Source organism: Lathyrus oleraceus, chromosome 6, assembly GCF_024323335.1.
Source record: "Lathyrus oleraceus cultivar Zhongwan6 chromosome 6, CAAS_Psat_ZW6_1.0, whole genome shotgun sequence".
In the NCBI taxonomy this organism is placed as follows: domain Eukaryota; kingdom Viridiplantae; phylum Streptophyta; class Magnoliopsida; order Fabales; family Fabaceae; genus Lathyrus; species Lathyrus oleraceus.
In genome coordinates this window covers 379,063,189-379,135,277 of record NC_066584.1, presented here as the reverse complement: position 1 = coordinate 379,135,277, position 72,089 = coordinate 379,063,189, and the positions used below count along the sequence as shown (strand labels likewise).

General features: G+C 38.1%; 2 protein-coding genes across 2 annotated transcripts; both read right to left on the bottom strand.

Annotated features, from left to right (window-relative positions):
• Nucleotides 1–41,444: 41,444 nt before the first annotated feature.
• On the bottom strand, nucleotides 41,445–43,229 carry LOC127095751 (uncharacterized). Its single transcript, XM_051034395.1, has 3 exons — nucleotides 42,062–43,229; nucleotides 41,658–41,875; nucleotides 41,445–41,540 (listed from the first exon to the last, which is right to left on the bottom strand). Exons 1-3 carry the CDS (start codon nucleotides 43,227–43,229, stop codon nucleotides 41,445–41,447), a joined length of 1,482 nt encoding a protein of 493 aa, XP_050890352.1.
• Nucleotides 43,230–50,800: 7,571 nt separating this feature from the next.
• On the bottom strand, nucleotides 50,801–51,794 carry LOC127092570 (leghemoglobin 29). Its single transcript, XM_051031467.1, has 4 exons — nucleotides 51,709–51,794; nucleotides 51,480–51,594; nucleotides 51,219–51,326; nucleotides 50,801–50,929 (listed from the first exon to the last, which is right to left on the bottom strand). The coding sequence occupies exons 1-4, from the start codon at nucleotides 51,792–51,794 to the stop codon at nucleotides 50,801–50,803; spliced, it is 438 nt and encodes a 145-aa protein (XP_050887424.1).
• Nucleotides 51,795–72,089: the final 20,295 nt, after the last annotated feature.

Below are 72,089 nucleotides of genomic sequence, written 5' to 3'. Positions count from 1 at the left end.
TGATATGACCCCTTGACTAAAACCTAACCCTTGTTTGAGCCACTTGTTTGTGTATAGCGTGTGCTATCTGTGCTTGTAGGATAGTTTGACTTGCTTCCTGTGCAAGTTAGGATAGTTTGACTTGCTTCCTGTGCAAGTTAGGTTAGTTTGACTTGCTTCCTGTGCAAGTTAGGTTTAGTTTGACTTGCTTCCTGTGCAAGTTAGGATTAGTTTGGCTTGCTTCCTGTGCAAGTTAAGTGTGTGTGGCTTGCTCCCTGTGTGAGCCATACTCAGGATAGGTTGGCCCTTGTGCCATTTAGCTAGAAACCATAACTTAGGGTTGATTTGCATGATAACATCTAGGCTCGAGTCGTAGTCTCCCTAGTTGTGTCTCCCTCTGTTATCTGGTTAGGCTAATCCTTTATCCCTGCGTAGGGGAACTACATCGCCCTGATCTTCACACCAGATGAAGTATGTAGGCAGGAGATTGAGCTGATCTCTCCGGGCGCCCTTTTTCTTTTTGTGTGTGTTGTCTGACAGTTGCTAGGCTCGAGTGCCTGACTCCTTAGCAATTTGTTGTCTGTCTGTTTGAGTGTGTGCTTGACAGTTATAGGCTCGAGTCCCCGACTCCCTATTAACCTGTTGTGTTGTTGTGTGCTTGGAAGCTGATGTAAGTCCATCGAGTGGCAGTTAGGTTCCAGTGTGGGTGTGTTTAGGTTCGGATGCTGACATAAGTCCAGTGATTGGCAGTCGGGCTCCACGTTTGCCTGTGTCTTGTTTGTTTGTGTGCGTGTCAGCCGAGCTACGAATGCTCTGATTCTTCTCTCGTCCGAGAAGATACGTATGCATAGGATGCGACATCCTAGTGAGCATGTGTTGTTTCCCCAGTCCGAACTACTTTGACTCTGATGTCTATGCCTGATAGACTAAGTAGGCCCAGGATGCGACATCCTGCCGAGTCCAGTTTCAGTCAGTCTCTTTCGTTTCTTTCAGCCAGTGTGTGTGAATATTTGAGCAGTGTTTAGCAACCATTTTCCTTCCTTTTGTGCGTGGATCCCGTAGAGTACTACGGATGCGTAGGGGTGCTAATACCTTCCCTTCGCATAACCGACTCCCGAACCCATCCTCTTTGGTCGCGAGACCATGTTCTTTCCTAGGTTTACTTCGAGCGTTTCCTTTCCCTCTTTTGGGATAAATAACGCACGGTGGCGGCTCTGTTGTTTCTTTCTTTTCCCGCCGGTTTTTCGCGCGATGCGACAGCTGGCGACTCTGCTGGGGATAATAGAGAAGTTGACCTATGCTGGTCCATCTTCCCTGAGCGAGTCTCTCCTAGCGCTCTTTAGGTTAGGGTTTTGGTTGCTTTATGCTGTGTTTATTTATTGCATTCATTATTTACTGTTTGCATTCATTGTCTATTGCTTGCATTTATGTTTGCATTAATGTTTGCATTTATTCATCTGTTCACCTGGCTGGTTGTTTGTTTCTCTCTGTGTGGGGGGAAGAGTCAGTTGAGGTAAAAGGTCCAATACCCAGACCATGAGTGCAATCTAGGATACCTAGGAATAGAGTGATTCATGGGAAGCGGGTGGTATGGCGCCACTTAGCGGAACATTGATATCACGAGCAGTTCAGACCCTGGTAGGATGCTGTCGTTACATACTTCGGGTGTGTATATGACAGTATTCTGCGAAAGGTTATCTATGCTGCGTTTCTCTCGACCTTACCCTGGCCTAGACTACACCCGTGAGTGGGGAGGGAATGAGCATTATTACAGGTACCGTTGGTGACTCGGTTCTGTTGGTGACTTGGTTCTGATGGTGACTTTGTGTTCAGACAGTGTTCAGTTGACCTTAAGTTGGATTTATGTTCTGATTTTGACTGAAGCTTCGACCTAGTGATCAGAGATTGCACAACCAGCCAGCCGTGTCTGCATCATGTGCATCATAGCATATTTATTTTTCAAAAGAAACGCATTGAAAAAAAAAAAAGAAAATGAAAAAAAAAAAAAAAAAAATCCAAAAAAAAAGGAAAAAAAAGAAAAAAAAAACTAATCTCTGCATGCATATCATTTCTCAGGTACATTCCAGAGCTTGTTCACTGATAGAGATGGCAACGGTCCCCGAGCCGAAGCGGAAGACCTGTTCCTACAGCTTTCATCGTGAGCCGCTGACTTCACTGATTGAGTTGGGTAGCTTTGTGACAGATGATCGTCTGAAGAGTTTTGTTGGGCGGTATGGAGATATCTTGACAGTATTGAAGACGGTAGTGGATCCAGTGCCTCTGCAGACGCTTCTTCAGTTCTACGATCCAGAGCTCAGATGCTTCACTTTCCAAGATTACCAGTTAGCACCTACTCTCGAGGAGTATTCTATCCTATTGAGTATCCCTATTCAGCATCAGACTCCCTTCTTGGACGTTCCAAAGGAGGTCGACTTCAGATTGATTGCCAGAGCTCTCCGTTTGAGTGTTGAGGAGGTCGGTAAGAATTGGAAGCCCTGTGGGGAAGTAGTAGGTCTGCCTTTGAAGTTTCTTCTGAGAGTTGCCAGAAGTGAAGCAGAGAAGGGGAATTGGGAAGTTTTTCACGCACAGCTAGCTGCCATGATCTATGGTATTATCCTATTTCCCAGTATGCCAAATTTCATTGACTTCACTGCTATCAGCATTTTCATCAGAGGGAATCCAATCCCTACTCTTCTAGCAGATACTTACTATGCCATTCACAGCAGGCATGGTAAGGGAGGAGCCATCAGGTGCTGTCTACCTCTCCTATTCAAATGGTTCATGTCTCTTCTGCCAGCTAGTGGACCATTTGTAGATACCCAGAGCACTCTTAAGTGGACTCAGAGGGTCATGTCGCTCACCTCTTATGACATCAGATGGCAATCTTACCGGATGAATGTGAAGAATGTTATTATGAGCTGTGGAGAATTCCGGAATGTGCCACTCGTAGGGACCAGAGGTTGCATCAATTACAACCCGGTTCTTTCTCTTCGCCAGTTGGGGTTTGTGATGAAGGGAAGACCACTTGAGGCTGAGGTAGCTGAAAGTGTGTATTTTGAGAAGCAGAGTGACCCTGTTAGATTGGAGCAGATAGGGAGAGCCTGGAGAGATGTGGGAGTGAAGGATGGATCCGTCTTGGGGAAGAAGTTTGCCGTTGCTATGCCCGATTACACTGATTGGGTCAAGAAGAGAGTGGAAACTTTGCTGCTACCCTACGATAGGATGGAACCGTTGCAAGAGCAACCACCTTTGATCCTTGCTGAGAGTGTGCCTGCGGAGCACTACAAGCAAGCCTTGATGGAGAATCGCCGTTTGAAAGAGAAGGAGCAAGATACCCGGATGGAGTTGTACAAAGCTCAGGCTGATAAGCTGCACTTGGCCCATCAACTCAGGGAAGTGCAAGGAGAAGATGCTAGCAGACTGAGAAGCAAGAAGAGGTCCTACGAGGAGATGGATAGTATGTTAGATGCAGAACACCGGGAGCGCTTGAGGCTGCAGAGGGCTGAGGCCAGTTATCAGAAGAAGATCAGAGACTTGGAGAAGCAACTCAGAGACAAAGATGCTCAGTTGAAGAAGGAAGTGGACTTGAGACAGGCATCAGAGGACCGCCTTGGAGGAGAAGTCTTGGAGCTGAGAAGACAGTTGAAAGAGAAGATCACTCCTTTACCAGAATGCTCAGAATGCTCACTGTTGATAGACCAGTGCCATTACCTGAAGACCCTCATTCCAGAAGACCGTCTGTCTTAGTTTGTATCTCTGATTGTATTTTGTTGAGAATCACCTCCAGGCTTGTTGGATGGGATTCATTTGCGTGTAAGCCATCTCTTGGATCTTTTTGTTGAGAATCACCTCCAGGCTTGTTGGATGGGATTCTTTTTCTTTGTACGTTGTTTATTCAGATGTTCTGTTGACATTGGTTGTGTGCCTTTTATCTCTTATGTATATATAAGGATGTCAGCATTTCCCTGTATCTGTTTGTCCTCTTGTTGCTGCAGGTTGCCATCTTTTCAGGATGGGTCAGGCTCTTTGAATGCCTGAGAAATGAGCATATCATGTGCATCATACGCATCATTAGCATCATACTCATATCATTTTGCATAACAGGTGTTCTTGATCGTGACTTCTCACTCTTGGTTCCTGTTCAGGCAGGATAGCTGATCAACGTCCGCACCGCTACTCAACAAGACTGAATCAACAGAGAAGTATGGATCAATTTCAAGCTGAGTTGGCTGAGATGAAGGCAAGCATGGCCCAGTTTATGAATATGATGCAAGGGGTTGCGCAAGGTCAAGAAGAACTTCGAGCTATGGTTCAGAGACAAGAGGCCGCAAATCCACCGATCAACCATGCTCCGCCAGAGGGAGGCCCAGTCGATGATAACAATATTGCTGCTGCTGTACCCGTCAACAACTATGCTGTAGGTGATGAGTTGGGGGGTATTCGAATCAACGGTCAACCTATTGTTCCAGATGCTGCTAATGCCAGAGTAGTCCGTGCTCCGGCCCGTAATCCTGCTACGATTGTTGACAGACAAGAGGACATGTTCTCTCTGCTCAGTGAAGACGAAGACATTCTAGGAAGGGTTAATGAGAGAGATCGTAAAGTTGAAGCTCTTGCTGAGAAGATCCGTGCTATGGAAAGTCAAAATTCCCTCGGTTTTGATGTTACTAATATGGGATTGGTTGAAGGTTTAAGAATCCCTCACAAGTTCAAAGCACCGTCCTTTGACAAATACAACGGTACTTCTTGCCCTCGCACCCATGTGCAGGCTTATTATCGAAAAATCTCTGCGTATACTGATGATGAAAAGATGTGGATGTATTTTTTCCAAGATAGTCTATCTGGGGCTTCTTTGGACTGGTACATGGAATTGAAGAGAGATTCGATCCGATGCTGGAGAGATCTGGGTGAGGCCTTTTTGAGGCAATACAAACACAACATGGACATGGCACCAAGCCGGACTCAGCTGCAGAGTCTTTGTCAGAAATCCAATGAAAGTTTCAAGGAGTATGCCCAGAGGTGGCGTGAATTGGCTGCTAGAGTTCAACCCCCTATGCTGGAGAGGGAGTTGACAGACATGTTTATCGGTACTCTTCAAGGTGTGTTTATGGACCGGATGGGGAGCTGCCCATTCGGTAGTTTTTCTGATGTTGTCATTTGTGGAGAGAGGACTGAGAGTTTGATCAAAGCTGGTAGGATCCATGATGCTGGTTCCTCGTCTTCATTAAAGAAACCCTTCTCTGGGGCACCTCGCCGTAGAGAAGGAGAGACCAATGCTGTACAGCACAGAGGGGGTGTGTACAGAACAAATGCTAACAGAGATCAATATCGTCCAGTGGCTGCAGTGACTATTCCGGCACCTCAACCTCGTCAACAACAACAACCAAGAGTTCAACAACCGCAACAACAACAACAACAGCAGCGTCCTTTCCAGCCTAGGCAGAAGTTACAGGCTGATAGAAGATTTGATCCTCTGCCTATGTCTTACGCAGAACTACTACCCGAACTACTCAGGTTGGGGATGATTGAGTTGCGTACAATGGCTCCGCCTACAGTATTGCCTCCTGGATACGACGCCAACGCCCGCTGTGACTTTCACTCTGGGGCACCAGGCCACCATACCGAGAAGTGTCGAGCTCTCCAGCACAAGGTTCAAGATTTGATCGATGCCAAGGCGATCAACTTCGCTCCAGTGCCTAATGTCGTAAACAACCCTATGCCTCAGCATGGTGGGCATAGAGTGAACAATATTGAAGGGAAAGAAGATGAAGATCTGGTTGTTAATGTTGATGATGTTCAGACTTCTCTGCTAGTTGTGAAGTGCCGTCTGCTGAAGGGGGGTGTCTACCCGGGCTGTGATGAAGATTGTTTGGGCTGTGCAGAATCTGAGAATGGTTGCGACCAGTTGAGGACCGGTATCCAGGGTATGATGGATGAAGGTTGTTTGCAATTCAGTAGGGCTGTAAAAGATCGTGGAACAGCGTCAACTATCACCATTTACTTTAAACCGTCTGAAGAACGTGGACAAAGGATCGTCAGTGTACCCGCAACGAATGGTACCCCAGTTACCATTCCCGTGCCTGTAACCATCAGTGTTCCAACTACTACCGTGGCGTCTGGAAGAAGGGTTGTTGAGAATAGTAAAGCCGTGCCGTGGAAGTATGATAATGCTCACCGCAATTACAGAAGGGCTGAAAGTCAGACAAGACCAGTGAATCCAACTCCAGTGACAATTGGTGTACCGAATAGAGTTCCTACAAGTGTTGGTCCGGCTGTGGATAATGTAGGGGGTCCAGGAGGCTTTACCAGAAGCGGTCGTCTGTTTGCACCGCAGCCTTTGAGAGACAATAATGCTGAAGCTCTCGCCAAAGCAAAAGGCAAGCAAGCTGTGGTTGAGGAAGAACCTGTTCAGAAGGAGGCACCCGAGAGGTCATTTGAGAAGGACGTGGAGGAGTTTATGAAGATAATCAAGAAAAGTGACTACAAGATTGTGGACCAGTTGAATCAAACTCCGTCCAAGATTTCTATACTTTCACTGTTGATGTGCTCTGAAGCACACCGTAACGCCTTGCTGAAGATGTTGTTGAATCTGGCTTACGTTCCTCAAGAGATTTCTGTCAATCAACTGGAGGGTGTGATGGCCAATGTGAGCACCAGGCATGGTGTGGGTTTCACCAACTCGGACTTACCGCCTGAAGGGAGAAACCATAACAAAGCCCTGCACATCACCATGGAGTGCAAGGGGGCAGTGTTGTCTCACGTATTGGTAGACACCGGGTCGTCGCTGAATGTGTTGCCTAAGCAGATTCTGAGAAAGATTGATGCGGAAGGGTTTGTGCTTAATCCCAGTGACCTGATCGTTCGTGCTTTCGACGGATCCAAACGTTCCGTGTGTGGAGAAGTTACCTTGCCTGTGAAGATAGGTCCTGAGGTATTCAATGTCATCTTCTATGTTATGGACATCCAGCCTGCCTATAGTTGTTTGTTGGGGCGTCCATGGATTCATGCAGCAGGGGCAGTCTCGTCGACTCTCCATCAAAAGCTCAAGTATGTCTGGAACGGTCAGATTGTGACTGTGTGCGGTGAAGAAGAGATTCTGGTGAGTCATCTATCCTCGTTCAAATATGTTGAGGTGGATGGCGAGATCCACGAAACCTTATGCCAGGCGTTTGAGACTGTGGCTCTTGAGAAAGTGGCGTACGCTGAGCAGAGGAAGCCAGGTGTTTCAATCACTTCTTACAAGCAGGCTAAGGAGGTCGTTGATTCCGGAAAAGCTGAAGGCTGGGGCAAGATGGTGGATTTGCCGGTTAAAGAAGACAAATTTGGTGTTGGTTATGAGCCTCTCCGAGCATAGCAGAATGGTCAAGCGGGTCCGAGTACCTTTACGAGCGCTGGGCTGATGAATCATGGCGATGTTTCTGCAACTGGTAGTGAAGACTGTGACAGTGATTGTGATTTGGACAACTGGGTTCGCCCGTGTGCACCAGGGGGGTCTATCAACAACTGGACGGCTGAAGAAGTGGTTCAAGTTACTCTCCTGACAGAGTAATTTTCTGTTGTTTTGTCATTTTGCATGAAAATCCTACGTTCTGCCCAAGGCGTAGTGATTCATTTTTGTAGGGCCTCATCATGTTTTAATGATTATCAGTAATGAAGGACATTTTTTGAACAAATTTTGTGATCCCTGTCTTTCTGTTTTCTGTTTTCATTTTTCTTTTCCAAAAATAATAAAAATGGCAATGTTTTTTTGTTTTTGTGACTTTTTGAACTCTTTTTCTAAAACAAAGCATTAAACATGCAGAAGCGATCTTATGGCATTCACTATGAACAGTTCTGTTATGGCTCAGTATGATTTCGATAATCCCATTTACCAAGCTGAAGAGGAGAGTGAGGAAGACTGTGAACTCCCTGCAGAATTGGCCAGACTACTGAAGCAGGAGGAAAGGGTCATCCAACCTCATCAGGAGGAGTTGGAAACTATTAATCTGGGTACTGAAGACGACAAAAAAGAAATCAAGATTGGGGCTGCTTTAGAGGACTCTGTCAAGAGGAGGCTGATTGAGATGCTGAGAGAATATGTGGAGGTGTTCGCCTGGTCGTATCAAGATATGCCTGGTTTGGATACAGACATTGTGATGCATCGATTACCTCTTAGAGAAGGATGTCCTTCGGTCAAGCAGAAGCTTCGTAGAACAAGTCCTGACATGGCAACTAAGATCAAGGAAGAGGTTCAGAAGCAGTGGGATGCAGGTTTTCTGGCTGTTACCAGTTATCCACCGTGGGTGGCCAACATCGTTCCTGTGCCGAAGAAGGATGGCAAAGTCAGAATGTGTGTCGATTACCGGGATTTGAACAGAGCGAGTCCGAAAGATGATTTCCCATTACCTCACATTGATGTGTTGGTTGATAATACGGCTCAGTCTTCGGTATTCTCTTTCATGGATGGGTTCTCCGGATATAACCAGATCAAGATGGCGCCAGAGGACATGGAAAAGACGACTTTCATTACACCTTGGGGCACGTTCTGCTATAAGGTGATGCCATTTGGGCTGAAGAATGCTGGTGCTACCTATCAGAGGGCAATGACGACTCTTTTTCATGACATGATGCACAAAGAAATTGAAGTGTACGTGGACGATATGATTGCGAAGTCGCAGACAGAAGAGGAGCACCTGGTTAATTTGCAGAAGCTGTTCGACCGGTTGAGAAAGTTCAGACTAAGGTTGAATCCGAACAAGTGCACGTTTGGAGTGAGATCCGGGAAGCTCTTAGGCTTCATTGTCAGTGAGAAAGGGATTGAGGTTGATCCAGCTAAAGTCAAAGCTATTCAAGAGATGCCTGAACCGAAAACGGAGAAGCAAGTCCGTGGGTTTTTAGGGAGGTTGAACTACATTGCAAGGTTCATATCTCATCTAACTGCTACATGTGAACCAATTTTCAAACTGCTCAGAAAGAATCAAGCGATCAAGTGGAACGATGACTGTCAGAAAGCTTTTGACAAAATCAAGGAGTACCTACAGAAACCTCCAATCCTTATACCTCCAGTTCCAGGGAGACCTCTGATAATGTACCTGTCAGTGACTGAGAACTCGATGGGGTGTGTATTGGGACAGCATGACGAGTCTGGTCGAAAAGAGCATGCCATATACTACCTTAGCAAAAAGTTTACCGACTGTGAAACAAGATATTCACTGCTCGAGAAAACTTGCTGTGCTTTGGCCTGGGCTGCTCGCCGACTAAGGCAGTATATGTTGAACCATACTACCTTGTTGATTTCTAAGATGGATCCAGTGAAGTACATCTTTGAGAAACCAGCTCTCACCGGACGTGTTGCCCGTTGGCAGATGATCTTAACAGAGTATGACATTCAGTACACGTCGCAGAAAGCCATCAAAGGTAGTATTCTGTCAGACTATCTCGCCGAACAACCGATTGAAGATTATCAGCCTATGATGTTTGAATTCCCTGATGAGGACATCATGTATCTGAAGATGAAAGACTGCGAAGAGCCTCTCGTCGAGGAAGGACCGGACCCGGATGACAAATGGACACTGATGTTTGATGGGGCTGTGAATATGAATGGTAACGGTGTTGGGGCAGTGTTGATCAATCCCAAAGGTGCTCATATACCTTTTTCTGCCAGATTGACGTTTGACGTCACCAACAACGAAGCTGAGTATGAGGCTTGTATCATGGGGATAGAAGAAGCCATTGATCTGAGGATCAAAACCCTTGATATATTTGGAGATTCCGCTCTAGTGATCAACCAAGTCAATGGAGATTGGAATACGAATCAGCCGCATTTGATTCCGTATAGAGATTACACCAGAAGAATACTGACGTTCTTCAAGAAAGTGAAGTTGTATCATGTCCCCCGGGATGAGAATCAGATGGCTGATGCCCTTGCTACTTTGTCATCTATGATCAAAGTTCATTGGTGGAATCATGTGCCACATATTGAAGTGAATCGACTCGAGAGGCCTGCGTATGTGTTTGCAGCTGAGTTAGTTGTTGCTATTGATGAGAAGCCGTGGTATTATGACATCAAGAATTTCCTTAAGACTCAAGAGTATCCTGAAGGTGCGTCGAAGAATGATAAGAAAACCCTGAGGAGGCTAGCTGGAAGCTTCTATTTGAATCAGGATGATGTGCTATACAAAAGGAACTTTGACATGGTCTTGCTCAGATGCGTGGATAGACACGAAGCAGACATGTTATTGCAAGAAGTGCACGAGGGTTCGTTCGGTACTCATGCCGGCGGACATGCAATGGCTAAGAAATTGTTGAGAGCGGGTTATTACTGGATGACTATGGAATCCGATTGTTTCAAGTATGCTCGGAAGTGCCATAAGTGTCAAATCTATGCTGATAAGGTGCACGTACCACCAAGCCCTCTGAATATCATGAATTCGCCTTGGCCGTTTGCCATGTGGGGCATTGATATGATTGGGAAGATTGAGCCTACTGCTTCGAACGGACATCGCTTCATCTTGGTTGCGATCGACTATTTTACCAAGTGGGTGGAAGCAGCTTCCTATGCTAACGTTACCAAACAAGTGGTTACCCGGTTCATCAAGAAAGAGATCATATGTCGTTATGGAGTTCCTGAGAGAATCATCACTGACAATGGTTCGAATCTCAACAACAAGATGATGAAAGAACTGTGTAAAGATTTCAAGATTGAACATCACAATTCTTCTCCTTACAGACCGAAGATGAATGGTGCTGTAGAAGCGGCGAACAAGAATATCAAGAAGATTGTGCAGAAGATGGTCGTTACGTACAAGGATTGGCATGAGATGCTGCCTTTCGCTTTGCATGGGTACCGTACCTCAGTACGTACATCGACCGGGGCAACCCCTTACTCCCTTGTGTATGGTATGGAAGCTGTCCTACCTGTTGAAGTGGAGATTCCTTCTCTGAGAGTTTTATTGGATGTCAAGCTGGACGAAGCCGAGTGGATTCGAACAAGGTTTAACGAGTTGAGCCTTATTGAGGAGAGACGACTAGCAGCTGTATGTCATGGACAGTTGTATCAGAGAAGGATGAAGCGAGCCTTTGATCAGAAAGTGCGTCCTCGAAGCTATCAGGTCGGTGATTTAGTCTTGAAGAGGATCCTCCCTCCCGGTACAGATAACAGGGGCAAGTGGACTCCTAATTACGAAGGTCCGTATGTTGTGAAGAAGGTCTTCTCCGGTGGAGCCTTGATGCTTACAACTATGGATGGTGAAGATTTTCCGTCTCCTGTCAACTCAGATGTAGTCAAAAAATACTTCGCATAAATTGACCCGCTGGACAAAAAGAATAAAAGAGTCCAGGCAAAAAAAAGGGCATCCCGGCGAACCAAAAAAAAAACATAAAAAAGGTTCGGGCAAAAATTAGGGATAAAATGAAAAGAATTGTACACCCGGTAAGTCGAAAACCCGCAAGGGCGGCTTAGGCAAAAATGGGTATCCCGGTGGATTGAAAACCCGAAAGGGCGATCCAGGCAAAAATTAGGGATTAAAGCGAAGACTACAGTCTGAGTTGTCTGTACTTCATCAGGCTTTGTCGTCTGCCATCTCGAAAGATGTGATCTGTCCAGTCATTCTTCTCAGAAAGCAAGGAGTTGGGAGGAAAACTGATGATCTGGGAGTTATAACAGAATTGGGAAATAGTGGATGCCGTGTTCACATTGCCATTAGGACAGATTTTCCTTTTTATGCGCAATTACCTCTTTCTAGGAATTGCTTCCTAATGTATTTGCCTCTTCAAGCACATTTTCAATCAATAAAAAATCGTTATTCAGATAAACAGCTCTTGTTTTTATTTTTACTGTTTTGTTTGCAAAATGTCCGAATTTTTGATAAGCATTGCATATAAAAAACAGAAGGCTACACAACAATGTGCAGAATGATAAAACATTTGAAAATCATTTTGAATGTTGAGGACACTTGAGCGTATCTGGTCCATGTATCCCCTGGGGGCATTTTTTTGTTGTGCTGTTTGTTTCAGATTGGCATCTGTGAGGACGTTTCCTCAACAGATATTTTCCCCAAGCAAGTTTGGAGGCTATCAGAGCTATGTTCCCCCACGAAGACGTCTGTGGATAGTGCTTTCTATTCCCCAACAGATTTAAGAATTGCCTATCCCCAGCAGGCCTGTATTTGCCAATTTCCTCCCCGAGTGAGGCAGGTTCATTGAATTTTATTTCCAGTATCTATTTTATCTGCGGACTGAAGGACATCCCCAGCGGAGTTTACCTTTCCCCAGCAGCAGTGCTTTTCTTCAACATGAGTGTGAAATCGCTTTACCGTTCCTCAGGCAGAGTTCCCCGCGGAGTGCTTCCCCAAGAGGAGTCTCCCCACAGAGTTGGAGTATCTAATCATTTCGGCTCCCTAGCCAGGGTTCACTTGCATTTTGCATGTAGTAATCATTGCATCCTCAAACTGCGTAGCATTCCCATTCAAATATGGAGCATTACGCCATAGAAAAATTCAAACATATGCATTCATGTGTTAACTTCACCAGACCGTATCCCCGGCAGAGGCGGATCATTTCTTTCAACATCAGCACAGCAAGACTGCTACAGTTGTTCTTGACAGCATTCAGAATTGTTTATTCCCCACAGAGGCTTATTTCCTCACCCGATGGTGACAGAGGTTTATTTCCTCACCCGATGGTGACAGAGGTTTATTTCCTCACCCGATGGTGACAGAGGTTTATTTTCTCACCCGATGGTGACAGAAAGTTTGTTTCTCTTCAGTGAGACCCCCAGCAAGTGGTCAACCTTGCCTTGACATATCTAAGATGTCGTTCTTGTGATACCAGTAAGTGTCGTGTCAGCACCCGCGTGTGTTTCTTCTTTTGGTGTCGGTAAACACCATTGTTTCGGTGTCTGTAAACATCGAGTTTTTCTCCAGTCATCGGTAAATGTCTGGTCATTTTTGATGTCGGTAAACATCATCTTTCGATGTCTGTAAACGTCGAGTATTCCCAGTCATCGGTAAATGTCTGGTCATTTTTGATGTCGGTAAACATCATCTTTCGATGTCTGTAAACGTCGAGTATTCCCAGTCATCGGTAAATGTCTGGTCATTTTTGATGTCGGTAAACATCATCTTTCGATGTCTGTAAACGTCGAGTATTCCCAGTCATCGGTAAATGTCTGGTCATTTTTGATGTCGGTAAACATCATCTTTTGATGTCTGTAAACATCGAGTCTCCACCCAGTCATCGGTAAATGTCTGATAATCCCCAACTAGAAATCCCCAGTAGAGTCATCTGTAAATGTCCTATCTGGTTTCCAGTTACAAATATTCGTATCTCCCCAATAAATTTCTCGTTCCCAGTCATCGGTAAATGTCTGGTCATTTCTTTGGATGTCGGTAAACATCACCTTTCGATGTCGGTAAACATCGTGTCCCACCCCAGTCATCGGTAAATGTCTGGTCATTCTTTTTGATGTCAGTAAACATCATCTTTCGATGTCGGTAAACATCGAGTCTCATTCCCAGTCATCGGTAAATGTCTGGTCATTTCTTTTGATGTCGGTAAACATCATCTTTCGATGTCGGTAAACGTCGAGTCTCATCCCAGTCATCGGTAAATGTCTGGTCAATAAAATCAAGATCCCCAGAAGTCATCGGTAAACGTCTTGTCTGGTATCACCACAAAGAGTTTGTTCCTCCCCGAGTGGAGACGCCATCGGTAAATGGCCCAGTTTTCTTCGATATCGGTAAATATCGAATTCCCAGTTACAGTAGCCATCGGTAAATGGCCAGTTTGAAGTTGACATCGGTAAATGTCAAGTTTCTTTGAAGCCACCATCGGTAAATGGTCTTGCTTTCCTTCAACATCAAATTTTGTTCCCAGCCACCATCGGTAAATGGTTTTGCTGAAGTTGATATCGGTAAATATCAAAGTTTCCAATTTTAACCATCGGTAAATGGTTTTGTTTTCCAGAAGTTTGTTTTCCCCAGCCGCCATCGGTAAATGGTCGTGCTGGAGTTGATATCAGTAAATATCAAGATTCCAGTTCCTCAACCATCGGTAAATGGTTTTGCTTTTCTGAAGTTGTCATGCAGTTTGTCATCGGTAAATGACGTGGTTCTTTTGTATTATATCCAGTCTGTGCAAATTCTACGGTTCTTTGGTATTCAATCCCTGTTTACCCTGAAAGTCTGACAGCCGTTGCTATCATCCGTTCGGGTTCCCAGCTGATTGAATAGGGGCAGCTGTAGCACCTCAAATTTGCACCTATCATTATGCATGCATTTTCATATTAGGTCATAACATATCATGGTCCATTGCATAACATTTGCATTGTTTCAGTTGCCTCAAGTGCAAGACAGTCAAGGAATTAGGTCAAACCAATCTCCTGATCAGTCAATCAAGCAAGCAAAGGAATTTCTCATTGAATCAAGGCCTTGGGGATTGTCCAACAAGTTCTCATGGTTTGGAGGTCTATTTGAAGTATTTTGGTCAAGGGTTAAGGGCTCAGAGGTCAGCAGTTCATGCCCAGACAGTCAAAAACCCTAAAAAAAGTCAACTGTCAGTCAAAGCAGTGGATGGTGGTCATTCTTGTGGGATTTGGGCACCATGATCAATAACAAAGAGTTCAAACAACTTGGGACATCATTTGAAGTCAAATTCTCAAGGAATTAGGGTTTGGAACTCATCAGTCAATGCATAATCAGACAAAAACCCTAATAGTCAACTGTTGGTCAATTGTCCATTTAATCAGAGATTTGATGATTGGAATTGGTTTGTGGGAGTTCATTCATGTCCAAATAGTCATCATACATCATGCCAAACACCATCATGGAAGAATTTGAAGCCAGATCAGAAATTTCCCAAAACGGAAACTGGGCCTGTAACTGAAACTTACCAAAAATGGAAAGTTTTGATCCTCAAACTTACATTGTGATACAAGCCTCAAATGAATTTTTGCCCAACATGAAAGTTGAAGATCTTGTTCTCCCATTTCCAAAAAGTCCTAGAACTCTCAATTCCCATGTGTGGTTGGCAAGTTATGGTCGAACCGATTTCAGAAAATCTTGAACTTCAAAGGGCCATATCTCCCAAACCGTTTGGCCAATTTTGGTGGGGTTTTTTCCTACAAGTCACATTTGATCCCCTCTTTCCAAAAATATAAATTTCATGAGCCAAAACTTTACCAATCAAAATGGCATTTTTGGACCTTTTTCATTTAAATTCAAAGTTTGACCAAGAGTTGACTTTTTGACTCAAGCATTTTTTTAACATTTGGCCAATTGGAACAGCTCATAAATATCATTTTAAGTGTGTTTGCAAAGCCAAATTATGCAGAACATGTGAATCTTGTTTGGTTGCTTGAATTACAAGAAAAGTACCATTGCACCATGCTTGTCCTTGCTTTCCATAACCATGCTTTGTACCTCAAGAGGACACACATTATGCAGCATCCTTGATCATTTTTCTGTCATGTTGAGACCTCATTATGCTGCCAAACAACCAACAAGTACACATAGCCATGCTTGCTCACTTAAATTTTGGCCAAAAAGACATGTCCAATTCATGAACCATACCTCTTGCAACCATACTTGTACCACCACATTGCAGATTGTTGCCCATGTTTTTCTGTCAAAACCAGACAGTAACAGCATGGTTTTCCCTCTTTTTTTCCTGTCATGAGTAACATGTTGCAGCAAAAAGCCAAAGAGAAAATTCATTCATTTGGGCACTTGGCATTTCCCTCCACAAAAGTGGGAAGATCCTGTTAGAAATAGGAGCACCATACTGCAGCAGAAGAAAAAAAGCCTTGGCAATTGCTCCATACCACACTTGTATTATCACATAACTTGCACACATACTGCACCATATACTGCATCATATACAAAGGCTGTCACATACCATACTTGTACCTCCAGGCCATGATTTGAACTGGCCAACAGCAACACAGCAGCAAGGGTGCAGTTTCTTTCTGTCATCTTTTAGGCTACGCAATACCACAGAATGGGGGGGGGGCTGCAAAAAATATCATCTTGGTTTTGGCATTCTGATTTTTCTGTCAACAAAGATAGCAAGACTAAGCTGAGCTAACAAAAAAGTCAATTGCCTGCAGCATTCTAAAAACTGACCTGCCATCAAAATAAACCAGGAAGAGCAGCACCAATCCAACACACTGCAGAAAGAAATCATGCTCTTACCTCACTTTTGGCATTTTCAAATTCTGTCCAAAAGAACTTAAAGAGAAAAAACCCTGCTTTGTTTGATAGCATTCTTCCTTATCATTTTCCTGTCAAAGCCAAGCCATGAGATTGCCAACATAACAAGCAGACCAAATACTCTTCATCCACTCAAAAAAAAAAGCCTTGTAACCTTGCCTTGCCTTCACAATCCTGTGACCATTTTGAAAGCAACCAGCATACCACAACAACTTCACTCTTTGGCCAACCATACCCTGACCTGGCTTGGCATTTTTCTGTCCAGAAAACCTCAAGCAACCAAGCCTTGTATCTTGTTTTCCACCATCCCACTGCAGACAAACAAGCAGCATACCAATTGCAACCACACTGCATAAACACATTCATTCAAAAAACTGGCCCTGCTATTTTTCCATTTTTCTGTAAAAATCTTCAAAAAAATCCAACCTTACTTGCCACTTACATTTTGCTGTCATCAAACAAAAGGACCAAGCCACATTGCAACATGAGATAGCAGTTGGTTACATGGTATTTACTGCCAAAGGAGGCTTCTAGCCAGGATCCATCAAAAAACAGAAATCATTTTCACTGAAATCACATTGTTGCACCTCCCAGTTTCATGTCCAAAGTCTCTATGAACCTGGCCTGGCTGGTGGCAAAAAAAAAAAACCAAACACATTGTCTGTCATGAGCTGCAGCCAACACCCCAATAGGAGCAACCTAGCTGCAACCATCACACCATACATCCTACATATTCCAGTTTTGCTGTAAAATACCAAAGACTAAACCTAACTTGCCTTGCATTTTCTAAAAGCTGTCCAAGCACAGAAGTGACCAAACATCATCAAGCCAACATTGCATTGATTCACTCATTCCAAAAACACCCTTGCTTGGCATTTCATCTTTGATCTCCAACAGTCCAACCAACTGCAATTTTTTCACAAACCTGCCACTTTGCATCTCATCTTCTTCTGTTCAAAACAAGAGAGCACCAAAAAAACTTGCCTTGCATAAACAATGGGAAGGAGCAGATTGGTTCACAACATCCAAGGTTGAGACCATTTCATCAATCTACACAAGGTTGAGCCAAAGCCAACTTCAAACACTCATTACTTGAAGACCTAAAGGGCATCTGTTTCAGGCTAAAAGGACCCAAACAACAACTGTTTTTCCATTCTGCTTCAGAAATAGGTATGGATTCAACCCTCTCCTTTTGTCAAATTGCTACATGATTTAGATAGGTTTCTTGTTGCTAAGCCTGACAGTACTTGTGGTTTTGAAAATGGTTAGATATTTTTAAAGATATGTTGGTTTGAAGTTTGATGATTGATTCTTTTCTTGCTCGATTCATGAGTTATAACTTGTTTTAATGAAAACCATGGATGGATTTGGACTGTGTGTTGTGTGCTGATCATGATGGTATGCTCAATTGACATTTTTGAGGAGAAATTAAGAAATTCGAATTTGGGGATGATGATGAACACAAACCCTAGTTTCCCAAGTTATTTTTTCCAGAATTTTTCATATTTCACACGTGCATGGCCTCTTTCAATTCACCAACCAATGAAATTATTTCATTTTAATGCCCAAAACGACATCACTCTATTAAGTGGACTCACATATTACCAAAATGCCATTTTCCCAAATATTAATTCAATTAATTTCACATTTAAATTACCAATCTTCCAAAATTCATAACTTGCTCATTTTTGATCCAAATTCAATGGGATTTTTTGTGTTGTGTGCATCATAATCTCTACTTTTTTATCATTATTTTTCCAGAATTATTGGGTGAGTTTTTTTTAAATGGCCTTAGGGTTTGTGACATGTGACCAAATTTTGTACACTTTGCCAAATCAATTGTGAAATGATGAGAATGTATCCAATGGCTCTCAAATTTTTGTGTGCTTAAACTAGACACCTTCATGGTGATTTTGGTATAAAGTTTGTGAATTTATCATTTGTGGTTTGTGAGATATGATTTTTTGAATTAGGGTGTGACAATTTGTGTCACACCATTGATGACCAACTTCATGATTTTCATTGCCATGCTTCTTGACCTCCAAATGACTTGATTTTTTGCATGAGCTTACTCTTGTATGTCTAGTTGACTTGTGAATTTTCTTGGATTTATTTGAACTATTTTCCATTTGTTTGAGATTTTTCCTCTCTGCCTAGTCAAATGTTGACTTTATGTGACACTTGTTCCCATTTCATTTGTGAAATTCTCATACTTTATTGTATGACCATGAAATTTCATATGTGATAGCTAGACATCTCAAGCTTGGCATTGGTGTTAATCTCATTCATTTCTCATCTGTTTTCAATTTGATATGACTTTTTGAAGTTGACCCATGCTTGTTGACTTTCTTTGTGCATGTTTGAATGTGGTTTGACTTCATAATTTTCATTGACTGCCTTCCTCTCATCCAAATGGGATGAAATTTGACATGCTTACCATGCTATGTGTTAGGTTTGATCATGATTTAGTTGGTGATTTTTGGAAAATGTTTAGATTGCTTTTTATGCAAGTCTTGCTGTTGACTTCTATGAGCTCCTGTTTGCCATGTTTTGACCTAAATGGCTCATGAAATGATGATAGTGATTGATATGAGTGTGAACCCAATTGGTTTTGTTTCCTAATTGTTTGAACATGATTTTGGATACTTATCCCTTGCTGTTTGGACTTTCTCATTCATTTTTGACCCTAGGCTTGTCCTAGTGGTCCTGATACTCACCTTTGAGCTTGTGATTTCAGGTTGACCAACAAATGGCCATTGTGACCAATTCTTTTTGATTGAGCTTGCTTAAATATCATTGTCTAACCTTGTTTGTTTTGTAGGTGGCTTGGCTCACATGCCTTAAGCCTTGTGCCTTGCACATCCATGTGCCTCCAATTAACTGTTGGTGTCTGTTTCTATTTGTTTGGTTTGAAGTTGCATACTAACATCTGCTTGACTGTTTCAGGTGCTTTAGTTGCTTTTAGTCCCTTGTGAACTTTTGCTTTGCTTTGCTTGTATAAGCAATTTGCATTGAGGTATGCCTCCTTTACTTCATGTAGTCTGGAAGACCTGGCTTGTTACTTGGCCAGGCAACTGTCTGAAGTCCTCCTTAAGAGGCAATGTTTGTGATTGTTTACTTTTGTCCTTGCATAGAGTCAAAGTCCTCCTAAGTGAAGAGGCAATTGGTGGAAGGTAGGGATATGCAATCTATCCCCCACTATTCAGTGTGTCATCTGCTTTGCTCACACCATTGTGTTGATGCATTGCGGATACAAACCCAAGATCTTGTACAAACTGTACAGTTGAGTCAGTTTTAAATGTGTAGAAGGGTTCCCACTTTCTGAACCCACACATTCTTGTCTTGAGCTCTCCCAGGCCAGGGATAAGAGCTGTGAGGTCTCATCCTCACTTCATCCTTTCATCTGCTTCACCTTAGCCCCTCAATGGCAAGGTTAAGAGCAACATTCACCCAGTTCCAGAGGTTTGTTTGTTGAGGTTGATATGACCCCTTGACTAAAACCTAACCCTTGTTTGAGCCACTTGTTTGTGTATAGCGTGTGCTATCTGTGCTTGTAGGATAGTTTGACTTGCTTCCTGTGCAAGTTAGGATAGTTTGACTTGCTTCCTGTGCAAGTTAGGTTAGTTTGACTTGCTTCCTGTGCAAGTTAGGTTTAGTTTGACTTGCTTCCTGTGCAAGTTAGGATTAGTTTGGCTTGCTTCCTGTGCAAGTTAAGTGTGTGTGGCTTGCTCCCTGTGTGAGCCATACTCAGGATAGGTTGGCCCTTGTGCCATTTAGCTAGAAACCATAACTTAGGGTTGATTTGCATGATAACATCTAGGCTCGAGTCGTAGTCTCCCTAGTTGTGTCTCCCTCTGTTATCTGGTTAGGCTAATCCTTTATCCCTGCGTAGGGGAACTACATCGCCCTGATCTTCACACCAGATGAAGTATGTAGGCAGGAGATTGAGCTGATCTCTCCGGGCGCCCTTTTTCTTTTTGTGTGTGTTGTCTGACAGTTGCTAGGCTCGAGTGCCTGACTCCTTAGCAATTTGTTGTCTGTCTGTTTGAGTGTGTGCTTGACAGTTATAGGCTCGAGTCCCCGACTCCCTATTAACCTGTTGTGTTGTTGTGTGCTTGGAAGCTGATGTAAGTCCATCGAGTGGCAGTTAGGTTCCAGTGTGGGTGTGTTTAGGTTCGGATGCTGACATAAGTCCAGTGATTGGCAGTCGGGCTCCACGTTTGCCTGTGTCTTGTTTGTTTGTGTGCGTGTCAGCCGAGCTACGAATGCTCTGATTCTTCTCTCGTCCGAGAAGATACGTATGCATAGGATGCGACATCCTAGTGAGCATGTGTTGTTTCCCCAGTCCGAACTACTTTGACTCTGATGTCTATGCCTGATAGACTAAGTAGGCCCAGGATGCGACATCCTGCCGAGTCCAGTTTCAGTCAGTCTCTTTCGTTTCTTTCAGCCAGTGTGTGTGAATATTTGAGCAGTGTTTAGCAACCATTTTCCTTCCTTTTGTGCGTGGATCCCGTAGAGTACTACGGATGCGTAGGGGTGCTAATACCTTCCCTTCGCATAACCGACTCCCGAACCCATCCTCTTTGGTCGCGAGACCATGTTCTTTCCTAGGTTTACTTCGAGCGTTTCCTTTCCCTCTTTTGGGATAAATAACGCACGGTGGCGGCTCTGTTGTTTCTTTCTTTTCCCGCCGGTTTTTCGCGCGATGCGACACTTGGGACATTCGTTTTTGTAATGACCTGTTTCCTTACATTCATAGCAAGTTATATCTTTGTTAGATTTACCTTTTGAAGTTGGTTCTGATCGATCTCCTTTGGATCTTGGTCTTCTGAAGTTATTATTCCTTTTTCTCCAGAGTTGTTTTACTCTTCTGGTTAAAAGGGATAATTCGTCAGAGTCTTCCTTTTCAGGTCATCAATGTCTTCTTCTTCAGCCTAGAAGGCTTTGTTTCTATCAGACTTGCTTCTTTCTGATCTGGACTTTATTGCTACAGACTTGATCTTCTTCTGAGGCTCATCTTCCTCCAGTTCTATCTCGTGACTTCTGAGTGAACTGACGAGTTCTTCAAGGCTGATATTGTCCAGATCCTTTGATAGTTTTAAGGCTGTGACCATGGGTCTCCATTTCTTTGGCAAGCTTCTGATGATCTTTTTTACATGGTCCGCAGTTGTATATCCTTTATCTAGCACTTTGAGTCCTGCAATTAAAGTTTGGAATCTAGAAAACATTACCTCTACAGCTTCATCGTCCTCCATTTTGAAGGCTTCATACTTCTGGATTAGAGCCAGAGCCTTTGTTTCTTTGACCTGAGAGTTTCCTTCGTGAGTCATCCTCAGGGAGTCAAGTATCTCTTTAGTTGTTTCCCTGTTGGTGATTTTTTCATACTCATTGTAGGAAATGACATTGAGAAGTATCGTTCTGGCTTTGTGATGGTTCTTGAATTCACGCTTCTAATCTTCTGACATTTTGCTTTTGGGAATAGCAACTCCAGCACCTGTCACAGGTGGTATGTAGCCAATTGTGACAATGTCCCAGAGATCAGCGTCGTAGCCCAGAAAGAAACTTTCAATTATGTATTTCCAATAATCAAATTTCTCTCCATCAAAGACTGGAGGTTTAACGTTGTAACTATCTCTTTCACTTGTGTTGGCCATAGTTTTTCTCACTCTGGATCTCTCTACACTGTTAAGTGTTTGATTAGAAAATCAATAACAGAGTCGAAGCTCTGATACCAACTGAAGGTGAGAAAAACAAGAAAGGGGGGTTTGAATTGTTTTGGAAATAAAAGCTTTTTCAAAGAATAAGAACACACATAATTTTATACTGGTTCGCTTAGAAAACAAAGCTACTCCAGTCCACCCGGCCAAGGTGATTTCGCCTTAAAAAAGGACTTAGTCCACTAATCTTGAAAGATTACACAACCAATCGTCTAAGAGAATAATCTCTTAGCCCTCTCAAGTATACAGACTGCACAGAGTCACTTGAGGAACAAAAATAATTTAAGCAAAATAGAGTTGTAATGTAAAGCGCTTCTAAGAGTAAGCGAGTATTACAGAAAAGTATTAGAAACGAGTTTTTCACGTAAGAGCAGCAACTCGTGAAAAAGAATGAGAGAATATGAATGAAGTTTCTGTGCGTTGCAGATGTGTCTCTCTAGTGAGGTAAACTGTCCTTTATATAGTAGTTGAGAAGGACCGTTGGAGTGATGACAGAATCTTGGTCTTTGATGAGTATTCAATGTCATTACTTTTGTGTTTCTTTCTATAATCATTTTGTATGCCGTTTAAATTCTTTCTTAAAATACTTTCTTTCCATAGTGAGAATTATTTCTGTTATGCTTTCTGGACTTGTGAATCTTTATCAGAGTCTTTGATGTACCAGAGTTATTCTTCAGAGGATGATCACGTCTGACTTCGTCAGAGCTTCTCAGTGTACTAGTCTTCTTAAGTAATAGAGTCTAAGACCAGTCGTTTGTTGGAGCTTTTGGTTCTTTTTGTTGTCTTTCTTTGATCAGAATCAGAACTTCTTGGATGTACTCCTTTCGCAGCAGCGTCTGATCCTTTAATACTTTATATCTAACATACGTTTGTATCTGGTATATGATCAGAGTCCTTCATGACTGTTCAGAGTCCTGCGTGAATGTTCAGATTCCTGCATGAATGTTCAGAGTCCTGCATACTTAGAAAAAATCTCGTTAGAGTGCCATTTTTGGTTTCATCCTTTGTTATCATCAAAATCTTAGAAATCTATTGTAGAACCAGTTTTGTTCTTACAAGGAAGTCTCATTCGGGGGTGTTTGAGTAGGAAGTCTTGAGCAGTGGCTTGAGCATTTGTAATCAGTTTGGTTATTGTGGAAAGCTCTTGTTGAGGCAATGGAATTGGACTACTCTCAGTTGAGGAGAGGAACCAGGGTAATTTGTGTGTGTTGCTTTCATTTACTTATGAACTTTAATTTTCGTTGCTATTATATATATATATATATATATATTATTAACAAATTATGAACATAGTTCAGACTCTGAATCCTTGAGTTTAGAAGCGGAACGATCTTTTACATACACAATTCAACCCCATCCCCCCCACCCTCCTTTATTGTGTATTTTTCTCGCCTTCAATTGGAATTAGAGCATGGTCTTTACTGAACATTTAACCATGATACAGAAAAGATCTTGAGAAAAATACTCCCTTCATGATGCCTGAGAGTTATAGTGTTACTAGCTCTAGTGAAGATCCTCCTCGTGGTAATATCAACCATGATTAAATTACATCCATTCAAAACATATATATTGCTAGACCACCAACATTTAGTGGATACTCCATCGAATTTGAATAGTGGAAAAGCAAGATGTACACTCACATCATTGGTCTAGGTGATGAGATATGGGATATCTTAGAAGATGGCATTAACTTTCATGTTGATGGTGTTAGAATGGTTGCTGATATGAAGTATCTCATTCTTGATTAGAAAAAGATCTATAGAAAACATGATAGATTGAGAGGCATTATTATTGATGCCTTGCCTCATTCTGAGTATATAAAGATTATTGATAAGTGTGTTGCTCAGACTATCTTTAAATCTCTATGTGCTACATGTGAAGGTAATCAACAAGTGCAAGAGGCCAAAGCTAATATTTTGGTTCAATAATATGAGTTGTTCAGGATGAAGGAGGATGAGAACATTGAATTTATATTCTGCGTATTTCAAGTTCTTGTGTCGGGATTTCATGTCTTGAACAAGAGCTATACGACTATAGACCATATCAAGAAGAATCTTATGAGTCTTCTTGTCAAATTCAGACCCAAACTGACTTCTATTCAAGAAGTCAAAGACTTAAACTTTTTAAGTCTTAAAGGTATTATTAGCAATCTCCAAAGTCATGAAGTGGAGTTGAATGGGGATGAGCCGAAAAAGTAGGTTGAATTTGTGGCTTTAAAATCTGTGAGGGGATTTGAAAAATCCTCTTAAAATATCAAAGAAGCCACTCATGATGAAGCTTCTGATGAAGAATCTGATGATGATGAACTAGCATTTATCATCAAAATATTTAAATATCTTTCTAGAAAGAAGAACATATTCTCTAGTAAGAAAGACAAATTCAAAGGGTCAAGTTCTAGAAGTAAAGATCAGGATAGTTGTTACAACTGTAAGAGGCCTTGTCATTTTATAGCTGAATGTCCTAATCTTCAAAAAGATAAAAGCAAGAATCAGAGATTCCAGAAGAAAAACTTCATAAGCAAGTTCAAGAAAAGTCTCATGGCAACATAGGAAGAGCTTGACACTGAAGGAGAAGACGAAGAAACCAATCTTACTTTGATGGCCTCAATCTTCTCAAACTCAGAATCTGAAGCTAATTCTGACTCTTATCTAAAAGACGCAGAACATGTATTCTCTCATCTATCAATGACTGATTTAAGTACTTTGTGTTATGATCTTATGGAAAGATGCCAGCAGAAATCCAGACATATAAAAACATTGAAAAAACAATGTGATCTTTTAAAAGATGAACTAAATCTTTCTGAAGAAAAAATTGAGAATCTTGAAAAAGAATAACTTGCTTAAATGAAAAATATGTTTGGCAAATCTTTGGATAAAAATGAATATACTATTCGAGACTTCATTATATCTGATTATGATAGAACCGAACTTTATTCCATAATTTATGGAGTAAGTAAGAGCAAAGGGGAAAGACTTGGTTATCATCAGAAACCTTATAATTCAAGGTTTGATATCTTAGTGAAACCATCAGATCCTCCTTCTTCAAGCACTTCTCAAAAGGGGTTGAATGCTTACTTTTTGCCTACTGCTAAAAAGGTTAAAACTCTGAACTAATAAGAACCTATGATAAATAGCTCACGAATTATGAATGATTCAGAATCTAAAGTTATTATATCTAAAGTTCCTAAAGGTTTAAAAGTCAAGGTTAAGACTTGTCCTAGACAAACTACCTGGGAGAAGTCAAAACCTTACTATAAAAATAAGGCACAAATAAAAAAGAAGCACTATAAATCTAAACTCAGAGGACCCATAAAAGTATGTGTATCAAAGAATGAGATTATTGTTGCTACAGGAAAGAAAAAAGTAACAACTACTCCAGGACAGTGGTTGCTTGCAACTTACAACAAGAAGAAGGCTTACATCCCAAATCCTGACTCTGAAGGAGGAAAGAAATGTGGAATCTAGAAGAAACGAGTAAGACAAGTTTACTGTTACTAAGAAGACTAAAGTCTTCTACTATGGACTGGTGCTTCAAATTCTGGTTTATGTATCTGAAGTTTATCCAGTTGTTATAAGAAGTCTAAAGATATTTCTGATGATTCACAAAAAAAAGCATTGTTGGAAATATATTTTTCTTCTGGAATCATATGATGCTCAAAAATCACTTTGATTAGAAGCTCCTTAACAAATTATGTTGAACAAATAGCTTCCAAAGCATCACAACACCTAATACTAAATTTGATAAGTATTTTCAAATATGTCGCTTCACAGTAACTACCTATCTTGCTATGTGTCATTAATATGGAATGACTCCTAACACATGGAGTGAATTTATTGGGTAAATAATTCTCTCTTTTTGTAATTTGCTCATTCCTTGTGTCTCTCACTTCATTTATGTGTGTTTTGTGTTTATAACTTCTTTTACACTAAAAAACACTTTGATTATACCAGAGTCACATATCTCACTACTTCACTCCTACACTTTTTTGTTTTCTAACCTTCTCTTGAAACCCCCTTTTTCAAAAGAAACCCTAAAACCCTTTTCTTCAATGGCATCATCCTCAAAAGATCAAACGGCACACATGATCGTTAACTCTGGAAAAAGTATGACAATCAAGCCCAAGACCATGAAATCCTTTTAAAAGAATATCCTTTTATGAAATCTGAGACAAGATAAACTGTGAACAAAGAGTAAGTTTTGATAGTAAGAGAAACAAGATAACATTAATAAGACTAGGTTTTTGAACATAGTGTCGCATCTCAAAAACATGCGATTCCTCGCGATGGTCGCGGAAAAATTTATGTTCGAACAGAGTCGCCACCGAACTTTATTTATTCCAATGAAGGAATAGGAAAATATCGAGAGAACCTTTAAAGGATAGAATAATGGTCGTCGCAACCATATTCGGGTTCGGAAGTCGATTACGCAAGGGGAAGATATTAGCACCCCCCACGTCCGTTGTACTCAACGGGAGCCTTTTAGTTTAATTTGCGATTTGAATGTTAGTTGATGTTGTTTGTATTCTTCGAGTGAATAAAATATTAGAAATAGAGATGGATGGAAACCTCATAATGGGGGAAATGGGAGGTTTTTTTATTAGTGTGCTTGCCAAGATCTCCCAATCTCATGCCTATGTATCCTTATGGTGCAATAAGGAAATTAGAGCATTTGTGGTTCGGGGAACTACGAACGGTTGGTGTCTTTTATGAATGACTATTTAAATCGCGTTCTAAAGGCTAAACATTGGCTTGCATGCTCGCGGTGGAGACTTAAGCGCTAGTTTGTGTACGCACTAGAAAGGATTAAGCAATGTTCTTTCTGAAAAGCGTTAAGTTGATGGTCGCACGGGGGCGAGAAATTAGGTTTAATATGTTTGGTATTTTTAGAAGAACGACAAAAGATTGAGCAATATGGTGCACACCAATCGTTCAACTCTTTCAAGGAATAATAAGGCGAACGCCTCCTATTTCCCTTTTCATTCAAACTATTATCAAAAGTTGTTTGCGAAAATCGAATATGCGCGGTAGTGAGGCGTGCGCCTCTTACTTGCTTATTCAAGGAATAATGAGGCAAGTGCCACTCATTCCTTTATCTGAATTTATTTAAAGTATTTTAATCGGAAGAAGGAGAAATCGAGCAATATGGCAAGCGCCAATCATTCAATCATCCGAGAGATGGTGAGGCGAGCGCCTCCCATTCTTTTTCATCCAAAGTTTAAATTATTAAAATAAAGTCCTTAGTAATTATATTTATTTAGAAAAATGATTTGAATTTTGTACGATTAAGGTTTTAATTAGATGACGGGTATTCGAGCAATATGGTGAACGCCAATTATTCGAAGACTCGAGAGATAGTGAAGCGACCGCTTACCATACTCTTTTTCATCCAAAGATTTAATTTATATATAAAAAAGGTTTTTAGAAAATATAATGATTTGGAAAAGTGATTTGAATTTGTGCGAGTTAGGGTTTTAATTTGACGACGAAAATTCGAGCAATGTGACGAGCGCCAATTATTTGAATACTCGAGAGATAGTGAAGCGGACGCTTACTATACTCTTTTCATCTCGGGTTAATTTAGAAAAAAAGAATATTCTTTGGAAGTTCCACGCGATTAAAAAAAATGATTTGAACTTACGTGATTAGGATTTTAATTAGACAACGAGAATTCGAGCAATGTGGCGAATGCCAATCATTCGAATACTCGAGAGACAGTGAAGCGAATGCTTCCTATACTCCTTTTAATATAAGGTTCATTTTAAAGTGTTATAAGGAATACAATAATAAAGAAAAGGTTTTGGGCTTGAATTCGTTAATATTAATCGTGCTTTAAACGGAAACACTTGGCATTAGACCAAGATTAGATTTTTTAGAAAGAAAAAAAAAGAATTATTTGCTAACATTAATAATCAATCTCCCGTTATAACATACTAACGAAATAAACAAAGATATGAAAAGAAAAAAAGAAAAATCAAAATCAAATTAACTAACATTTCTACTATTATTATTTAAAACTAGTCATCTTAATTTTAATTGAAACATTCAAAAATAATTCATAAAGCAAGTAAACCAAATTGGAATGTTTGGGAAATAAATAAAAAGGTTAGCCCTAAACGTTGGATCAGGAAAGGCCCAAGGGGTTTAAGACAATGTTAATTTTGGGATGGGCCACAAGGCCCAAACCCTCTCCTAATCAGCCAAACCGAACCGTCAAGAAGAGGAAAAGGTTGGCCTCGGTTCACTGTTTCTAAGGCCACGCGTATGGCTCAAAATGCGACTACCATCATTATAGCATTGGTAACAGCATGAAGATTCTGGGGAACATAATCTGACAGCACCTTGTAACACCTCAAAATTTGCCCTCCTTTCTTGGGACTAGCATAACATATTTACATATCATTTTTAGGTCATTAGGCATTGCATATTGCATATCATGTGGTTACATTGTGCAAGCTATCCTCCCAAGTCTTGATCAGAAGATGAGGAAGTCAAAGTGCAAGCCTAGGGTTTATTGACTGATCATTGGCCATCTGAGGATTGGGCTGTGAATTAGGGTTTCATGATTCTCAAAGGATATTGGTCTTCATCTTGATTGAAGTGATAATCATCATCATCATGGTTTGATTTCATCAAGAGATGGAGGCAGATTCCTTGAGATTAGGGTTTTGACCACTGGTCAACCCTAATCAGTTGCATTGGGCCAGTCAGGGCTGGATCAGGAGATGGGGTTTATGATGGTTATGAGGTTCATTCCTTGATTATATGGTGATTATTGAGGCTAGGGTTTCACCCTTGAGCCATTTCAGTTGAAGATTGGGGTTCAATTTGATCTGTGTATTGCCAGATTCATCTGTCAGATGAAAAGTCAACTGTGGTCAACTATACATGATCTGATAGATTTGGAGGTGGAAATGAGTTGGATACACAACATTCATGTTGGAACAAGTGTTATTTGACATCTCAAAGCTTAAAAATGAAGGAAATCAAGTCAGGACAAAAACTGCCAAAAATAGAAAGTGACTTGTAATGGAAGTTTCCAAAAATGGAAAGTTTTGGACCTCAAGGCCACGTGTCCAAGGAAGCTTCAAATGAAAAATTGTCCAACATGAAAGTTGTAGATCTTGTTCTCACCTTTCCAAAAAGTCCAAGAACTTGAGAATCCCATGTATGGTTGGAAAGTTATGGCTCAGTGAAATTCAAAAATGACCTGTAATCAAGAGGCCATAACTTCCACATACTTTGTCCAAATTGCAAGTTCTTTATATGCACAAACTCCATTTGACATGTACTTTCATGGTGCATAATTGGATTTTCCCAAAAATGGCCAAGGCAAAAAGTCACTTTTCAACTGGACAGCTGAATTGGACCAGGGGCAAAATTGTCCAACTTTCAAAATAATTGGAATTTTGAGATGGGACTTTTTGCTACACCTCATAAATGGAATTTGGAGTGTGTTGGAATCATCATTTCATGCATAGGCCTTGTAAATTGAGATTTGGCTTGGAAAATGCAATGGATAAAATTGGACATTTTGCCATACACATGTGAATTTGAGAAATACACAACCAATGAGCATGAGGCAAGTTTCTACAGCTCACATATGGTATTCGGAGGTTGCATGAGCTGTTAACAGGTGGCAATGAGCTGTATATGGAAATTACACTTTTGCCCTCATTTGCAAAATTAGCCATTTCACTTACAATTGCATTTGGCTAATTAACATGATTAGAGTTGGATTAAGCTATCAGATATAAACATAAACACTCTCTAATCATAACAGAAAATCATTCATCCCAAGGTTGGATCTGAAAACCTCTCACATTCTCTCAATTTCATCAAGAATCTCAAAACTTCAATTCCAAGATTCATCACCAATTCTTGATCAATCTCCATAATTCCTTTTGCATCGATCTCCATTCATCAATATCTCCAGCTGTTTTTGGAAATTGGAGGAAGAAAAGCTTCAAATCGTGGCTGTCAAAGAAGCATCATCCATGGTGAAATGATGAATTCGCGCGCTAGAAGCTCTTGCAATCGCATCTAACCGTTCCATTCGTCTTCCTCATCATCTTACTGCAACTGTTTGAAGGAATTAAAGCTCAAGAACAACGAAATCACCGCTGCCATTACAGGTTTGAGAAATTTCGAATCTCATGCTTTGCCAAATTGTTATATGCATTCTATAGTTCACTTCATGTAGAGTATGATGATGCTTGTGGTTTAGAGAATGGTTAACTGTAGGATAAGAAATCGCGATTTGAAGTTAAGAACACAAACCCTAACATGCTCGATCCATAGAATTTAGGAACAATTAGGTTTAGATAAGTTGATATTTGGATTGTAGATGTTCATACGAGTCCAACGGTTGCTCATTTGTAAATTTCTGTGGAGATTTCGTGTTCTTCGATTTCTGGAGATTTCTGGAAAGTTATTGAGTGAAGGTGATGAAGTCAGCGTGTTTGATCTGAAAATGCGTTTGAAAATTTGAAATATGTGTTTCCCTCCCGCGCCATCACTATTTACCATTATGCCATTGTTCATTTAAATAATTTTGTTTAATTCTAAAAAATATTTTAACACCTTAAAAAATTCACCAAAAATAGTAGAAAATTCAGAAAATTGTGGAAATTTTTATGTTGACTTTGTTGACTTGTGTAGAATTTTTTTGACCTATTGGTCAAAGTTGTGCTTGGTAGAAATTCCATTTGACCTAGGGTTTTTCCACATGTGCCATATTTTGCTACATTTTGCTAATTGATTCATGAAATGCTCATATCATTAAATAAATTCTTGAAAATTTTTGTGATGAATGTTGACTGGCTGAGGTTTATTTCCATGTAAATTTCTTGAATTTTTGATACCTGGCCATGGAGTTATGAATTTTAGAACTTAGGTGTGACAATTTGTGTCACACCTCTTGATGTCAACTTGTTGAATTTAATTGATGGACCTATACTTGTTGAAGTAATATGAAATTTTGCATGGTGAATTGTTAACATGTTGAGATGTTGTATGAATTTTTGTGGAATTTTACATTGCATTTTCAATTTGATCATGATTTTTCATTTCTGTTGACCAATTGTGCAAGCTTGTGTGACATAGGTTGGTAGATTGATTGGGAAATGCTCATATGGTACTGTATAATCATGAAATTTGATATGCTTGTAATAGACACATAATGTGACCTCCCTGTTTTGGTCTCATCCATTTCTTTTTTGTTTTCATTGAGTTATGAATTTTTGAAGTGGATGTATATATTGATGTTGTGATTTGGAGCATATAATTGTGTCTGTTTTTGTTGATTTTCATTGACATGGTTCCATTTGCCCAATTAAGCTCAAATTTGGTGTGCCATACCTGGATTAGCCCCTGTTTAGGTGTAATTTATTTGAGAATTTGTGAAGTTGTTTTGATGTGGATTTGAATGCAATAGTTCTGTTTGTATGCTTGGTGCTTCATTTGAACTAGTTTGCCTTATTTTGTGCATAACATGAGCATAATGAATGATATAAACATGAGACCAATGGTGTTTGCTTTTGTTTGACTTTAATTTGAGATTGGTTTGTGAATGCCTTGCTGTTTAAGGATTTTTTCTTGTTTTGGACCCTAGGCTTGGCCTAGTGGTCTAGTTGCTAATGTTTGCTTGATTTTTCAGGATCAAAGGCATAATGCACATGGAGAATGATCCAAATCTATTTTAATTGATGTTGTTGATGTTGGTACACTAACATAACATTGTTTTGTAGGTTTTGAAGCTTGGGCTTAAGCTTTGAGCTTGCTTTGTTGTGCATTGCTTTGTATAGTTTGATTGATTGAACACTTGCTGTTTGGTTTTGTCTGTCTGAGTACTAACTGTGTTTGACTGTTTCCAGGTACTTTTAGTTGCTCAGTTCCTTGTGAACTTTTGCTTTGCGTTGCTTAAGCAACTTGCATAGAGGTAAAATCTCTTGACTTCATGTAGTCTGGAGACCCGGCTGTTACCGGGCCGGGCAAATAAATGTCTGAAGTCCTCCTTAAGAGGCAATGATTGTGGTTGTTTATTTTTAAGCCCAAGCAGGTGAAAGTCCTTTAAATAAGGCAATTGGTGGAAGGTAGGGGTATGCAGCCTACCCCCCACTCTTCAGTTGAGTCTTCTCCTTGCTCCCATTACATGGTTGAAGCATTGAGATCCTAACCCAAGATCCCGTGCAGTGCACATTGAGTCAGAGTCTCTGAGTATAGAAGGGTTCCCCTATTCTGGACCCATGCTCATTTGTCAGATGCTCTCCCTGGTTAGGGATATGAGCTGTGAGGTCTGATCCTCACTTCACCTCTTCATCTGCTTCACCTTAGCCTCGTAATGGCAAGGTTAAGAGCAAGTCAAAACCATGTACAGACGACTCGCTTCGGCGGTCAAACCCCTTTGATTGAGCCTCTTGTTTGGTTATAGCGGGTGCTCTGTGAATCTCTGATTGACATGCTTGTTTGAGATGCCTGTTCTCATTTGATATATGATGTATGCTTGTATGCTTTCTTCTTTCCTGGTTAGGATTAGATCGCACTGATGCAAGTAGGTAGAAACCTGAACTTAGGGTGACTTTGCATGACAACATTAGGCTCGAGTCTCAGCTCCCTAGTGTCGTGTTTTCCCCGGTTTCTGGTTAGCAATTTAGTCCCTTTCAGGGGAACTACATCGCCCTGATCCTCGTTCCAGACGAGGTATGTAGGCAGGTGGTCGTGCGAGACCACTCCGGGCAACCTTTTTCTTTTTTGCGTGTGTTTACTTGTTATCTGACTGTGCTGTTTGGTGTTTGGGTTCGGATGCCGACGTAAGCCCAGTGATTGGCAGTCGGGCTCCACGTTTGCCCTTTTGAGTGTGTTTTGGTTCGGATGCTGACGTAATTCCATCTAGTGGTTGTCGGGCTCCATGTTTGCCATCTGCTTGTGCGTTTTGTGTTGTTTGGCGTGCGTAAGCCGAACTACAGTGGCTCTGATTCTTGTTCCAGACAAGATATGTAGGCATAAGACGCGATGTCTTATCGAGCTCGTTCCTCTTAACCCCACATGCGTTCCCCGTGTGTGTGTGTGATGTCTAGCAACCTATTCTTTATTCTAGGACGTGGATCCCGTCGAGTACGACGGACGTGAGGGGTGCTAATACCTTCCCCTTGCGTAACCGACTCCCTTACCCTGTCTCTTTGGTCGCGAGACCATTTCCTTTCCAGGTTTCTCTGAGCGTTTCCTTTCCCTATTTTGGGATAAATAACGCGCAGTGGCGGCTCTGTGTGTGTTTTATTTTCGAGTCTCGCCGGTTGATTTTTCGCAGGATGCGACACACCTCAAGTGACTATCATCAATATCATTAATTTACTCTTAATAATATTTTAAAAGAAGAAACAATCATTCCCTAAAGCAAAGAAATAAGTCCAAATAATCCTGTCTCTCTCTCTTAAAACGACTCTCCGTTTCTTCTGAAAAATATCCTCTTCTTATTAAACACGCGTATGGTCCTAGTCCAAAGCCGGAGAGGAAAAAAAGAAAACTGAGAGGTTACCGATGAACATCCTTCGATGTTCATTCTTAAGTAAACTTGGATTCGATTTAGTATAACATGAAACTTAAAACATCCAACACAAAAACGATCACAACCCTCTCAGACTTCTAAAACCTCAACTGGATCTATTAAACAATAGCAAATCTGAATCTCAAAAGAAAGTCTATCCTAGATTCTTAATCTGTTTCTCATATCGACAAACAACAACAAAGATCAGCAAATCATAACATGGGAAACAAAGTTACACAAAGGTTATGATGTTAAAACAAATAAAGAAACAGAGAAAAAGATTCGCTGAAGTTTCACAACTTTGACGAATGTTCGGTGGCCGCGAACATACCTCGGGTAAGCGATCTTCTTTGGTCTCTCTTTGCTTTGAATTCTCTCCCTTCACTTTCTTCTTCTTCTTTTCTTATTACTAATGTAGTGATTATTTTAGTTTAGCTGTGGCTTAGCTCAAACTTGTTGAGTTTCAGTGTGAAATCTCAACAAGTTCAAAGGAGAAAAAATGGAGCTTTTAGTGACGTTTTTAGGGTGATTTTTCCAGAGTGACGACGCTCTTTTCCAGAGTGACGTGGCTTGGTTCATGGTTTTTGAAACAAAGGATGTAAGGCTCAAATTTTGTTTTAACCCACCCATTCTTCACGATGAACTCCAATCCTATGCTCAGTTAATTCAACATACGCATTCGTCTTTTTTTTGAAGGTGTAAGGATAAAGATGATGATTCAAGGTCTCTTGAAATGGCAATCACCTTATTTCATTTTCTGGATGTCGGTGACCCTTTGATTCTTGGTATGGTGGTCACTAAATCTTGTTTTTATTTTGTTGAGGGTTTTCGTGACCTTTTTTGTTTTGATCCCTAACTTTTGTATGGACCGTTTTTTGAAGCTTTAGTCCATCGGGATTGCCCCGGTTTTTGCCTAAGTCTCCTTTTGGGGTATCGACTTAGCGGGATTTTTCATTGATTCTATTTTTGATAGGTTGTGGCTGCCAAGTCAATGGTCATTGAAGAACAAACGCCATAACTTTTGGATTTTTCAAGGTTCCTTCGACACTTTAGGATGTGTGCGAAGAATGGCATGTAGTTGATCCACAAATGGGATATTTCATCTTGTAATTTGAATGCATAGTCAGATTAACTGAACACTACCCTGCCCCAGGTTAAATGTAAGGATTTTGTAGATCCGAAAGAAACTCCTACTTCTAGGCTCGAAGTGGTTGACTAGGGACTAACTCCTTATCTCTCCAATGTTTGGGGATTTGAAACAATGTCTGTACATCATCAGTAGGATTTTATCCGAAAGCATACAGTCATCAATTATGGGTATTTTATTTTCGTCATCCTCCCTCAAATCTTTGCTAAAACAAAAGTTATGATAAATAAAAGTGAATGGGAGAAATACTGATGTATTTTTTGTTTTTGATATAGGAGAAGAAAAATGAGCGAATGCGAGATGATTAATTCAAAACATGCATCATTACTTCATCAATATTACCATTAAAAACAAACAATGTTTAAACACAAGCAGCTTTTAACAACAAAGAAACTACAAATGCAAAAATAGAAACAAATTAGTCCAACGATTGCCAGTGTTGAGGATGTCTTCCTGTCTGAACTACTGTCATTAGGAGATACTCTATGAAATCTTTGAACTCATTCTGACGAGAGGTTTACGTGCACCAACAAGCTTCCTTCTGAAGAGGATATGTACCTTTTATCGATCAATTGTTGCACTTTAGCCTTGAAAGCATTGCAGTCTTCAGTTGAATGCCCTATTACTGGAGCTGGAATAACATTTTCTACGACTGCAGTCTGCTGAATGTTGTCCTCCCTCTTTAAAGCTATCATAGCCTCTACAAGTTGGTCTACCTGGTTTTTCATCGAGTCAACATCTCCTCTTAATGCAATGTGATTTTGCTCCAATAGATCCATGGTTTTTCAAGAGCTACTTTAAGTCTGATATAAGTGTCGGGAAATCAACTGCAGGTTATGGACGAAGGATGGATGAGTTTTTTATTTATATTTTTTTTGGGTGAAAAATGATATGCAATGCATGACGATTGCAGATGCAATGATATGTGTATGAGTGTAGTGACACGTTTAGGATCACAGGTTCAAAGTGTTTTCAGATGGATCAGAATAATGGGTAAATGACAGGTATCTCTGATTAATAGAACCCCATGGGTAGGCTCTACAGTTGGTAGGTTCCCAGAGTCATGGATATTTCTTGAGGACGTCACTGCCGTGACGAAGACTCGTCGAACAATAGTATCCTTAAGAAGATCTTGCCTAGGTGAGGTCTTTGTATTATCCCAACAAGGAAAACTCCATGAGGATTCTACTACACGACTCTCGAGTCCAGGGTTCTAACAAGGTTCTCAGAGTCATAGATCGAGGTTAGAAATATTACTGTAAGATAGTAATACGTCTAAAGGATCTCATCTGATTGGGGCTTTCGTATTAACCTACCAAGTCTGAAACTTCGTAGGTTAATACTACATAACCGTCGGATAGAGTGGGTTGAAAGGTCCCTAGAGTCATTGATCCAACTTGAAAATACTATCGTCGTGACGAAAACTCGTCGGGCAATAATATCTCAAGAGAATCTCCTCAAGGTGGGGTCTTCATATCTTCCCAACAAGGAAGACTCCTTGTGGGCGCCCACTCCGCAACCACCAACTTAATCTTATGGTTTTTCTCTGACTCGGGTGGAGAGCCTATCTCACAAAGTATCACTGACCAGAGAACCCCAAATAAAACATATTCAATAAATCACAATACAACAATCATGACAGCATAATAATAATAGAATAAATAACAAACAGATAAAATTAACACACAATACATCAAGTGAACTAAGTTAGGCTTCACTCTCTTTTGCTTGGAGCTAGTCCCCAGCAGAGTCGCCATCTATTGCATCTCGAAAAAATACGATTCCTCGCGATGGTCGCGGAAAAATAGTGTTCGAACAGAGTATCCACCGAACTTTATTTATCCCAGTGAAGGAATAGGAAAATATCGATAAAACCTTTAGGAAATAGAATAATGGTCGTCGCAACCATATTCGGGTTCGGGAGTGGATTACGTAAGGGGAAGGTATTAGCACCCCTAACGTCCGTTGTACTCAACGGGAACCTTTTAGTTCTAATGTGCGTTTCGAGTGTTAATTTATATTTATTTGTTATCTTTGGGTTATAAAATTATTTAAAATAGAAATGGATGAGAACCTCAGAAAGGGAAATGGGAGGTTTTTTTATTAGTGTGCTCGCGAAGATACAACAATCTCTTGCCTACATATTCTTATGGTGCAATAAGGAAGTCAGAGCATTCGTAGTTCGGGGACTACGATTGGTTGGTGTCTTTTATCGAACAACTATTTAGATCGCGTTCTAAAGGCTAAACGTTGGTTTGTCTACTCTCGGCGGAGGCTTAAACACTAGTTTGTTGTGCGCATTAGAAATGATTAAACAGTGTTCTTTCTGAAAAGAGTTTTGGTCACACGAGGTGACAAGTTGAGTTAATGTGTTTGATGTTTTGTTTGATTGGTTTTGATCGCACGAGGGCGAGAAAAGAGATATGTTTTATGTGTTGAGATATTTTTGGTTGGATGACGATTACTCGGATAGTCGAGTAAGACAACTCGTATCCTAATAACCGGGAAAGGGAATAGAAGACTCTAGACCGCTTTCTTTTTCATCCTTAATTGTAAAAGGATTTTAATGATGATTAATGTATTTTGACTGGATGATGAATACTCGGATAATCGAGTAAGACAACTCGTATCCTAATAATCGGGAAAGAGAGTAGAAGACTCTAGACAGCTTTCTTTTTCATCCGAGTGATTACGAAAATAAGTTTATGTATGGTTGACGTATTTTAGAATGAACGACAAGTACTTGAATGACCGAATAAGACAACTCATATCCAAGCATTTGAGAAGAGGAATTGAAAACTCAAGACCATCTCTCTTTTCATACAGTTTTGATTGATTTATTAATTAGCGGAAAAATGACAATCGTTTGACTGACTGAGTAAGAGAACTCGTATTCAAACAATTGAGGAGAGACGTTGAAAACTCAAAGTCATCTCCCTTTTCATTTAGCTTACTATGAAAATAATTTGATTTAATCGGGGTCTGGAAGTTTGTATAGGAACGACAATTATTTGACTAACCAAGTAAGAGACCTTGTATTCAAATAGTCGAGGAGAAAAAATTGAAGACTCAAAGTTATCTCCCTTTTTGTTTCTTATTATAAAAGAATTTGATTTATTTGTTCTTAAGTGGGTGAAAGTGACGACTATTTGACTAACCGAGTAAGAGAACTCGTATTCAAATAATCGAGGAGAGGAATTGAAAACTCAAAGCCATCCCCCTTTTCATTTCCAAATGAAATGTTGTTTGATTGTGATTTGGATACGTTCTTTTAATTTTTAATTAAAATACTCGATATCGGATCAAGGTTTTAATTTTGTGTTTATGAATGAAATGGATTTTATTTTAGTGTATTGTTCTTCTACTCGATTAATTAATAACCGAATAGGTCTCATTGTAAGAAAGCCCAAGAGTAAGCTATGTGAGGTTGATGGCGATGCTTAAAAGCGACCGACTTACAAAGGTATGGAAATGGGCTTGACTTGGAATCAAGAATTGTGTGATTTAATGTTTTAAAGTGGCTTTGGATCAATGACGAATCGGAGTGAAATAAATCAATCAATATTTAAATAACCAAATTAATTAATCAAAATTTGATTGAATCGATTAATTAACTTAATTAAAATTAATTATCAAAACTATTTATATAAGCCAAATAATCATGTTAATTAAAACTAATTAATAGTAATTTAATTAATTAGACACAATTTAATTTTAAAGAATAGAAATATGTGATATTGTTGATTTTTTATAAAAAAATAGAGCTCAAGAACCGGTACCAAACAGCAACAACCTAAAACCTATTTATAAATTTGAATATTTACATGGAAATATAATAGTGATAATTTGATTTACCACTCTTAGAGTCCGCTTAACCATGCCTGACCAGGACTCCAATAAACACCATTAGCAATAAACAAATATGGAGATATCTCCAAGATAGACTAGGGAAAATAAACCATGACAGGATGAATGATAGGAACACATTGACATTGTGCGTAAGAAAAGAATAAAAAATGATTTCTAATTTTCAATTGCTATTTTAAAAAAACAAAATGGTTATCTTAACTAAAATGAAAATAACATTTAAAAAATGAAAGAAAGATTTTGAAACGAAAATCTAAATAACACCCAAGCTCGTCTCTCTCATCTCTTCTCCCAAACTCGAAGAAAACAACAGACAATAATGTTCTCTCAATCCCATAAATAGTCAATAAATCAAGAAAGAGGGTGGAAAACTAACACAAATCGGTTTGAAGAAAGCAATATACCGACTGCAATATTGTGGTTATGACGGCAAGGTTACATACACATTTTCGGTAATGCGGAGAGATGTTTGACGATGATGCCGTGGCTGTTGAAGTGTTGTTGTATTATGTGACATCGACGGGCATCTGATTTCATCTCCTTTTCGTCTTCACCCTGTCCAAATTTTGTTTCATCTTCTTTTTTATATCTTTACAGATCTTGATTATTGTGGTTGAGAGAGGTGTGTTTTGTTGGAGAGGGGATCGTTATGGATTGGAGGGGGTATCAACGGTTGTTGGAGTCTGTTAGGTGGTGGTGTGAGGCTGTTTTGTGAAGAAGAAGAAAAAAAGGGACGGCGGTGAGTGTTGGGTCGTCATTATGAACAGAAGCGGAAGTTATCGTCGGCGGATGGCGGAGGAAGATTTGGAAGGTTGTAATTGAGATTTGGTAGCCGGTGGAAATGGGGTTTTTAATGGAGGTAATAGGTAGATTGGAGAGAGGCCGTGGGGTTACGATGTTGTGTCCGGCGGCGGCGGTTTTGTGGGAGTTGTGGAAAGGACAGAAGCGAAGTGAGGGAAAACCTTTTTTGTTAATTTTCTTTTTTTTCTTTTTTCTTCCTTCTCAGAGTGTGTAGTGGGAGTGAGGTAGGTGAGTGAGGGATGTGTCCTCTTATTTATTTCTCTTTTTTTTTGCTTATTTTTGTTACCGTTGGTGAGGAGACGTGTGTGAGATAGATGTAAGCTGGAATTTTATATTACCGTTGGAGATGCACTAGCTGTCAAAAAATAGAAATCCAATGTGCAACCTTATTATATTTTTTGAAATTAATCCTTATTAAATAAAATGTGGTCTTCATAAATTTCTAAACAATATTCTAAGTTAATAAATTCTAATTACTTTAGTTGAATGATTAAAACAAGAAAAATAGTGACCGATTATAAATAGAAGTCGGATATAAATTTGCTCAAAAAATTAAATCGGGCACACTAAAATGATCAGCACAAAATATACTTATTGAAAAAATACAACGTTTCTTTTAATTTCGAAATAAATTTTCACCGGTTAAAAGGCTCAGGCGGGTCAAAACGCAGCTGAAACAGTTGCTGAAAAATACAACGAGCACGCCAGGTTAAACTACATGAATTGTAGATTAATAATACTGGTGTCTGTAATTATAATTTTGAAACTTTTTACCCGCTGATTTTACATGTTCTTGAGAAATGATTTAACCAATTTGTCTGTATTTTCAATAAATTTATTCTGAATGATATTTTAGGTTTTATTCATGATGAAATGCATGTCATGCTGTGCGTATGATGCAAATTAAAAATGAAATCAGATTTACGAAAATTTAAATATGGCCGGACAAAATTGGGGTATGACAGGAAGCACTATGTATGAAATTATGCATGTGATATATGCGAACATGCAATTGCTGGGGATATTTAGCCGTGCATATAGGAACGCGAATTGTATGAGGCTATGCATATGTATGCCGATGATTGGTATGATTGTTTCTTGATGAACTTTCCTATTTTGGTAGGAAGATAATGCATGTGATGAAGCACATGGTGCATGTGGTGTATGTGGGCATACAAATGGGTAATTGAGGTATGCCCCCTTTTTTTAGAATTGCTCTCCCTCTTTGAAGATAAAGGGTTTTTTGTTTGCCCCTGTTAAGGCGTTTTGCTTTGGTGATGATGCCAAACAGTGTGGACTTTTGTTATCAGGGTGACCCATGGAGATCTGGGTAATTTTAGGAATATATTTGGGTCGATCCAAGCCATTGAAGGGTTCAGACTTTTCAACACGCGATACTTCGACCACAATTTATTAATGTTTTGCTGGAATTGCACTAGAGACTTGTCGGAGTTTGACTATACATGAGTACATCTATGAGAGGCGTTGATTAGCAATTGGAACGAACATAGGTATCTGCGAACGATCTCACACCTTCATGAAGTAAGAACAATCTTGGAGGCTATGAGTCTCACCCTTTTATTATCTCAAAAGTAATTTTATCATTTCGTTCAAATACACGTTTTATCTTCTCCAAAATCCTTAGGAGTGGTGTTTATAAAAAATAAAGGTATTTTGCAAACAAACAAATAAAATAAAAAAATTTGGGCACAATTTTGACAAAAAAATTTCTCTTTTTATTGATTTGACCCTTGAATGGGAAATTGTACATAAAGATGCAACTACTTAATGAGGTAATTGTTGTGCATAAATACAAAACGACATTAAAAATTGAGTTCCCATTGAGTTTCCACATTGTTATGATCCTCATGTCTTTGACAATCTGAGTACCTTGCCCTTGAAAAAGTCAGGTAGATTGATCCTTTGTCTTTGAGGGATATGTTAGATGCCTGAAAGTACAGTTTTTTGCCTTGAAATTAATCCCTAACTTTTGCCTGGATCGCCCTTTCGGGTTTTCAACCCACCAGGATACCCATTTTTTCCTGAGTCGCCCTCTTGGGTTTTCAACTCAGCGGGTCAATTTTTTTTATCCCTAATTTTTGCCTGCATCGCCCTTTCGGGTTTTCGATCCACCGGAATAACCATTTTTCCTAAATCATCCTTTCGAGTTTTTGATTTAGCGGCTTTTATTATTCCATTTTTTTAGGCAAAGTACTTTTTAACAACATCAACATTGGTGGGAAGCGGCAATTCATTGTCGTCCATGGTTGCTAGGATTAGAGCGCCTCCGGGAAAGGCCTTAACCACCACAAATGGACCTTCATAATTTGGTGTCCATTTTCCCCTGGAATCCTTGTGAATGGGCAAGATCTTCTTCAACACTAAATCTCCCTCTTGAAACACCCTAGGACGAACTTTCTTGTTGAATGCCTTCTTAAGACGTCTCTGATAGAGTTGACCGTAACACAACGCTTTCAAGCGTTTCTTCTCAATAAGGTTGAGCTCGTCGAACCTTGCTTGAACCCATTCCATCTCATCTAGCTTAGCCTCCATCAAGACTATCATTGAGGGAATCTCCACTTCTATAGGGAGGACTGCTTCCATGCCATATACTAAGGAAAAAGGGGTTACCCCTGTTGAAGTATGTACTGATGTACGATAACCGTGTAACGCAAAAGACAGCATCTCATGCCAATCCTTGTATGTGACTACCATCTTCTGGATGATTTTCTTGATATTTTTGTTCGCAGCTTCAACAACCCCATTCATCTTGGGCCGATATGGTGATGAGTTATGATGTTCAATTTTGAATGTTGCACATAGTTCTTCCATGATCTTGTTGTTGAGGTTGGACCCGTTATCAGTGATGATTTTACTGGGAATCCCATATCGACATATGATATTATTTTTTAAGAAGCGGGCGACCACGTGCTTTGTGACATTCGCATAAGATGCGGCTTCCACCCACTTGGTGAAATAGTCTATGGCCACTAAGATGAATCTATGTCCATTAGATGTTTTGGGTTCTATCATCCTGATCATGTCAAACCCCACATAGAGAACGACCGTGGTGATGCTATAACATTCAAGGGTGGGCGGTACATGTACTTTATCAACATAGATTTGGCATTTGTAGCATGTTCTGGTGTAATGATAATAGTCGGCTTCCATCGGTAACCAGTAGTAATCGGCCCTCAAGATCTTCTTCGCCATCACATGCCCATTCGCGTGTGTGCCGAAGGATCCTTCGTGTATGTCCTTCATAAGCTGATTAGCTTCATGTTTTTCCATACACCTCAACAAAACCATGTCATAATTTCGCTTGTACAATACATCCCCATTCAAGAAGAACTTCAACGCCAATCTCTGTATAGTCCTCTTATCAATGCTAGAAGCCTCCGCCGGGTATTCTTGCTTCTCTAGATACTGTTTGATATCGAAGAACCAGGGTTTATCATCCGACTCTTCTGTTGTTGTCAGACAATGTGCAGGTTTGTCAAAACGCTTGATTTCAATATTAGGCTGATGATTAAGCCATATTAACTTGTACATGGAGGCCAAGGTTGCCAGAACATCTGCCATTTGATTCTCCTCCTGAGGGATATGAGAAAAAGAGATATTGTCGAATTTTGGGAGTAACTTTAGCACGTAATCCCGGTATGGAATTAGGTTAGCATGTCTTGTTTCCCAATCACTTCTGATCTGATGTATCACTAGAGCGGAGTCTCCGAATACCTCAAGTACCCTGATCTTTAACTCAATCGCTTCTTCTAGCCCCAATATGCAGGCTTCATACTCAACCATGTTGTTCGTGCAAGTAAAACAAAGCTTTGCAGTGAATGGTAAATGAAAATTCTTGGGAGACATCAACACTGCCCCAATTCCATGACTTATTGCATTTGCAGCACCGTCGAACATGAGAGCCCAACGTTCATTTGTTTCAGGTCCCTCCTCAAGTTCGGAAGCTTCAGCATTTTTGACAACCATGATGTACTCATCTGGGAAGTTAAACTTCAAAGGTTGGTAATCCTCTAACGGTTGGTGAGCAAGATGGTCTGCTAGTACGCTTCCCTTGATGGCCTTTTGTGCAACATATTGAATATCGTATTCTGACAACAACATCTGCCATCGGGAAATTCTACCGGTAAGAGCTGGTTTCTCGAATATGTACTTGATAGGATCCATTTTAGATACCAGCCAAGTCGCATGAGTCAGCATGTATTGCCTAAGACGCTTAGAGGCCCATGCGAGTGCATAACAAGTCTTTTCGAGCAACGAATATCTGGTCTCACAATCGTTAAACTTCTTGCTTAGGTAATATATGGCATGCTCTTTTTTTCCAGTCTCATCTTGCTGTCCCAACACATAGCCCATGGACTCGTCTAGTACTGTTAAGTACATGATAAGAGGTCTTCCATCTGCAGGGGGCATCAGAATCAGCAGTTCTTGTAAGTATTCTTTGATCTTGTCGAAGGCTATTTGGTAGTCATCATTTCACTCTACCCCTTGATTTTTACTTAGGAGCTTGAATATTGGTTTGCACGTGGCAGTGAGATGTGAGATAAACATAGCGATGTAATTCAGTCTTCCAAAGAACCCACAAACCTCTTTCTCGGTCTTTGGTGCAGGCATGTTCTGAATGGCTCTGACTTTGTCGGGATCCACTTCAATTCCCTTTTGGCTTACAATGAAGCCTAAAAGCTTCCCAGATCGAACCCTAAATGTGCATTTATCAGGGTTAAGTCTTAACCTAAACTTCCTCAGCCGAGCAAACAGCTTCTCCAAGTTAGTGATGTGCTCTTCTTCTGTCTGGGATTTGGCAATCATATCGTCAACATACACTTCAATCTCTTTATGAATCATGTCATGAAAGAGAGACACCATAGCATGTTGATATGTTGCCCCAATGTTTTTCAAACCGAATGGCATTACCTTGTAAGAGAAGGTGCCCTAAGAGGTGATGAACGTAGTTTTCTCCATGTCTTTTGGATCCATTTTAATTTGGTTATACCCGAAGAAGCCATCCATGAAGGAAATTATGGAGAATTGGGTTGTGTCATCTACCAATACATCGATGTGAGGTAAGGGGAAATCGTCCTTGGGACTAGCTCTATTTAAGTCTCGGTAGTCAACGCCCATGCGGACTTTCCCATCCTTCTTTGGTACCGACACAATGTTGGCAACCCATTGTGGGTACTTAGCGACTTCTAGGAAACTGGTGTCAAACTGCTTTCTCACCTCTTCTCTAATCTTGAGAGCCATATCCGGATGAGTTCTTCTTAGATTTTGTTTGACGCTAGAGCATTCTTCTTTAAGGGGAAGCTTATGAGTAACGATGTCAGTGTCTAACCCGGGCATATCTTGGTACGACCAAGCAAACACATCAGCATACTCGTGGAGGAGCTCTATCAATCATGCCTTCACTGCATCTTGAAGTGTGGCGCCTACCCTTACTTCTTTCTTGTCTTCCTCTGTCCCGAGGTTGATAACTTCGACGTCCTTTTGGTGTGGTTGAATGAACTTCTCTTCTTGTTTGAGTAATCTGGCCAACTCTTTAGGGAGTTCACAATCTTCTGCCACTTCTTCCTCGGCTTGGTAAATTGGATAGTCAAAATCATGCCATGCCTTAGCAGTGTCGTTATCAATGGTCTCGGTAGTGTCTCTGCATGTTATGATTTATGCAGTTTATTTAGAAAGTGCGTGCATAAGAATTAAATGCCATTTTTAGTGAAAAAATAAAAAGAAAGGAAGGGAACAAAAATTTGAATGCAATTTGCCATCTTATTAATGATAATTAAAAATTCTATAAGATAAATGAGGCCCTATAACATACCATTGTGCCTTGGGCAGAGCACAGGGTTTTGGTTAAAATAATAAAATTACTTTTGAAAAAATTAGGGGATTTCCACTGTCTTCCAATTCTTTAGTTCTTCATCCGGTGCTGCCTGACGTATCCAGCTAGATACCACCTCTTCATAAGCTTCTTCATTGATCATTGCCACTTGATCACCAAAGATATGGCCGACACTGGTAAAGTTCTCCTCTACAGAAGGAATCTTCTCCTTATCATGTTGATTACCGTCTTCCACTGATGATGGTTCATACCCCAAACTAAACCTATCTCGCTTCTCGCGCACTTCTATCACCTTGCCTCAACCTTGAGCATTCCCATTCTCTATAGCAGCCTTAGCTCCTTGCCACAAGGCCATTGATGGCTATGATTTTGGTGACTCAGATGTCTGCTGAATGGTCATTACATTCACCACTTCCAAGGACTGGAATGGTGTCTTAGTGATTTCGCCGTCCACTTCAATATATCTGAAAGAAGTTAAGTGGCTAACCAGGATATCCTCTTCACCTCCAATCACAATCATTTTGTCATTCGTGATGAATTTTAGCTTCTGATGTAAGGTGGAAGTGACTGCGCCTGCAGAATGAATCCATGGTCTTCCAAGTAAACAACTATATCTGGGGTGTATGTCCATGACTTGGAATGTAATAGTGAAGACAGTCGGGCCAATCTTAATTGGTAAGTCAACCTCCCCTATTACTACTCATCTTAAGCCATCAAACGCTTTTACTATCAGAGTGTTGGGTTTCATATTCATTCCTTCCAATGGTAGTTTCACCAAAGTAGTTTTTGGCATAACATTCAACGAGGAACCTGTGTCTACTAACACTCTTGACAGTATGGTGTCTATGCATCTTAAGGAGATATGTAGAGATTTATTATGATTCTTCCCTTCAACCGGCAACTCATATTCATTAAACCCCAAGAAATTTCCGGTGGTCACACAAGCTATCACGTCATCAAATTGCTCCACCGTTATGTCCTTTATGATATGCGCAACATTTAACACCTTCATCAATGAGTCTCTATGTGCTTTTAAGCTGAGCAGTAAGGACAACATGGAAATCTTCGAAGGGGTTTAATTCAACTGGTCCACTACTTTGTAATCACTCTTCTTTATTATCCTTAGAAATTCCTCTGCTTCCTCGCGGGTGACTGCAACTTTGGGAGATAAATGCATTTCTAGATTAGGGACAGGGATTTGGACATAAGTAGCAACTTCCTTCCCTTTAGCCTTGGCAGAAGTATCAAAAACCCTCTATACAAACACTCAGCCACTGCGTGTCATTCCAGCTGGTCCTACGATTGAAGTGACATTTGGTTATTCTCTCTCGATCCATTCTCTCACACGCATACAGAAGCATATAGAGCACCAACAACAACGACAAGCAATACTATATACTAAGGGTTTTCGAGAAGAAGAAGAAGAGAAGTGTAGAAAAAGAGAGGAGAAGAAGTACATGTGAAGTTACTGTCGCCGCTGGAACAAAAGAGCCACCATGCCGAAGCTCCTCTTTGGCACGTGTTTTGTGACTTCTTGCTTAATTATTGGTGTTTTCTGGACACGTTCTCTGCCATTTCCTATCCACGTTTCACATTTAAGCATGCTCACCTTGATCGATTTAGGACTTAGGGTTTTCAATCCATATCCAATATTAGGGGTGTCTGAAAGTGGTCAACGGATTCGAATTCAGGGAAGAATTGATGAGTCTGGAAACATGAGAGATGTTCGTATTGCTTTTGGCAAGTTCATCGACATGTTGCTTTTAGTTGTTCAGAACGAGAGAGAGGCGTGTGTGAATTAGAAGGAGGAATAAATGATCCATCTGATGCTACTTACCCTTGACAATGCGTATGGGCCATATCCATAAGCCCAAGGGACTTTGTGATCCCTACACTCTTGTTTTACACCCTGCCCCAACTCCATACCCCCTCATCTATTAGTTGACGTATTTTGGCTCAGCTATCCCACTGAATTGCTTGCATACCCGCACCATCTACGCCATACCCCTCCTGAACAAGGTGCATAACATTATGAGCTTTCTGATTCAAAGCCCATGCAAGACTGTTGACTACACCTCCTGTTACACGCTATACACTCATACCACTCCTTTTTATTTTTTATTTTTCTTCCTTATTTTTTAATATACTTTAGTTAAATATTTTAATACATTTTAATTTTAAAGTACATTTTGATACTTGTTTCTCATCCTCTTTTGACATAAAAATGCTTTAAAAAATTAAATGCATGATAATACACTTATGTTCATTTTATTATAATTCATTTTCAATTGAAATATTAGAAACCATGTTCATATTAGATTTTGTCTAGCACTTTAGTTTTAATTCTAGAAATTAATATGCTTGTGAATATTTAAATTTCTTCATGAATTAAGTTTTTTAATGAAAATATTTGTGCTTGATTCATACTCTGATATTATCCATGATTGATGAGTTAATCAAATTCTTCTTTGATCAACTAATCACTTGATATGTATGATTTCCCCATCCAATCAAGTGATCCAAATCCTCTTAATTATTTGATAGGATTAATCCTCTGTAATGGAATGACTCTGGATCTCAACTCAAGTCAAACTTCTCCTACAAGACTTTAAAGACAATGGACATCAATACTTGATCACTACTCAATCAAAACAAAAAGATTCCCCTTATCAACACTTGTCAATTATGATGTGAATTACACGCCACGAGCCTTAAGCAACGGAGAAGGATGAGAGATTCATATCCTTGTTCTGAGTACCTTTGAATATAGGACGTAGGCCCCAATTATTCAAAGTATCTGCCTCTGTCAATAGACTTTAGTACAATTCAACTCAAACAATTGACAAATCTTCTTCCCCACATATGTTACAACATCTCAACACTTCAACAATCATCATTTCACAACGCACTTCTTCTTTGAACCAAAACACAAATTCTCTTAGGACATTTATGCATTCATTGGGTTAAGCACCTCATGGTCAAGTACCCATATCTGAGCCAAACTCATTCTTCATGCATGTTTACCTTGTCAGACCTCGTCTTAGACAAACCCTTCTCTTTCTTGTTTTCCTTGTCAGACCTCGTTCTTAGGCAAACCCCTTTCCTTCTTATTTGCCTTGTAAGACCTCGTGCTTAGGAAAACCATTCTTTCATGCATGTCTGTCTTGTCAGACCGCGTGCTTAGACAAACCCATGTCCTTCTTGTTTGCCTTGTCAGACCTCGTACTCAGGCAAACCATTATTTCATGCATGTTTGTCTTATCAGACCTCGTGCTTAGACAAACCCTTTTCTTTCTTGTTTTCCTTGTCATACCTCGTGCTTAGGCAAACCCCTATCCTTCTTGTTTTCCTTGTCAGACCTTGTGCTTAGGCAAACCATTCTTTTATGCATGTTTGTCTTGTCGGACCTCGTGCTTAGATAAACCCTTCTCTTTCTTGTTTTCCTTGTCAGACCTCGTTCTCAGGAAGACGCCTCTTTTTCATGCATGTTTGTCTTGTCAGACATCGTTCGTAGACAAACCCTTCTCTTTCTTATTTTCCTTATCAGACCTCGTGCTTAAAGAACTCCATTCTTTCATGCATGTTTGTCTTGTAAGACCTCGTGCTTATACATACCTTTCTCTTTCTTGTTTTCCTTGTCATACCTCGTGCTTAGGCAAACCCATATACTTCTTGTTTTCCTGGTCAGACCTTGTGCTTAGACAAACCATTATTTCATGTTTGTATTGTTAGAACTCGTGCTTAGACAAACCCTTCTCTTTCTTGTTTGCCTTGTCATACCTCGTGCTTAGGCAAACCCCTCTCCTTCTTATTTGCCTTGTCAGGCCTCGTGCTTAGGCAAGCCATTCTTTCATGCATGTTTGTCTTGTCAGACCTCGTGCTTAGATAAACTCTTATCTTTTTTGTTTACCTTGTCAGACCCCGTGCTTAGGAAAAACCCTCTCTTTAATATTTACCTTGTTAGACCTCGTGCTTAGGCAAACCATTCTTTCATGCATGTTTGCCTTGTCAGACTCGATGCTTGGGCAGACACCCAATTTATAGGTGTTGGTCTCTGGATATAGATAAAATCCTACAACCTTACATTGACTACTCTCTGGTTCAACTACACCTACCCTATGGATTCAAACAACGCAATCCTGGTCCAAGCACACTTTCATCACACCTCAACAACACTTTCCCTTTACATTTGAGCGATTTCTTTTGTATGCAATTCAATTAACTATTTTCTTTTCTTTTAGCACACAAACCTTTTCAAAACAATTTTTTTTCCATAAAAGAACTGTTATAGTTCGTTCCTTAGCAGTCAGACTAAAAACTTAGAGCATTCAAACAAGGATCAGAATCAGCTAACGTCTACACACTTCAGGGATACGATTATAATTGTTCCCTAAAATCAATCATTTGTATTTTCTACCATGAACTACGAAACTTTGATATTCTCACTGCACTATGAAAATACGTAGGCATAAGGGTTCGAGTCCTTGGCGAGCACACTAATTATTAAATATTTTTTTCTCCATTCGCAAGTAACCCTTAGATAGTAACACCCAGTCGCGTAAAGAACAATCAAAATGGTTTCTGTTGAGTACAACGAATGTGAGGGGTGCTAATACTTTCCCCTTGCATAACCAACTTCCTTACCTATTTTCTCTTCTCCTGGATTTTATCGATATTTTCCCTTTTCTTTGAGAATAAATAAAGTCCGGTGAAGACTTTGTTATAGCTTCGAGCGTGCGATGCGCTTGAATATTTTTCGCGGCGCGATATATACTAGTAGCCTTTTATGTGAAAAAGGGAATATAAATTAAATGAGACATAAATCTTTAATTTGATTTAAACTTGAGACCACCTTACAATCTATTGTAATGCTTTATAAGGGATATGTTATACATAATGTGGATGTCAATTATTAATTTCAATTGTTATTGGTTTAAACTTTTACTAATGTGATTATGTGTTACAATTCATTCAAGGTGCCCATTTTTCATAATGGATTTATTCTTCCTAATTATTTTTTTTCATTGAATTCTTAATTTGTGGATGTGGATAATTTATCTCAATTGTTATTTGTTTACACTTTTACTGATGTGATTATGTGTCACAATTCATTCAAGGTGCCCATTTTTTATAATGGATTTATTCTTCCTAATTATTTTTTCATTGAATTCTTAATTTTTGGAGTTAGATTTATGCTCACCCTTGATATTTCATTATTAATATTAATAATAATAATAATAATAATAATATTAATAATAATAATAATAATGTATTTTGGTGTGCTACAAATGATTGCTAGTGATTTTGGTGATAACATACTTGAAATGTTAGTTCTATAATAATGCATTTGCATGTTGGTTGTATTTTATAAAAAAAAAAATCTTATAAATAAAATAAGGTGGATGCCGTTAACCTGATTTAACTCTAAACAACTTTGTCATTCAATGTAATGCCTATAATATAGATGTTATTATCTTTGCTCAAAAAATGAGTAAATGTTATAAAACTAAGCTTTAACCTCCGAACTAGCACATCAATTATAACATTTAAAATATCTTATTATGCAAACATACTTAATTCATATCTTAAAAGTTATTAACTAATTTGTTTAAACAATATTTGATATTTTAAGAAATTATTTAAAGTTTTAGGAAAATATATTAAATTTATCGATTTTATTTATAGTAAGTAATAGATTTCATATTCAATGCATTGTCTTTTTAATTGCATCCGCCAATTCATCATAAGCAAATTCCCAAGCATTACTCAACTCCTCGCTCCAGTTATCCCCAACAACTTCATTTATTGTTTTGAGTAAAGCTTCTTTCACAACCTATAAAACAAAAATATCTTTAATTTTGATAAAATAATTTAGATTTATACTAAAATAAGGTAAATGAAAAAAAAAGATGAATGTGTATGAGAAAAAAATTATATGAACAAAAGGGAACAAATTTTTTCTATTTTTTTCCTCTTATGTTTATGATTAGAATCCTATAAAATAAAAGTTAAATAAATATTAAGTAAAAGCAATAGAGCGGAGAGTGATCAATTAAATATTGACACGAATAGTTTTTAGACATCTAAATTTAAGAGGGTATTTTTTTAATGATATTTCATACCACAAAATGAGGATCAGTAACCCTCTTTTGGGAGTGAACAACTCCCAATGTGATATCTTTCAATACTACTTCTCCAGTTGTATGGAGTTGAACAGCAGCATCACATACCTAAAGTTTAAAAAAAAAATCTTATGACATGGTAATGATCATAATAAAGAAAAATTATAGCAATATAAATAATGATGAACTTTGATGTTATTATTTGTATCATACATAGTTATACTAAAAATGATCATTCATCATCACTTGAATTGTACTCACCATACCAAAAACCTTCTCGGCATGAGCATTGAGATTAGAATTACCTCGAGGTACCTCATTTGCGTCTTTTAAAAAAGAAAACATATTTTTTGCTGCAGGTTCTTTCTCCAATATACTGTTTTAATAACATCAATAAAAGATACTCATTTTTACGCAATCTCTTTTAAAACACAACTAACAAATACATATATATATATATATGAAAAAAATATTAAGAGATAAAACTTACAAGGTGTAAAATAAAACACTATAAAGTGGAAGATCTAGATTGAAGATTTCCCATGAACTAGCCTCTTGCCTCTCAGTAAAACCCATATTTCTTTGTGTTCTCCTTTATTTAATTTGAATGTAGTTTTTTTAATGATATTATTAGATTTAATTATTAGATTTAATTCATATTTAAGTTTGTTAGATATTAGATTTAAATATTAGATTTGATTCATATTTAAGTTTGTTAGATATTAGATTTAAATATTAGATTTGATTCATATTTAAGTTTGTTAGAGGCTTATAAATAGGGTGTCAATCATTGTAACTTTTAATCCTTTTTGTAGCCGTCATTCTCTTAATAGAATATTCATCTTTTATTCTACCTTTGCACCAACAATTGGTATCTAGAGCTCCGGTTCGGATTCATTGGGGAAACACGGGAAACACGAGTGAACGTGAGGTCTTGTGTGTTTGATTTTGATTCTTAGATTCGTGTTGAATCTTGAACAAAATCTGATCAGAATTTTAATTCTGTGGGTTGGGAAACACTGTGTGAGAAATCTGAGTGTACTGTGCAAGGTAGAAAGATGAACGGAAACGGCAACATGAACACCAAACTTCCAGTATTTGACGGTAAAAACTGGAATCGTTGGATGATCCAAATGCGTGTACTGTTCGGTGCTCAAGATGTTCTAGATCTTGTCACTGATGGTTATGTTCCGGTAGCAGCAGATGCGACGGATGAACAGAAAAACGCGCAGAAGGAAGTAAGGAAGAAGGATCAGAAAGCATTGTTCTTCATTCATCAATGTGTTGATGTAAATGTGTTTGAGAAGATTGCAGATTCAACGACAACAAAGGCTGCGTGGGACACACTGGTTAGATGTTATGGTGGTGACGCATCAGTGAAGAAGGTGAAGCTTCAGTCCTTGAGAAAGCAATATGAGAATCTCAACATGAAGAATAATGAGAAAGTTTCTGAATACATCTCCAGAGTGATTCTGATCACTAATGAGATGAAAGCGTGTGGAGAAACTCTTTCTGAAGAAACAATCATGGAGAAGGTATTGAGATCCCTTACCTCTCAATTTGATTACATTGTGGTAGCAATAGAACATTCCAAGGATCTGAGCACAATGAGAATTGAAGAGCTGCAGAGCAGTCTAGAAGCGCAAGAGTTGCGTTTGACTGAAAGAACTTCTGAAAGGGAAGTAGAGCAGCAGACTCTGAAAGCAACTTCTGATAGGAGGTATCAGAAGCAGTCAGAAGCCAGGAGAAGATCTGATGGTGGTCAGAAGTCAGAAAGCTCAACCTCTGATAGACAAAAGAATGCTCAGAAGGGAAAAGAGAAGTATGACAAGAAGAAAATCCAATGTTACTGCTGTAAGAAGTTTGGTCATTTTGCTAGAGACTGTTGGTCAAACAAGGAGAGAAAATCAGAAGAAGCAAATATAGCCAGAAGTTCTGATGACGAATCTGTGCTATTGATGGCCTCTGAATCTGATGATATGGATCTGATAGACTGGTGGTATATGGACACTGGCTGTTCAAATCATCTTACTGGAAACAAGAAATGGCTGGTTGACTTTGACTCTGAAAAAAGGACAAAGATCAGATGTGCTGATGACAAATATCTTAATGCAGAAGGTATGGGAAATGTCAGAGTGATTCTGAACAATGGGAAAACAGCATTGATTCAGAACGTGTGGTATGTACCTGACATCAGAAGCAATCTGATGAGTGTGGGACAATTAATTGAGAAAGGTTTCTCAGTTACCATGAAGGACAATCTTCTGAAGCTATATGACTGCAATCAGAAGTTGATTATGGAGTCAGAACAGGGAAGGAATAGAACATTCAAGGTGAATGTCAGAACTGCAGACTCAGAATGTCTTAGTGCAACAAGTGCTGAGAAGGAGAGTGAGCTGTGGCACAGAAGATTTGGTCATTTGAATTTCAGAAGCTTAAAACATCTGAATTCAAAGAAGTTGGTACATGGAATTCCTGCAATTAAGAAGCCTGAAAAGTCATGCAAAGTTTGCATGGAAGGAAAACAACCACGATTGCCATTTGCGTCAGAAACTGCTCCAAGAGCAAAACATGCCTTGGGAGTTGTACATTCTGATGTGTGTGGTCCATTTCCAGTAGCATCGATTGGAGGGAATAAATACTTTGTGTTATTTGTTGATGAATTCACAAGAATGACATGGGTATCCCTTATTAAGTTTAAACACGAGGTGTTTGATGAATTCAAGAAGTTCAGAATGAAGGCTGAGAATCAGAGTGGTCAGAAGTTGAAGATTCTTAGAACTGACGGTGGAGGTGAGTATAACTCCAAAGAGTTCCAGAAGTTCTGTGAGGAGAATGGAATTGAGCATGAGGTTACTGCTCCTTATACCCCTCAACACAATGGTCTTGCTGAAAGAAGAAACCGCACTTTGCTTGATATGGTGAGAAGCATGCTAAAGGAGAAGAAGCTTCCTCAGAAGCTCTGGGGAGAAGCTGTTGCCACTGCAACGTATGTACTCAACCGATGTCCTACAAAGAAGTTGAAGGAAATAGTTCCAATACAGAAGTGGACTGGAGATAAGCAAAGTGTTAGTCATCTGAAGGTGTTTGGTTCTGTTTGCTATAAACATGTTCCAGAAGCCAGAAGACAAAAGCTGGATGATAGAAGCAAAGTGATGATTCTGATAGGGTACCACAGTACAGGTGCATACAAGCTCTATTGTCCAGAAACCAATAAAATTGAATTCAGTAGAGATGTGATTGTGAAGGAATCAGAAGTTTGGAATTGGGATAAGTCTCAATCTGATTCTGATGTTAGAACCTCTGAAGAAAGGTCAGAGTTCAGAATTTCTGAGGTTGGAGTAAACTCTGACGTTGATTCTGACTCTGATAGTGATCCAGAATCTGATGTTCCAGACTCTGATGTTCCAGACTCTGATGTTTCAGACTCTGATGATCCAGACTCTGATGACCCAGACTCTGATGGTAATCCAGACTCTGGTGGCAATTCAGACTCTGGGAATATGCCAGACCCTGAAGATGGTCAAAGCTCTGGAGGAAGTCAACCATCTGAAGCTAGAAACTCTGAAGCTCAAGACTCTGAACAAGTTCAGAGACCACAAAGAATAAGAAACATCCCCAGAAGATATGCAGAATTTGACATGCTGCAAGACACTGAAGTAGACTCTGAAGGAGAAGTTATTCAGTGTGCCATGTTAGTAGACTCTGAACCCATAAGTACAGAAGAGGCTCTTAAGCAGAAGCTCTGGCTGAAGGCCATGAAAGAAGAACTTGATGCTATAGAGAGAAACAAGACATGGAATCTGACAGAACTTCCAACAGACAAGAAAGCCATCAGCGTCAGATGGGTTTTCAAGCAGAAGTTAAAGCCAGATGGTTCAATTGGCAAACATAAAGCAAGGTTGGTAGCCAGAGGATTTCTACAGAAACCTGGGCTAGATTACTCTGAAGTGTTTGCACCTGTAGCAAGACATGAAACAATCAGAATGGTGATTGCAATAGCTGCTAACAGGAATTGGCCTCTGATGCATTTAGATGTAAAATCTGCATTTCTGAACGGTCCATTAGAAGAAGAAGTTTACGTGTCACAACCTCCTGGATTTGTGAAAAAGAATCAGGAAGGGATGGTGTACAGATTATACAAAGCTCTATATGGATTGAAACAAGCGCCCAGAGCTTGGAATCTGAAGATTGATTCATTTTTCAAGAGGCAAGGCTTTCAGAAATGTGAGATGGAGTACGGTGTCTATGTTCAGCATACTTCTGAAGGAAATATGACTCTGGTATGCTTATATGTTGATGATATACTACTGACTGGAAGTTCTGAACAGGAGATAGCTAAGTTCAAGAAAGTTCTGATGAATGAATTCGAAATGACTGATTTAGGCAAAATGACATACTTTCTAGGGATGGAGTTCAGATACTCTGAGAAAGGTATTATTTTGCATCAGCTCAAGTATGAATTAGAACTTCTGAAGAGATTTGAATTAGAGAATTGTAAGATTGCTGTCACACCTTCTGATACAAATCAGAAGCTGGATTCTGACTCTGATGGAAAGGATGTGGACGCTACAACCTTCAAACAGTTAGTTGGTTCTCTGAGGTATTTGTGCAATACCAGACCTGATATTTGCTATTCAGTTAGGATGGTTAGTAGGTTCATGAGTAAACCTAAGTGGTCCCATTACCAAGCTGCAGTCAGGATTCTGAGGTATATCAAGGGAACTCTGAAGTATGGAGTATTATTTCCTTCTGGAAGAAAGGATGAGTCAGAACTTCTGAGTTATTCAGATTCTGATTGGTGTGGAGACAGAGTTGACAGAAGAAGTACGTCTGGGTACTTATTCAAATTTCTGGGAGGTCCCATTTCTTGGTGTTCCAAGAAGCAACCTGTTGTGGCGTTGTCAACTTGTGAAGCTGAATATATTGCAGGTGCTGTTACTGCATGCCAAGCTGTGTGGATTCTGAATCTATTGCAGGATCTGAAGATTAAAGTAAACAAACCTCTGAAGCTGATGATTGACAACAAGTCTGCAATCAATCTTGCCAGAAACCCAGTGTTGCATGGGAGAAGCAAGCACATTGAGACCAAGTATCATTTTCTGAGACATCAAGTTCAGAGGGGAGTGTTAGAAGTTGTACACTGCAGCACTCAGAAGCAGTTGGCAGATGTTCTGACGAAAGCTATCAAGACTGATCAATTTCTCAGATTAAGGGATGGAATTGGTGTTACAAGTTTTGATGGAATATGAATTAAGGGATGGTATTAGATTTAATTATTAGATTTAATTCATATTTAAGTTTGTTAGATATTAGATTTAAATATTAGATTTGATTCATATTTAAGTTTGTTAGATATTAGATTTAAATATTAGATTTGATTCATATTTAAGTTTGTTAGAGGCTTATAAATAGGGTGTCAATCATTGTAACTTTTAATCCTTTTTGTAGCCGTCATTCTCTTAATAGAATATTCATCTTTTATTCTACCTTTGCACCAACAGATATAACTTTAGATGAATGTTTATATAGAAGGTTTGAAAAATTGGTTTCTAATAATTCTTTGCTTAAAGAATATATTAGTATGTAACTTAGAGGTGACCATTGACATTGTTAAGAGATAATTATCTTTTCAATACAATAAATGCATAATTTTAATTAATTAAAGTAAAAATATTTTTAAAAAACTAATACAAACTTTATCCATTTTTAAATTTTTAGGACGTTTACTTTTAACTTAATTAATGTAATTATCAATCTTATTAAAAAATTTCAAATCATAATGTTTTCATATTGGCTCTAATTAACTGTATGACCCTGTATAATATACATCTAAAAAATACACTATACACAATGTTAATTGGTACTTATAATACATATGTGCCTAACATCATCATCATTATATATATATATATATATATATATATATATATATATATATATATATATATATATATATATATATATATATATATATATATATCACATGATATGCATGAGTGCCTAATCAAAATTAAGATCTATGTACAATATTCATATATGCACATAATCCACAACAGAAGATCATGATCACAAGAGTCTTTGAAATATCATCGGACAAGTTTGTCCTTACTTTTAACCTGCAAAGAATCACTTGAAAAACAACAATGATAGTGGGGTGAGATAATAATCTCAGTGAGTTCCTCTATCTTATTGGTCTACTCGGCTCTAAAGGGATCTCTTATCAATTCTTAGCTTAAACTCTTCATCTTACTTACTTGTGTATTACTCATACTGCAACAAAGACTTATGCAAGAAGTGTTAGGCACCACCAATGATAATGAGTCACTAGGAATCCTAAACACACATTCGACTCTAATTGAATAATCCTTATGGGATCTCACGATCCATGGGTACCAGGGTACAAGCCTCGTCTCATGAGAGAATGATATAACGATTACCGCTTATTATGACCAAAGTATACCATTAATAACAAATGTGGCTTATCGTTACATTTACTAGCTAAGCGTGTAATCAACCATTCTTTACTCCTATTATACTCAGATTAATCTAGCATAGAGTTTGATGATAATCTTATAGTATCCTCACATCATTCTATTTTATTCACAGAACATACAACATAATTAATTGGCATATTAATTAAGTTACATCTTTCTGATACTCTTACTAGTATCAATGTATCTTTACAACTTCTAATTAAAAGCAAGATACTCACATCAGTTACAATTATTTCAATAGGAACTTAGTCTCACTACTAATTACGACCCCGCTCGGTTGGATTTAGTACATGGCCTACCATTATTAATTATGACCCTTCTGATTGGAATTTATCAGGTGTAGCTATCACACTACTAATTACGATCCCACATGATTGAATTTAGTAGATGACCTACCATTACTAATTACGATCCATTCCGATTGGAATTTAATGTGTATAACTAATTACAACTCTATTCGGTTGAATTAATACTTCACTAGGCTTGTACTAATTACAATTTCTCTTCTAGGTCCATAGTACTTTGTCTTCTCTTGCGTATATAATAAATTCCAAGTTTCATTAGGAATTATCATGGAATTTGTTTTATTCATTAACCATGCAATATATACACATACACATCACAACATGATACATGAAACACACATCATAATTCATTATAATTATCCAAGTAATATTTGGAACATAGGTATGGTTTCCTTACAAGTTCTTCAATTAACTTTCTAATTAAGCATTAGGCGAAGCTTTCACGCAATTGGATTCAGCCTAAGCTAAACCACTCACACGCCACATAGAAAGCGCACATATGATCATCCTATGGTGGGGTTAACCAGACTTAATGGGGGAATTAAATTGGAATAATAACATGGAAACTCCATTATGTTATAAGTTTCAACGTTTGTTTTCCAGTGCATCTGACCGCGTCTCATTTCGAGATACGAAACTCAAGATACGCTATTTTCAATACCGCTTGAAACCTCATATCTGCAAATTTTGTTGGGCGAGAATTGTAGTCGCTGAGCGAGCCTGACATACCAGAATTCCCAAAATCTCTCTTTTGAACCCACCTTTTCAACCTCTAACCATCCCAGCCATACTCAATCATGTAATAACATATTCCAGCATTTCATACTATGAAATTAACATCATACAACAACACATATACAACCAAACATTGACATCATCATCAATCGATCCATATGTGGGATTCAAGCATTGTTTCTTTTACAAAAACATACAGCATTGAAGTAGTTTCCAATGCATTCAACCTCACGTAACCGGAGTCATAGTTCCCTTCTTATGTTGGAAACAGGAACAATGGAAAATTTTCAATGCATTAAAACTCTTGATTAGTGAGCTCGGGGCAAGCTTCAAACGAGACGAGGCAGTAATGCCCAAAACTGGAAATTTTCTCTTCTTCGCTTGGCGAGCTCCAAGTGAGGCATCCAAGTGAGTTCGCGCCTGGTAAGCTCCCGGTGAGACCCAAGCGAGGGATTCCAAAATGTCATTTGCTTCCAAAATCACCCATGTTTCCTAGCAAGAGTTGCAGGATACTTCTGCATGGGAATTAATACGCTTGCTTAGAGAGTTGTTCCCTCGCCTAATGATAAATCCATAACAGAAACAATAACAAAACTTAATAGGAATAAGGAACAAGCAAGAATAACCACAAGTCATAACATATCACACAAAACCACACCAACAACATAGATTATCACAAGTAAACATGGAAAACAACAATAAAATCATACATTAACACCAATTTCATGATCATAACAAAACACACAAACCCTAGTTTCCCAATCATGAATCCCCCCACCCCCCACCAAAACTATATCTAATTAGAAACCCGCCTTAAGAGATGAAGATGATGAAAGATTGAAGATGATCCTTGATGAAACAAGTTTGCTTCATTCTCTTCCAAGCTTCCTCTTTTCATTTCATCTTTGTTTCTATTTTCTCCTTTCTTTTCTTTCTCTTCTCCTCTTTCTCCTTTTCTATTCTTACTAACAAATGGTGGAGTGAAATATATGAGATAATGGGAAGGAAAATATCTAGGGCAAGTTTTGTCTCTAGTAACAATTATCCTTCAACAATAATACCAAATTCCCTTTCTTCTGCAAACTAGTAATGATCAAGCTATTTGAGTAAGGGTTAATCTCTTTTGAATTCACTAATTACTCTATTTGTCCCAACTGACACAACTGAAAACGAATAGAGTATCCAGGAACTCAATATGTTCCAACTGACAAAGAATAAAGCACTTAAGAGGATATTGGATATTACATTAACACCTCACTAAAGATTAATGCATTTGGCATTGGTTTCAATAAAAAAACCAATCAAGAAATATTTAAATAACACTTTTGATGTTACTTTAATGCATCTTTGATAACCTTATTTCAGGGGGAATATAGTAGCCATAAAATTGAGGATGATTATGTTTGTGTAGCCCAAGTCCAAAGTTGATTAGGGTTTTAGGTTTGTTACTTAGTATACAAGTTAGTTGTATATAAATAGATATATTTTGTAGTTCAGTTTGTACAATTATAATTCAATAATATCAATTCTTATTTTCATTCTCTCTCATTCTTTCTCTCCTCACTAAAAGTGTCTCACACACTAACAAATTGGTATATAGAACTCCAATTAGATTCTTGATCTTGTTTTCAAGAATCACGCGTCAGTGATCGTGTTTCCGAGATCGTCGATTGTTAATCAATTGCTGTAAAGATGAATGGTACTAATTTCATTCTTAATTATCTTCCAATTATTGACGGTAAAAATTAGAACTGATGGAATAAGCAGATGAAGTACTATGAAATAGGTGAGAAAGTCAAAGTCTTCAAATTGCAGACTTTGTGATGATAACATGAATGGCTGCAAATGGGAGAAGATGACAATATTGCAGGCTATGTGTTGAAGGTGCATATTATCGTCCATCTAATGAAGTGTTATGGTCAAATCCTAATCGATAAGATGATAGTTGAAAAGGTAATGTGTATGTTGACCTCTCACTTTGATCATGTTATCATAGCTATTCAAGAATCCAACAATCTTGAAACCCTGAAACTGGAAAATTTGGTTGGTTCTTTGGAAGCGCATGGGATTAGGATTGTCAAAAGGAAAAAAGGTTCAAGATTCGGTACAAGAACTGTAGGCTCAGGCTTGGAAGAAGCATGGTGGTTCTGACAAAGTTCAAAGGCAACGAAGATAAGACTCTGAGTAAGAAGTCTTGGTTGAAACCTCAAAAGCATAAGGTCAATGATATGGATTTTGAATCCTCAAAAGAGGAGAAGGAAACTCCTATATGAAAGACAAAGAGAAAAAAAGATGTGTAGCGTTATAACTATGAAAAACAGGGACACTTAACAAAGAGTTGTTGGTACAATAAACACAAGGGAGCAACAAAAGGCAAGGAAGAAGGAGAAAACCTTGCAGGCCAAGATTTAGATGATTCTGAAGATATGGTGGTTATGGTTACATTTGCAGATGACCATGTTGACTCTAAGATCTGGTTCCTCGACTCAGACTGCTCGAATCACATGGCTGGTCAAAAAGTGTGGTTAGCATATTTCAACTCTTCAAAGAAGAGTAAGGTCAAACTTGCTGATAATAGCTCATTACAAGCCGAAGGTACTGGCGACATAGTTATTCAAAGGAGAAATGGAGGAAAAACTATGACCAAATATGTACTTTATGTACCTGAAATGAAGTGCAATCTGCTAAGTGTTGGACAATTGATCGAAAAAGGTGTATCAATGATTATGAAAGATGGAGCCTTGGAACTATTTGACACTCATATAATTTGGTCTTGAAATATCCTTTGTCGAAGAATAGGACATTGAAGACCATGATCAGTTCGACTGATGTGAAATATCTAAAAATTATTGTTGACCATAAGCATAGTTGGTTATGGCATTTGAGGTTTGGATATTTTAAATTTTGATCACTCAATCAACTAATTACTCAAGATATCGTAATTGGTATACCAAGTCTTGAGATGCCCAACAAACTTTATGAAGGTTTCTTAGTTAGAAAGCAGTCCAGAAAATCTTTCGTTTTGACTATGCCAATGAGATCCTCCTGCATACTAGAAGTAATACATTTAGATGTATGTATCCCATTTAAGGATCATACCATTGGTGGAAATAAGTATTTTGTCTCATTTGTCTATGAGTATAGTCAAAAGCTTTGGTTCTATGTGATCTGACGTAAAGACGAAGTATTTTCAATCTTTAAGAGATTCAATATACTTATCGAAAACCATAGTGAAACGAATATCAAGGTTCTACGAACAAATGGAGGTTGTGAATACACATACAAGATATTTGAAGAGTTTTGTGTAGAACATGGTATCGGTTATAAGGTAACTGCTCCTTATACCCCTCAATATAATTGAGTAGCAGAAAGAAGAAACATGACCATATTGGATATGGCAAGATGCATGCTGAAGCCAAAGAATTTGCCAAAATCCTTATGGGGTGAAGCTATCACCACTACTGTTTATATTCTGAACAAGTGTCCTACCAAGAAGTTGAATAAAAAGGTTCTTGAATAAGTGTGGAGTGGAAAATGACCATCAGTGGTTCATCTAAAGGTGTTTAGCTTTATTTATTACAAGCATGTTCCTGATGCGAGAAGAAGGAAACTTGATGACAATAGTGAACCTATAATTCTAGTAGGATATCACAAAACTGGAGCATACATGATATTTAATCCAATCAATGATAAGATCGTGATGAATCGAGATATTGTTATTGATGAAAATTATGCCTGACATTGGAATTTTGGTGATCCAATTAACAAGCCATTGATGAGCTATGGTGTGGAAGAAGAAACCGATGAAGTCGAAGTCGAAGCAATTGTTGATATTCTAGTCAAAGAATTTACTGACATTCCTGACACAGTCGAAGTCGAAGAGGATATGTCTAGCACAAGCCAGAGACCTCAATGAACTAGAGTTCGTCGAGTAAGACTTTAAGACTACGAAGTGACTGGTGATGATGAAGTCACGCCAGATGGAGAATTAGTTCATTTTGCATTACTTGCAGGTGCTGAACCAATAACCTATAGCGAGGTTGTAAATAATATGAAGTGGAAGTCTGCTATGATCAAAGAGTTACAAGAAATCGAAAGAAACAACACATGGAGTTAGTCAAATTGTTGGCTTAATCAAAAGCTTTCAAAGTGAAATGGGTGTTCAAGCTGAAGCACAATGATGATATGTTGATAGCAAGACATTAGGCGATATTGGTAGCTCGATATTTCTTCAGAGAGTAAGACTTGACTACTCTAAAGTATATGCACCTTTTGCATTATTGGAGACTGTCAGATTGGTTGTAGCCTTGGCATGCAAGTAAGGTTGGCCGGCATTTCACTTAGATATGAAATCAACATTTTTGAATGGTCCCTTAGACGAAGAAGTCTATGTCACACAAACTCATGGGTTTGTGATACACGAGGAGGTAGGGAAAGTTTATAAGTTGCACAAAGTGCTCTATGGCCTCAAGCAGACACCTAGGGCATGGAACAAGAAGATCGAATCATACTTAGTCGAATTGGGATTCTTCAAATGTAGGTATGAGTATGGTGTCTATGCACAGATTGTGGCACAAGATATAACAATCATTTGCTTATATGTCGATGACTTACTGGTAACTGGAAATAGCTTGAAGAATTTGTCGAAGTTCAAAGAGTTGATGATGAGGTAATTTGAAATGTTGGATCTAGGAAACTTGTCTTATTTCCTAGGCATGGAATTTTAAATGTCGAAGCAAGGTATGATGCTACATCAAAGAAAGTATGTCAAAGAGATACTCAAGAGAATCAAGATGGATGATTCGACTCATGCATCTTCGTCTGTCAAACCAAATTTGAAGTTGGGGAATCATGGAGAGGAAGACAAATTCAATGCAACTTTGTTCAAACAAATTGTCGTGTCTCTAAGATACGTGTGCAACAGTTGGCCTGATATAGGTTTCTCAGTATGATTAATGAGTAGATACATGAGTGAACCAAGGGTGTCAAACATGAAGGCTGCAAGAAGAATCATGAGATACTTAAAAGGATCGATAAACTATGGAATTTCATTTCGACGAGACTCTAAAAGTAAAGAAGATATGGTTACTTTCTATTCAGATGCTAATTAGTATGGAGATAAGGAAGATCGAAGAAACACAACTGGTTATTTCTTTCAAGTATTTGGTGACATAACAGGATCCTATGTTGTGTGTCAAACAATCTAGATCAGATATGTGCTGCAAGAGATTAAGGTCGAAGTGAAGAAACCTCTGGTGCTGCAGATCCACAACAAGTCAGTCATAAATCTTGCGAAGAATCCAGTTTTCCATGGAAGGAGTAAGCACATCGAAACTAGATTTCACGTCTTAAGGGAGAAGGTAAAATGAGGTGAACTTGAAGTAAGATATTTCTCAAGTGAAACATAGTTGGCCGATATTTTCACCAAAGGATTGAAGATCGATAGATTCCTGAATTTGAGAAAGAAATTAGGAATAGTTCATATCGACTATGATTAACGTATGTTCGACAGCTTGGATTATAGGGGGCATGTTTTGATATAATACAAGTTATGTAGCCAAAGCCCAAATTTAATTAGGGTTTAAGGTTTGTTACTTAGTATACAAGTTAGTTATATATAAATAGACATATTTCGTAATTCAGTTTGTACAATCATAATTCAATAATATCAATCATTATTTTCATTCTCTCTCATTTTTTCTCTCCTCACTAAAAGTGTCTCATGCACTAACAATATTATATTGAAATTTGAACACCACCTATCTTTTATTCAAATTTTGTTTTTCATCTTCCTTTTTATTCAATACTTTCGATGTAACAAACAATTGATTAATGAGAAGGCACAACTCTATCTTTACATTACTTTTTATGAAAAAAAGTATATGATATTACTTACTAATTTATTTTCCAAAATAAGATAAATAAATGATCTTTTCTTTTTGTTATTATAATAATTTTGACATGCCACCTGAATAATGATTGGCAAGGCGCGAGGCCGTGCAGACACTTATTAGTTTCATATCATAATAAATATATCTAAAACCATAATAAATTTAATAGTCTATATAAATAATTAAATAAAAGAAAAAATATATATATATATATATATATATATATATATTATATATATATATATATATATATATATATATATATATATATATATATATATATATATATATAAAGAGGATAGAAGAGTTTGGACTGACCTATCTTTCTTTCAATTTCCCCGTAAAAAACTTATTTTAAAAGTCTACACATCTGACTCAGGGTTCTGGTTCTGTCACTGTTCACACATATTTTAAATTTTTTTACCATTGAAGACTTTAAGACAATTTTGATTGTAGATTCATGAAGTTTTTCTCTAACCATTTTTTCGTTTATTCACTTAGACACTGAACTTCAATCCATATTTAGTTAAAAATATTAATATATAATATTATGTTTGAATACTCGATTTTTCTCTCCAATATCAAAGACCACATATTTTTTCCATTGCAAGAAGTATTAATATCCCACTTGATTTTGATGATAAAACTATACTAGTGTTTTTTCGGGTATTATACAAGAGTTTTTGTGGATCTTGGATTTCCATAATTTTTGTTGAGTTTTCTTCTTGTTGAAATAAAGGATTGTGCTTTTAATGTATATGTTTAATATGAAAGAAATTCATCATTCTGTACTTTTTTGTCGTACTATTGGTCATTCATTAGAAAATATTAACGCATAAAATACTTTATGTTCCTAATAATAATAATATTAATAATAATAATAATAATAATAATAATAATAATAATTAGACATAAAATATTAATACAATAAAAATAGATGATCTATCAAAAAAAGTTAATTTTTTTTACGAGAAAGACTCTTTGATAAAAAATGTACTAAAAAAAATCATATATGAGACAACTAAAGTAGTTGATAGAGAACATACCTCATGTTCTTTATTAGATTTATGTGAAGAAGTTGAGAAATGTGATTTTTATGAGGCAGAAGGTCAAGAATTTAGTAAATAAGAAATTACTCCCAAAACTTAAAAGGAATATGAGGCCGAGGATACTCATAATTTAAATTATTTTCATAATCTCAATCATGTTGTTGAAAAAGACATAAATCTACGTGAACATGAGGGATGTAACGCTAAAAATAATGAATTGGCAAGTTATCTTATAAGTAGTCTCGACCTCATATTCATTATTAAGTCTTATAAATGACTTCTAATTTACTAAATTATTGATCTCCATCCTCGTGAAAGTCATACATCCCAGCTCTTGACATAAATCTAATAAAGAATGTGATGTATATTCCTTGTCATGTCTATCACATGCTTTGCAGAAAACCACTTGAGATGATTTAGAATGTTTGTTCAATGATACATTATGTCATACGGTGAACTGGACCTTATTGGATTTGTAATCGCAATGTCGCGGTTAGCAAGAGTCGCCACCGACTTTTCTCTTATCCCATAAGGAAAGGTGGAAAAGAACAGGAAAGACCTTAATTTTAGATTCTTAGGTTCGGGAGGTACTTTATACGAAGGGAAGGTGTTAGGCACCCTTCGTATCCATGGTTATCCATGGGCTCTTAATTGCTCAATCATTTATGTTTTCTTTGTTTGAAACAGGTGGTTGAGAAATGTATGAAAAATGTTTCGAAAATGAGAATTTAACTTTGTAATGATTCTTGCATGAATGTATACCAAGTGGTTATCTCGTTTAATTTAGAAAATGGTTTAGAAAAATATAACTTGGCAATGATCCTAGTACGGATGTATGCTAAGTGGTGATTTTCTAAAAAAAGGATGTTTGAAAGGTGTAAGGTGGGAAAAGTATTTTTTATTATGAATGAGCAATTAAGGTTGTACCTGTCCGAGGTCTTTCCGGGCATTTCCCATCCTTATGAGGGTAAAACTGTCCTTACTATTGAGAAGCAAGTAGTTTATCCTTGGGATGTAGAAGGGTCATCGTAGGGTCATCGATTGGTCACTGAAGGCAACAGTTGTGAGGATACCTTAGCATTCGAAGGGACTATCATCATTTAACCGTAGGCTACGCCGAAGGGTCATCGAGGGACAAAATCGTATTTTTGAAGGCAACATCCGAGGGACCATGATTTATTTTATGATGATTTAATCGCAGGGCCATTGCTAAGGGTATCCCCACATTCGCGGGACATGACCGTAATACCGTAATATCATAAGGCAGCAAAGAGAGGTCCAAGATCACTTATTTAAAGGTCAGATTTTAAAGTCGATTAAGTAATTAAGTCCATACTAAAATCAATACATTAAAATTAATACATTAAAATTAATACATTAAAATTAACACATAAAAATTAATTAGGCCATTTAGGATGAGTCTCCACGAGGGTATCCCACAAATAAAGTGGAAGACCTAACGGCAATCTTTTCCTGGGACATATGAACCTTTGCAAAATTCAGCAAACGGGTTAGAATACCAAATCGGGGTGTAATCGAAGATTACACCAAAGCAGTGATAGTATCAGGTAAGCAAAGCATGGTTATGATAAAACAGGTCAGATGGGCAAAGATCACAACAAAGCGAAGAAACAGCGGCATCCATTATAACAATTCAAAGTATCCAGGCATACTTAAGTCCACATGCAAAAACCTCAAATATATTTATGAATTAAATTATGATATCACATGCAAGTTAAGAACATAAAGCGATATCGCATGCCAATTAAGAAAATGAAGCTGTAATAATAATGCAAACCTGTTTGCAATCGAATTGCACCCTTGAGTTGGCGAGCCGGATTGAATTGGACGGAGGTAGCTTTGCGGCCGCCGGCTTTCCCTTCAGGGTTTCCTTTAGAGTTACCCGGGGTAAGTTAAACAGTAGTCTTGTAAAAACAATGCCTAAGCTGTTGGAAAAGTAAATGTGCAAAAGCGAAAACGGCCACGGAAAAAGGAATGTGAAAAAGCCCCCTTTTTAGGTTTTCAAGGTGGCTATTTATATTAGTGTCATTAGGTCATGCATGCTGCCCCAAAAGTCTTCAACGTGCGCATGGATATAGTGGATGCAGGGCCCAACATTCCTCAACGGATCTTCAAGTCTCCGAAGCGTTACCTGCGCCTACAAAGTAGGGGAATGGTGTGACGTTCGTCACACCATGTGTGACGCCCGTCACAGGGGTGTGTTGCGTGACGCTCGTCACGCCTTCTGTGACGCCCGTCACAGGCACAACATTTGTGTCTTGCGCTTTGGGCTGGGCTTTGCTGTTCGGTTCGTTTTCTTTTCTTTTTGCACCCCTTTTCCTCCGCTTCCAAATAAACCACTTTCATATTATCACTAGGTGAGCGTGTAGCGAGTAGGCCAATTTGGGTCATTCGCGAGCTGGGCCTTTGTTCCTTTAAGTGTCATAAAATGAGTCGGAGTGCCCTGAAACGTCTTGAAATATTAATGGGCAAGTTTTGGGGTATGACACATTAGTTCATTAGTGAATCAATTATAAATCATATATCTTCAACATTTGAATTCTTATTTTATATATAGGACTTGAATATTTGATTTTTCAATCATGTGTCCTTGTTAATAATTTGTCTAGTATGAATGGATTCGTTGAGAATCATATTATATGTACCAAAACTTTATCCTTTCATTTCTTGTACTAGCATAATTGTCATGATATATCGATGAGAGAATATTCTTTATGGATTTAATGAATGGTGACTCACCACAAAAGGTGATATGTCATCTCAGTATAGGTTGTTATTTTGTGTTGAGTTCTATGAAGGTTACCTTGCTGTGGTAATGAATCATAAATTGTGACTTTAAACCATTTTATTTAAGGTAGAAAATTGATGGATAATCTAAAGGACTATTTTATGTGTGCTTGTGATTCACTTGAAAAAAATTATATTTTAGGAGGAATAATATTGTGGAATTGAGTTTTGATGGAAAATTAGAAGTAATATCGATTTTTTGCACTGATTTTTTATAGGAACTTTTGGTTTCTTCTCTCGACATGGTTCTAAATTGGTTGTGAGAACTTCAATTAGAAACCTATTTGGGTCACTACCATCATTTTTGGTCATGATCATTTAAATATACTCCACAAAAGTGTTTATACTCACACTCAAAACTCTTCTTTTAGTTTTTTTTAAGTAATTAATTAATCAACACAAAAAGATAATTTTTCTAGTAATAATCAACAACCAAATCTCAAAATAAACAACATAGAAAAACGAACAAAGTCTGGAAATGGGATTAGGGCCATGAAAAAAGGAGAGAAAAAATAGAAATAATTTATTTATTTGATCTTTCCTTTTTTTTATATATTCAAATGGACTGATAATGAACAGTAGAGACAAGAAGAAGAATTGAAATTTTATGAAAGTTTAGCTCTTTTCAATAACCTTACCTTGATTTGATTATCATTTGATGACTCCTAAATAGTAAATTTAAGCCATTTTGTTTAAGGTCGCAAATTGATAGGTAATCTCAAGGCTTCTTTTATATGTTTTCGTGACACATTTAGACAATTTATATTTTAAGGATGAATAATGGAGTGAAATCGAATTTTTTATGGGAAAATGAAAGAAATAGTGAAATTTAAGAAGAAATTGGAAAAAACCAATATATGGAAAAACAAGACTAGGGAAGCACCATAGTTCTAATCCTAGAAGTTGATAATCCTTATGCAATGATAATCATCACACAAAAAAAATTATAACTTTTATGATAAGATTAAAGTTGGTTCAAATCAAAACAAAAGATGAGCTTAATTCCCTATTTTTAGAGATAAGAATATAAACTAAATTAAACATATTTTATTTCATCCAATTATGTCCTATATATAGACTTGTTACATGTGACTCTTGTCTTGCCTTTACATAGATAAACTTAGGCCAACAAGAAATTAAAAAGGGGGAAAATAATGCAACAAATGAAAAATAATCGAAATAACACTTAATTGTATTTTAGTGTGATGAATTATTATAATTTTTGTTATAAAACATGGAATAAAAGTCATTAAGTTAGGAGGGGAGAGACGGATGAATTATGTGTGATTCTATGTATTGTGTAGGTAATTGTCGTTTTGATGATGATAAAGTGAACAAAGCAAAATAATCATAGGCATCATCAAGAAAGAAATAGATTAAGGTAAATCAAAAAGCAAAGTGGGAAGGTTTCATTGTCTGGTGCAAAGAAAATCAAATACTAAGAACAACATCAAATAAAGTGAAATATCTAAAAGCTCACATATGATATGGTTCCTCAGTAATTTTTGTCTATTCAGACTCATTAGTTTGTAATAAGTATGAGTAGATTTCAAAGTAAAAAAGTAACACACACTTAAAATATTTTATAAACTTCAATTGATTTAAAATGTTCTTAAAAGCATCTCTAGTCTAAAGCTAATCTATTAGGAAGCGTACCTAATCAATTAGAAAGAGAAAATTTGCTCCCTAATTGACTAGAATATGTGTCTAATCAATTATGAGGCGAATCTCCCATTAATCGATTAGGAAGCCTTTTAATCAGTTAAGCCTCAAATCTTGATGATTATTTCCTAAAAATCTAGGTCATAATCAATTAGCAATGCAATCAAATAAATTAGAGAGTGACTCCTACACCAAAATCTATTTTTCTTTGGCCAGTTTTTTTCCTATATAAGGACAATTTGTATTCACTTCTATATAACACAAGAAATGTGATATTTCACTCTTCTATCATACTCACTCTCTTAGAAAATAATTTCATACACTAAGAATTATTTTTTGTGCTAAGAGAGAGAAATACTGAAGTAAGAGTTTTGTAAGTTTTGTTTGAATTAGATTATGGTGTAATTGTAAATAAGGGTATCCCTATCTTGTAACATTGATATTGTTATAAAGGTTGCAAGCTAAAACTTGATAAAAGCTTGGTGTGTAAGAAGGTTCTAGCTAATCTTATGATAAAATATTAATTTAATAGTGGAACTCTCAAGGAAAAATCATTAGGGACTGGAGTAAGTTGCATGATTTAAGGTTGAACCAATATAAACCGTTGTGTGCACTTTCCTATCTCTTCTCTTTTATTTTTTTGTTATTTATCTTTTGCACTTAAATCTCTTCTTCATATCTTTTCTCAAAATTGACATGGTAAGTTATAAGACTAATCGTCTAGGAGGTAAGATGACTTCAAATGACTCACTAAAAAACTATGATCTTTTAATGGTGAAGGGTGTTCTTATTGAAAAGAGAAGATAAGAATATTTATAAGGGATTGTGGCATATGACTTGTTGTTAAAATGGTCCATTTATTCTCACATATCAAGTTAATGGTGTTTTGGAAAACAAACTTAAATATATTTAGACCAAAGAGAATAAATTAAAGGTGAATTACAATTTGAAAGCATAAACCATTATCAATACCGCTATCAGTATTGATGATTTTTTTGTGTTTCTCACTGTAATATTACAAAAGAAATGTGAGTCACATTTCAAGTTACCCATGAACATACAACCGAAGTAAAAAAAAGGTAGGATGAACACATTGATCCATAACAATGAGTTGTTTAGAATGAAACTTGAAGAAAATATACAGGACATGAAAACAAAATGATTTATTAACATTTTTAATTACTTAAGAACTCTAGGTGAGACTTTCAAAATGAGGATTTAATTAACGAATTTCTTAGATGCCTAAGCTGCAATTTGCGACCTAAAGTCACTGTGATTTATGAATCTAAAGATTTGTCTTCTATGTATTTGGATACTTTACTTGGAGAATTGCATGAACATGAGATTAAGTTCAAAAGGCTTGCAAAAAATAAAAAAGGTGGCAAGAATAAGAAAATTATGGCACTCAATGGTGAAGAAGCCAAAGATTCAAAAAATGATGAAGACATGAACCTCTTAGCCCGCAACTTTAAGAATTTCCTAAGGAACGAAAAGAAACCTCAAAGTGTCCAACTTAAAAATGAAAAAAAAAATTCACTCATACCATGCTTCTTGTGCTAAAATGAAGGTCATATAAAGCCAAACAAACCTCAAAACCAGAAACGAGTGGAAAAATACAAAAGACTTCAAAAAGAACAAATAATAATTACCTATCATGGAATGATAATGAAACAGACTCATTTGATGAATCATAACATTAAGACGAAATCAAAAATTGTCTCATGAAAAAAAAACAAAGACAATGAGGTAAATGATCTAACCTCTCATTTTACCTATTACGAGTTCTTCCTAGTTTGTAAAAAAAATAGATAATGAGTAAAAAAAATTAAAAGAGTTTGTTTATGTCTCTAAATAAACTATATCCTCTCTTAAAAAAGAAAAGAAAATTTGATAAGTGAAATAGATTGTCTTAGAGAAAAACAAG

Excerpts from the sequence above, each read along its gene's own strand:
- LOC127092570 (XM_051031467.1), bottom strand. The coding sequence starts at position 51,794 with ATGGGTTTTACTGAGAGGCAAGAGGCTAGTTCATGGGAAATCTTCAAT. Across the intron at positions 51,327-51,479 it reads CCGAGAAGGTTTTTGGTATG|GTATGTGATGCTGCTGTTCA; the intron begins GTGAGTACAATT and ends TTTAAACTTTAG. Across the intron at positions 50,930-51,218 it reads TTACTGATCCTCATTTTGTG|GTTGTGAAAGAAGCTTTACT; the intron begins GTATGAAATATC and ends TTTGTTTTATAG.
- LOC127095751 (XM_051034395.1), bottom strand. The coding sequence starts at position 43,229 with ATGGTTGTCAAAAATGCTGAAGCTTCCGAACTTGAGGAGGGACCTGAA. Across the intron at positions 41,876-42,061 it reads CAAGATCATGGAAGAACTAT|GGGTAACCCCTTTTTCCTTA; the intron begins GTGCAACATTCA and ends ATACTTCAACAG. Across the intron at positions 41,541-41,657 it reads AGAAGGCATTCAACAAGAAA|GCCTTTCCCGGAGGCGCTCT; the intron begins GTTCGTCCTAGG and ends GTGGTGGTTAAG.